The 52,005-nt window shown below is 42.5% G+C and overlaps 1 protein-coding gene across 1 annotated transcript; it reads right to left on the bottom strand.

Annotated features, from left to right (window-relative positions):
• Positions 1-10,159: 10,159 nt before the first annotated feature.
• Positions 10,160-44,087, bottom strand: LOC103669998 (cytochrome P450 3A12-like). The gene is made up of 13 exons (XM_008698387.2): positions 43,872-44,087; positions 36,236-36,329; positions 33,932-33,984; positions 31,046-31,145; positions 27,017-27,130; positions 26,453-26,541; positions 24,749-24,897; positions 20,534-20,661; positions 19,220-19,286; positions 15,782-15,942; positions 14,162-14,388; positions 11,906-12,068; positions 10,160-10,531 (listed from the first exon to the last, which is right to left on the bottom strand). Exons 1-13 carry the CDS (start codon positions 43,940-43,942, stop codon positions 10,436-10,438), a joined length of 1,512 nt encoding a protein of 503 aa, XP_008696609.2. The 5' UTR covers positions 43,943-44,087; the 3' UTR covers positions 10,160-10,435.
• Between the last annotated feature and the right edge of the window lie 7,918 nt (positions 44,088-52,005).

Genomic DNA, 52,005 nt, shown 5'->3' with positions numbered 1-52,005 from the left:
AGAATTCTGCACTCTTAGAAACCTCAGTGTCCAGTGAAAACTAAGTAATAATCAACTGTAAACTGTTACACCAAAACTTTAGATGGCAAATTTGTCAATCAGTTAATAAGCACAAAGCTTGTTTACCAACAGACTCAAATATCCTTTGTTTTTTGCAGTAAGTAGTCAAAAGCACAAACCTATGTCCAATACTCAATGCTTAGCACCTTATCCTATTTGGAAAAGACCTAGATGTCCAATGAATTGAATCCCATTTATCATCCAAGCAAAACTAAAGTTTCAGGTTACCAAAGACTTTAAAAGCTATTTAACAATTGCCCATGAAAACTTCGAGACAGTTTAACCATCCTTTTAGTCATCTTTTTGCTAGATGCAAATTGCAACAGAGATAATACAAGCTTATTTGACCTTCAGTAAACCTCGACAGAATAAAGTTTTACATTTAGTGTTGATAACTTTAAAGACGTATCTATCTTAATTAAACCAACAAACTTAAATTAGTTTAAATACTGAATTATATTCCACCTGGATCCTCTTTTAAAAGTCCGTTTGCTCCCCATCGTCAATTTTTACCTGAAACACTGGTGGGGAAATCTGAAGTGGGCAACATTAAGTCCAGGGGGTGCTCTTTCTGCTCCTTGATACCAAGGGTAGTAGGAGGCTCCACAGTGCAGGAGGCATTGAGGATGGTACATTTATTAGCCAGTTATGCAGGCTGCACCCAAGGTGGTGCAGAAACAGGAGGTGGGGGAGGGGAGGCAGAAGGGAAGTGCTGCCAGAAGGCAGAGAAAGAGTTCCTGGTTCTAGAGCTCATCAGCTCCAACAGAGGAGCAGACACCATGTTTTCTCGCCAACAAGGGGGAATAGACAGTCCATGTCCGGCTGGAGAAGACTGGGAATTTCCCCCAAACAAAGGGAGTTTTGGCAGTTGCTTGGAAATATTCCTTGAAGTCCCTGTCCTGAGGAAGACTAACGATAGTTGGCTCCAGTTATAGCCATTAACTGGGGAAATGAATGAATTAGGGAGAAGCCCCCACATCTATTACAAGGAACAGTGAGAGAGAGAGTCAGAGTCCCCTTTACCAGGGATGGCCCGTCTTTCCTCCAGCAATCTTGGTTTAATTGGAGAAGGCCTATTTAGATAATTATCATCCAATGTTAGGAGGGAGTTTACTAGCCGACACTTTTGGGCAAACACATTCTGCAAGAGACCCTTAGGTCAGAGTCCTGGTGTAGAGCAATGAAGGTGCCCTAGGTCCACTGCCTGTTTCCTGCAGAAGAGACCTAACTGATAGATCCCAGAGGCCATGCAGTGTTACTCCTTTCCAAAATTTTGCAATCCAATTTGTTTCCAGTGGGTTAAAAGGCATCCCAAGGGAGAGTCCTTGGGAACCGAAGAAGCCTACTGAGGCCATGATCCCAGAAAAGTGAAGAAGGTCCATTACTAAATCCGCCCCAACTCGGGTGGCGTCCCACACAGGATATGTCAGAGGTTCCCCTGTGTCAAAAGTGACCAGAGGTGTCCTTCAAACAAAAAATCACTACTGATCACCATCTGGCTTTCCAGTGAAGGCATTCCTGCCATAAAAGGCCCTGGAGGGATGCCGGCATCCCTCCCTTCCCTATCGCATCCTAGGCTACTAATGGGTGCAGTCCTATGCAGTCCTATGCCATGCAGTCCTATGCCTTGAAAGCTGTGTTATCGCCCCGCCACTTTTAACCCATGGAAAATACTAGAAAACTTTTACAAGGGGAAATTACCCAATTTTGTAGTTTAGTCAGTAGAGGACACTGATGGAAAACAGTAAAAACAGAAAACCATCATGGTCTAAACGGCATTCCAAGACATGTGGTCTTTACAGCCAACTTTCCTAGGAAACGGCCCCCTGTTGGGTTTTAGTTACACTGGGTACTGGTTTCAGGTGGCTCCCAGTGGAGCCCCACAGCCAGAGGCAGATAGACCAGGGATGTGAAAGGGATCACGTTAGATCAATCAGGAGGAAACCTCACATGGTAGTCTTTAGATTGGCAGCTGTCCTGGTGAGTTAGGTGGCTGTCCCGTGCCTAAGGCAGACAACTTTTATAAGGACAGAAATAAAGAGAGGGCTTCAAGTTTCTGGGTCTTCTTACCATCCTGGCAAGGGTACTAACTTCCAGCCAAAAGGCAGGCTTTCTCCTCCCCATAGAGTAGCCACAGGCTAGAGGAAGGCAGCCTGAGCAATCTACATGACAGTGTTCCAATAAGACCATACTCCTTGAAGGCCCCTGGAATGAGAGTAAAGGAAGAGGAAAGAAAGTACTCACCAGGGGCGCCTGGGTGGCTCAGTTAGCTAAGCATCTGTCTTTGGCTCAGGTCATGATGCCAGAGTCCTGGGATTGAGCCCCGCATCAGGCTCCTTGTTCAGCGGCAAGTCTGCTTCTCCCTCTCCCTCCGCTGCTCCCCCTACTTGTGCTTTCCTGCTTGCTCTCAATCAAGTAAATAAATAAAAATCTTGAAAGAAAGAATGAAAGAAAGAAAGAAAGAAAGAAAGAAAGAAAGAAAGAAAGAAAGAACTCACCAAGTTTGCACAAAAGCTCAGAGTCCAGATGAAAAGACTCAAAGCCCCACGCTGGGCGCCATATGATGGGACTTTTGGAATATACGTGAGGCGAGGTGGGTGAGATCTAGAGCCCACCACCAAGAAAGAATTCTGAAGACACATCTTCGGTACAAAATGGTGGTTTTATTAAAGCACGGGAACAGGACCCAGGGGCAGAAAGAGCTGCTGCCCTGGGGTTGTGAGGGGTAGCTGATTATATACTTGGGGGTTGGGGGAGGTAAGAAAAAGGGAGGCTTCAAAAGGATTTTTGTATGTTAAAGAAGACTCACAGGATACCAGAGGCCTTGCCATTGTCAAGTTCAGGTTGTTTTTCCTTCTAGCAAGGCATTAACAGTAAGATAGTTGGGAGCTTCCTGGAGGAACACTACACTTTGCCCACTTCAAGTATCTGCTAATGGGCTGCAGGTTATAAGGACATTTAGTTGTATTTACATTCCCTTCCGGAAGCTAGGCCATTGACAGAAATGCTTTGTTCTTGAAATTGCTAACTTTTGTAAACTGAGGGAGACTCCTGTCTTGTAGGATTGTAATCTCTATAAATTAACTATTTGTTTTTCCTTTAGGGCAGCCGGGAGTGCCTAAGGAATGTCCCGTATGTCGCTTGGCGGGGGTGTGGGGTGTCAGCTTCTGCCTGTCCTCAGCTAGCCTTCTGCTCCCTCATCACATGGAACTCTTATGACACTATTTTCCAGCTTGATCTCCTTTACTGGTATCCTCCCAATGGTCCTAAGTCCCATACGTGTGTTGCTTGGTGTCCTGGCCCTAAATCAGGACCCAGACCTAAGAGCCTCTTGCATAATATCTCTGGCCGCTCACCAGGCTAACCAGCCACCTCCAGACATACTGGACGCTGACTCTCTCACTGTTCCTCCTCCAAATAGATATGGGGGCTTATCCCTCATTCATTTCCAGGGTTAATGGCTATAATCATTGGAACCAACTGTCTCTGCTTAGCCTACCTTGGGATGAGGACTTTAAGGAATATTCCCAAGCAGCTGCCAAAACTTCTTTTGTTTCAGGAAAGTTCCCTCTTTTCCGGCCTGACATGGACTGCCTATTTTGACTTGGTGGTGGAAAGAAAACATGGCATCTACTCATCTGTCTGAGCTGACGAGCTTTAGAAATGACAGTCCTCTTTCTTTACCTTCTGGCAGCACTTCACCTCTTCTGCACCCCCCCACCCCTCCCGTTTCGGCACCACCTTAGGTGAGGCCTGCATAACTAGTTCCTATACCAGCCTGGGTGACTCTGGGCACCACTGGCTCCTCCTCTTGCCCTTGCTGTTAGGTAACTAGGAGCACCCATTGAACTTAACACAGCCCACTTCAGATACCACCGCCACTGCCCCCAGGGAAAAAACTGACAAAGGGGACTGACTTTTAAGTGGACCCAAGTGGAACACGATTTGGTATTTAAACTAGTTGAAACTTTTATTCTACCAAGGTTTTCTCAAGGTCAAACTGATGAGGGAGCAGAAGGCTAGCTGAGGACAGGCAGAAGCTGACACCCCACACCCCGCCAAGCGACATATGGGACACTCCTTAGGCACTCCCGGCTGTCCTAAAGGAAAAACAAATAGTTAATTTATAGAGATTACAATACTACAAAACAGGAGTCTCCCTCAGTTTACAAAAGTTAGCAATTTACAAGAACAAAGCATTTCTGTCAATGGCCTAGCTTCCAGAAGGGAATGTAAATACAACTAAATGTCCTTATAATCTGCAACCCATTAGCAGATACTTGAAGTGGGCAAAATGTAGTGTTCCTCCAGGAAGCTCCCAACTATCTTACTGTTAATGCCTTGCTAGAAGGAAAAACAACCTGAACTTGACAATGGCAAGGCCTCTGGTATCCTGTGAGTCGTCTTTAACATACAAAAATCCTTTTGAAGCCTCCCTTTTTCTTACCTCCCCCAACCCCCAAGTATATAATCAGCTACCCCTCACAACCCCAGGGCAGCAGCTCTTTCTGCCCCTGGGTCCTGTTCCCGTGCTTTAATAAAACCACCATTTTGTACCGAAGATGTGTCTTCAGAATTCTTTCTTGGTGGTGGGCTCTGGACCTCACCCCACCTCACCTCACCTGTATTCCAAAACCCCATCACGTGGAAGGGCCATAGGTCTTGATCTGGAGGTTTGGACAGAGGCCAGGAAACATAAAAAGTCGAGACATTTTTCCTCAGGCCTTGGGGGTCAGATCCCTTCCAGCTTTTTTTTCTTTTTTTTCTTTTTAAGATTTCTTTAATGCAAAAGAGAGAAACAGAGAGAGGGGAAGCGGGAGGAGGAGACAGAATTTCCAGCCACCTTCCTCGGGAGGGTGGGGCCGGACTTGGGGCTCCATCTCACACCCTGAGATCGTGACCTGAGCAGAAATCAGGAGTTGGATGCCCAACTGACTGAAGTACCAGGTGCCCCAAATTTCTCCCAGCTTTTAAAAACAGAGCCCACGGGGATCCCATAGTGAGAAAGACCGGCTACCGAGTCCAAGGGGCATCCCGCCAAAGCGAATGGCCCTCCGGCTGGGGGTCGCGATTTCACCCCGGGAGACCCGCTCACCTGCAGAAGGACAGGACCCATAGGAGGTGGCAAACTGTCCTGGTGGCGTCCCACCACGGAGGGGGTCACAGCAGCTGGCCTGGCACTTCCTGTGGGGACGTCCCCTGGCAACAGGGAGGGCCGCACAGCAGTTTGGCCTGACCGCTGGGAAAAGGAGGGAGAAGACTCGCCGCTCACAGGAGCAGCAAGGACTTTGCCCGCAGATCAAGATGGCAGCTGGTCTGGGGCTGGACACACGCGAGGAGAAGGAAAGGGGCGGAGGCTGAAGGAAGCCAGGCGCCTGAGCGTCGCCGGGTCAGGAAAGGGTCTCAACCCAGCCTGTAACGTGTGCGGATTCGCCCCAGGCCGGCGGCTAATTGCGCAGGCGCTGGAACACCCCTGCCGGGTGGAGTGAAAAAGCAGAGGGAGGGGGTCCTTCGCCCTCACAGGTGCGGGCCGCGTGGTGTGTTCGCCGTCAGACGTTCAGACCGCAGAGGAGGCAGCCCCAGCCGGAGACCTTCAGCTGTCTGAGAAGTACTAGGGTTGGACTGTGGAACGGCCTCAAAGAGAAAGGAGGGGGAGGGAAGGGCCTCCCCGAAAGGGCTGAAGGGGAAATCCCTCACCCTTCTGGGCAGGCGCGTGGAGCTGGTTCCCGCTGGGGCTTCGGTTCCTGAGGCGTCCCCTCCACCAGAGGTCATCAGTTCCCCGAGGAGTACTAGAGTGGGTCCACGGACGGAGAGTCCCCAGAAACTCCTGGAGAATGCGGGGAGAATCCCGGACTGATAAAGGCTTCTTGTGTGGGGGTTCCCCCCGTGTATGGCCATTAAATGTGGTGTCTGAGTGGAGTGTCTGTCCCAATCGGATGGGGGCCCCCAAATGTGGGGCGACGATCTGGTGGAAGCCCGCGCAGAGGCTGTGAAAGAATTCAGCAGAGGCAGAACGAAAGGAGTCAAACAAGACGTTTATTGGATACGCTGCAGGAGAGCAGAGAGCTGACAGTGAAGCAGAGACTGGCTGCAAGGAGGCAGTGGGGGGGGGTGTTTTTAAAGGGGGAAGTTGAGGAAGTATGGCCACATATGGCAGTTTTCCTTTTTTGATAAGTAGCCCATTGGTAAGTTAGGGTCTATGGATATTTTGAGGTGGGTCCCAGATGGGCCTGTCTGTATTCAGCCAGGTCGCTGTGGGCCCTTTCAACATTCCATTGTTCAAACCTGTTTGCCTCAAAGTGGCCGCTGCAGTATGCTTCTATCAGGAGAAAAGGGGAAGCTGGGAAGGCTGTTATAAACCGGAGTCCATTGGAGTAACCCGGAAGTTAGAAGTGTGGTGGCTTCTCGTTGCCGGAGCTCTTGTGAGGCAGAAGGGGTGGTGCATCCTGGTGACAAGGAGAGCCCTTCTTCCTCCAGCTCGGATAGTAAGGTAGAGCAAGGTCAAGACCTTGTGAGGTCAAGTCCATCTCTTCCTGTTGGGTCTGCATGGTAGGGTGGTGAGGGCGCCCCTGCTGACACCTCTCCACTCCATCTCAGTGAGGTTCACCTTACTCTCTCTTGACAAAGGCACTTCTAGAATGGGGATGTTTATATTGTTCTTTGGAAAATTCCTGAACAACATCAGCTGAGACAGGAATACCTTCATGATTAAACCAACATGAAAGATGTATGCAATTACTTTCTCAAATAGCAGATTGAAACTGGGCTTTGACTAGGCTGTTACCCAAACATCAGACCAACATGGCCTCCTGAGGACTGAGGATAATACAGATTTGAAAATAATAGCTTACACTGATTACGGGCTCACTGTGTGTTCCATGTTCTGTGTCCTAAACACCTCACACACATCATCTGGTTTTGTCATCAGGTCAGATAGGCACTGGCATTATCCCCATATTTTAAGAATCTGGAGCACTAAACTGAGGGCTTCAGAGGGGAGGGCGGTGGGGGAATGGGATAGACTGGTGATAGGTAGTAAGGAGGGCACTTATTGCATGGTGCACTGGGTGTTATACGCAACTAATGAATCATCGAACTTTACATCAGAAACCAGGGATGTACTGTATGGTGACTAACATAATATAATAAAAAACATTAAAATAAAACTATACAAAAAAAAAAAAATCTGGGGCACTAAGTCCTGAGCGGTGAGGTATTAGGTAATTTGTTCAAGATCCCATATGTGTAGTGGAGGGTGGCCCAAGTCCTGCAGGCCCAGCAATGCGAAGGGGGCACCTTTTACTCATTTACCCAAAGCCACTGATTGGTCTAGACTCAGCCCTGGACTGAACTGGGATTCAAACCCCAGGAGCGACAGCTTCAGAGCTCCCCATCTCTCAATCACTGTGTGGTGCTGCCTCATTGTATTAAATAATACAAGTCAGATTAAGGCAATGGATGGGGAGAGCTTTATAGGCCCAAGGTGCTTTTGTGACCCAAAGTAATCACAAGCTTCCAGAAAGAGTCTCTTCCAAAAACTATGTTCCTGACCCATCTCAGAGTAAATTGCTAACCTGATATTTCATAAACCCCTTGTAATTCCTACCAAGACATTCTCCATTCTCCAAAGTCAGGAAGTGGATGCTGACACATTACCACCATGTAACCATCAGAGCCGGTTTCTCATTGTCCCCAGAATGTCCTTTATAGCAGAAGGACCCCGCTCACATGCTCATTTTACATGTCACCCCTCTTTAGTCTCTTTAGTTCAGTCTGGAACACTTCCTTAGTTTGTCTCTGGATTTTATTAAAAAACAGAATTCTAGGAAGTCAAGTTGAAGATCTAATTGAGTTTATTAAGTGATTCATGATTCAGCACCATCCCAACTAGCAAGGAGACAGATGCTTCCAAGAGGTGTACAAAGTGCAGGGTTTTATAGGAAGGAGGATGGGGCAAGAAGTGCACAGAGGGAAAAGAACGGATTGTTTCAGGCCAGGACACCTTTCCGGGGGATGGACTTGTAGGGTTTCTATCCTGCAGATGAATCATTAATGCCCATCAGGAAATTTCAGATGGACTGTAAAAAGTCACCTTCCTGGGATAGGTTGAAACTGTCATTAGTCTTGGTTTGCTGTGAGGTGGGGGGGGGGGGGGGGGCGGGGGGCAAGTGGCTCCAATCTGGGCTTGTTTTTTCTTTTTTTTTTAAATCACTTTCAGGATCTTGACTTTCTTGAAGATTACCAGTTACAGATTAAGAGTAGATATTCCTTTGTTTGGGTTTGTCTGATTTTTTGAGGGTTTCTTGCATTTTTGCCTCCCTGGCAAGAATATGCCAAAGGTGATGTTGAGATCTTCTTACCCTGTCCCATTGGGTGATGGGCCATCACTTCCTGTTCCTGATGATCTTCACTCATTTGCCAAGTCTCTGCTGTGTGAGCTGCTCTTTCCTCAGGAACTCATGGGTGTTTGAGAGTGACAATGCTTTGAAACTGTGTGAGTGTCTTCATCAATTGTAATTTATCCCTGTATTTATCTACACCTGTGTGTACTTGTGTATTATTGTTTTATTCAATGAGTCATATCCCTTCATATTGTCAGTTATCATAAAATTGTGCCTGATGGGTCAGTGAAACCCCACAGGCTGGCTCTGCATCCCGTGGACGTGTCCCCATCACTGTGTAGCACAAGATGCTCCAGGCTCGTCATGTGCTCTCCCAGCCTGGAATCACCCATTTCTCTGAAAAGCCCTAGTTCCTTTAAGAGGAAAAAGACCTTTATAAGCCAAGATCTGGGCACAAGGTGTGCTCATTGCTCTCAACAGGTTCACCGTTTTAAGAGCTGTCTGTGGAGAGAGGAAGGGGGTATGTGTTTTTACACACAGACAGACAAACACACACATTTCTATCTCTCTCTACCAATCTATCATCTAGCCATAGGAAGGCATGACATTACACTGACACACTCACTTCCAATCTCTGAATACACAGGCTTCATTTGGCTTTCTCCCTTTCCAAATCAGTGACTCCCTTCTCCAACACTGAGAAACTCCTGAAACCATTTGGCTTTAATATATTTACTTATTTGATCAATCCTCCTTCATGTAACTAACCCTCACTCCAACCCTTAACACTCATGTATGCCCCCACCATGCTCCTTGGTTTCTCCACACTGTAGTTAGGCTCCAGGGGCTCCCCCTCAGACCAACCTTCTGTGTGGGCACCCTTCTCACCTAGCTTGGGCTCCCACACCCATGCCAGGCTGCTCTTCCATATGGACACCCTTCCCAGCCTACTCAGGCTCTAACTTGGACTCACTGTGACTCCCTTCTCTGCCCCTGACCCACAATGTGGGGCTGCCCACCTGGCTATGCCCCACTTACAACTTTAGGACTGAATTATCCAGGAAGGAAGGCAAAGGAAGAGGCGAGGAAAGGAGATAGAAGGGGATGGAGGGGAGAGGAGAATAGAGAATAGGAAGAATCCTGTGCAGCTTCTGCTACCAACTGAAATGGACAAATGCTTTTAGCCTTCCTGCCAAATCAACTGGCCCATCACCCACCTCTGATTCGATGTTCAATGTGTCAGGACAGTTGGGAGCTGAGGCTGGAACACAAAGAGAAAGCACGTTCCCTGCCTACCAGAACATCAGGGCAGGTGAGATGAAAACATTAAATCAAAACTAGTATAATACTAAGTGCCCAATCAAGTGTTATAGAAAAATGTGCTCCAAAACCTGTAGAATTCAACTATGAATGTACTTTTCTGAGCCACATTAACTGTCACCTACCCTTAACATACCACATTGGAAATCTGAACAAGCTCCACCCACCCAGTGACAGTGATGGTCAAAACATTCAGTCACTGGCTTTCATTCATCAGTTCTATGGGTTTTCCATTAATGTGCAGAAAGGCATCAGTTAGCATTTTTGTAAAGAGATGTTGGTTGATGGGTTCAGTGTAATATTTAATGTAGAATATTCAAAATAAGACGTGTATAAATGTCACTACCACCTACCACAGTCATGACAATAATTCTTGTTTTCATTCAAGTTTGTTGATAAAATTGTTGAGAATGTTTTATTCTTGATCAGTGCTCAGGGGAGTAGTTGATATAACTGGGGTAGTCTGTGTGAACCAGACAGGCTGAGTCTACTTCTCTGGCAATTATTATCACCTCCTTTACTCTCCACAATACATAATGATCCACACAGACACTAAAAAAGCTAAATGAATGTACAGAATCCCTAGTCATCGCCACGGGCAGTACTTGAAGCTCATCTTTATTTCTTGGTTTTACTCACAAAGGAAATTGAGGTCTCTGGTGATCTGGGAGATACAGCTTCTTGAAGAACAAAGGGGAAGTCCTTAGGGAAAGTCAGGCTCTGTTCACACTCCCATCTCTTGGCTCAACCTTGAGAACAATGGGTTTTTCTGGTCGAATTAACCCTTGAGCACTTAATTTCAGGGGAATCTGCAACAGTTAAACAAGCATATGAGAACCAGGAATGGAGCCCTGCCAATGACAGATGCAAAGCAAGCCGGATACATGAAGGACAATAATGTATTACAAACGTATAAATACTCTATTTAGCATCATCTATCTCTGATTCATTATCTTACTCTGTAAGCTGTCAAGACTGGAGCATGGAAGCATTCATCCATCAGTCATTCAACAGTTTATCTATTGAGTACTTACTGTGTACCAGGCTGGAGACAAACTCATGTTGGCTTGTGTTCTTTTTTGATTTAAATTTTAAGTAAAAAGGATGAGTGTTTAAAATTAAAAGAGATTCTTAACCATTATGGCAAACAATTTTGAAAAGTGATAGTTCAATTGTGTATGTCGAAGTTTACAAGGTCATCGTGAGTGGGTATTATGTATATTATTCTATGGCCGTCTCCCCCGCTAAAGATCCTGTCACCTCTCCCAGTGGAAACATCCATTCATGATGGCAGATTGGGATAGAAAGGAAGAATAGCTAGACTGGAGTGGGGCTCACAGAAGGTGGGGCAAAGTAGCCAGGATGGCCTGGACCATGGGAGTCCTTCACATTTGGCAGATGTGCTTCACACCACTGATGCTCAACCTTGCTTGCACTTTTAAAGCCACACTCTGGGTGAATTATATTAGAGATGGGGGCACCTGGGTGGCTTAATCGGATTAAGTGTCTGCCTTCAGCTCAGGTCATGATCTTGGAGTCCTGCGAGGGAGCCCTGCGTCAGGCTCCCAGCTCAGTGGGGAGTCTGCTTTTCCCTTCTACCCTTCCTCTGCCTGCTTGTGCTCTCTCTCTCTTTCTCTCAATCAAATAAATAAAATCTTTAAAAAAAATTTCTGAGATGACTTGGGCATCAGGATTTTTAACAAACCCACTGATTCCAATGTACAACCAGGATTGAGAACCACAGTCCCGAGAGTGCCTGTAAGCTGAGGTGGAGAAGAGCATATTCAAAAGTCATGTTGCAGTAATCACTGCATGTCATGATTGTATACAACATGTTCCCTTCCTTTCAGTGGAATTGAAAGAAATTTAACACTTTGCTGAAGTTCATAGGTCTGTGCATAATGATGTCACATGAACTGCACTGACTAGATGATCCTTATGGATGGGTGGTCATAAACCACAGACATGGCACTCAGGAGCTGAAGGACCCGTCAAGGTCACAAATGACTTCAAATAGATTCTTCAAGCAATAGGACAAATTATTAAGGATAAATGAGCCCCCCCCCTCTCTCTCTCTCTCACACACACACACACACACACACACACACACACACACACACATTCAATATCTCTTAGTTAAAAAAACATCAACAAAACACTGTGTAGAAAGTTCTCTCTCTGACCTGTGTTTCTTTGCAAGGTTGGAAGGAGAAGTTCTGCAGGACTCTGACAAGGGCAAGTTTCATGTTCATGATCGCAAACCTCATTCCAAGGCAGTTTCGCGGTCCAGTTCCAAAAGGCATATATGTATAAGGATTTATGCTGTCCTTGTTCTTCTTACTGAACCTGGTTCCACCATACAAGTTGGAAACACATTAGTGAAACATAAAAACCAAAAGAGCTACATGTTTGGGATTCTCACCAGGACTACACAGGACACTTTTGGGGGCTGGTGATTGAATCTTGCTATGCTTATTCTGCTGTGGCAATGTAAGCTACAGCTTGGTCAATACCCCTTACCCTGTGGGAACATTCAGTCTTGAGGAGATGAGAGAAATGCTTTTGAAACAAGATTTATCTTAAACACTGGGATTATATTCAGGGTTGTAAGTAGTTCATACTCTGGAAGGTGAGCAAGATATGAGTCTGACTGAAGGAAAGGTAAGATCCTGCCTCCACTGACATACATTGGTCACATATCCATGGACAAAAGAAAAATGCTTCCATGATTTACATCGTTATTTTTCCCTTCATTTGCCTCTCCTCCCCACCAGCACCCCCCCAACCACTTCCACAGAATAGCATGTCAGGCGATTCACATGAGCACATGATGCTACTTCACTATACTCATACTCATAGTTGTGTATAACCAGTATAATCACCGAATTCCTCTCTATCTGTTCCATGAGGCTATAAATTCCTTGAAGGTTAGACTTACATTTATTCAAAACTCATTCCTCAATATTTATAGTAAGGAAAAATGGGGACTGGGGGAAAGTAATAATGACATTCTCAGTAGGTATTTTTTTTAAAACTCCAAGTATGGTGAAGAACGTACTGGAATGTTTACAGATGATGAGTCTTGAAATTATATGGGAATCAGACGAGGAATTGCAATGGTGTGTGGATGGGGCAGCTGACATGGGTTAGTGGTTGGTGGGCAGGGGATGGGCACATATAGATGCATTAAGAGTATTTCTTAGACTTGTATCTACAGAATATGCTTGTGCATGTGTTAAAAATTCTCCATAATAGGCATTTTTAACACGTGGATCTCGCATTGCCTGGCACAGTCCCTAACACACTTCCTCTCATGACTGAATGAATCATGAAGAAGTATTGGGAGTGGTCTCCGGTTTCTGTTCAAGAAGGTAGAGGATTGAGGACTGCTGAGCCTGTGGGAACCACCAGGGCTCCTGGTCCAGAAAACAGACGACTTGGTCAATTCTGACTTCTTTCAGCAAGTACTATGTATAGATGTGATTTTAGCACTAGGGACATCATGCAACAGGACAAGGGCTCTGCCATCAGGACAAGGGCTCTGCCATCTGGGAGCTTGGAAGCAGGGGTTGAAAGTCTAGATCCCTAAAAACTTCACTCCAAATTTTGCTTACCAATACAATAAACAGGATAGTACCAACTACTGAAGAATTCAAACTGTGCTCAAAGCCAGACTCTGCTCTGAACACCCAGAAGAGAAAGCTCAAGACCCATTTAAGGAGGATGTTTCAGACAGCTTGAGAGCAGACTTTTCAGATGACTTTGCTTTGGACGAACCCCAGATACCAACAAAGGTGGGAGCTGGCACAGGACTGCAGCCACGGAAAGCACAGGACCCGTCTGTGCCTATGTCCTCATGAGGCTGTTCCACCTATCAGGGATGAGAACTCTTAGGTCCACAGCCTTTGCTCTCCCACTATGGCTAGCAGAGCAGTGGTCAAGGTTTACAGACATGGAATGTGGGGATGTGGGGGTGAATTCAAAGAGCTGAAGGGGACCAAAAAAAAAAGGAAAAAAAAAAAAGACCTATTTCCTTCAATAAGATGGTGGTTAATTATGGCATATGCATATAATCATAAACAATTATAGTATGTTGTTATAGTTTAATGTTACATTAAGTAAGTCATTCAAAAAATATAATGCCATCATAATTTTTAGTAGTCAATATATGCATAGAAAAATGTCCATAAGGACATACGTATCATTATTAATAATCTTAATGTATTCGGACTGAGGATGACTTTGGTATTCTTTTTTCTCAACTACAGTTTGTAAAAGTTTGACAACAATGATCATTTTGTAATAAGAAAATTACTTCTAAAAATAAAAAGATGTACAAATAAATAATTGTACAACCACATGATTGTCATCTATACTAAGAATATATCACAATATCCTCCAATATGAGGGTGCGTTCCCCATTCCAGGGTTCCCTGTACCTTTCAGGATGGAATTCCTCAGGCTCTGGCCAGAGATCCAGGTCTCGGTGAAGACTAAAGGTTGGCACTATCACTAATGTCCCCTTGGGAATGAACACACCACTGATTTCCACATCTTTCTTACACATCCTCTCGAGTCTACCAGCAATTGGGTATAATCTGAGACTTTCATTCAGCACCATGTCCAGATATTCCATCTGTGCCAGGGCATCATAAGTGGGCAATGCCTGGAAGGAAAGAAACAGATTTTCACAAATTGAGATTTGGGATCAATTTCAACTCAGTCTATGCACTACTACTGAAGTGTTAGAAAGGAACCCCTAAGAATCATTTGTTTTGGTAACAGGCATTTATAAGCATTTTAATGTCTACCATGTCCTTTGACCTGCTCAATGGCCCACTGACTTGTATGCAACAGTAACAATTAGAAGAGACTGCTGGGACAATCCTCTAAACAGGGCCTGACATCCTTCCCACTACCAAGTGGTGGTTTTTCTTCCTCATATGAACAAAAGTGACTAATATACTATGACCCTTAATCTTAAGTGAAATACGTTGAAGTCACTGTTTCCTTTCAAAACAGGGCCCTCACATCTGTACGATGGAAGAACGTGCAACACAAAATATCCCCTATCCACATAAATTCTTTTAGTTGAAATATCCCGCTTCCTAGCTCTTCAATTATATATATACTATTTGGAAAGGAATACTATTATATAAAATATAAGTAATTTGGGGGTGCCACTGATTCCTTTCAACCTAAATAGGGCAAAGAAGGGTGGGATTGGATGACACCAATTGAGGGAACACAATTTCAGTTCTAGGGAATATTGTGAAGGGGATCAGAATCCTAATCTCAGTCCCACCCTCTGTTGCTGGAAAGGTCTCCTCATTGTTGGTCTGGGGTTTCCAAATAAGTCACTCCAGCCACAGAGGCCAGGTCTCTTCTTAAGTTGGGAACTCCAGTTTAGGCAGAGGTCAGAAAACAGTGTGGGCAATATGTGCCTATCACTCGTTGTTATATTTAAGAGCCAACATTGTACAGGTTAAGAGTTCGGTAAGGATCCTGGCACCCTGGCTCCTTGCTTGGCTTCTTCACCACTAGTTATATATGAGTCTAAGAATGTTATGTTGTCTCTCTGTAGCTCAGTTTCGTTACTTGTTACACGGAGACAATTAGAATTGACACTTCATAGGGTGAGTGACACTCTCTGCTCACCCAACACCCACATAGACCCCCATATTTCCCAGCCCATGTGATCTTCGGGGAAACCACTTTGTAAATGGGCTGTAAACTGAGGAGATAGATGTATGTCAGTTCAGGGCCAAATATTGGAAAAGCAAGTGAGCAACACCCTAGTTTCTTGTTACCCAGTCAACAGTAAATCCCTAAGTTCCAGATATTGCAGGTGAAGAAAGTGGAACCTCTTTACCCTGTATACCCAAGTAACTGTGTGGAGCAGAGACTCACTCCCATCCTCTCCTATACCCATGTTGGACACGCACACGTGGGTTAGAAGTAAACATTTGCTATGAAAACCTGCTAGATTTGAGGGCTAATCTATTACTGAGGCATAACTGAGCCTATCCTGACTCCCTCTTCCAGTATGACCAGCTCACCTTATTGGGGAAAGTGGCATCAATCTCCTCCTGCAGTTTCTGCTGGACATCAGGGTGAGTGGCCAATTCATACATAAGCAGGGAAAGAGAAGTACTAGTGGTCTCATAGCCAGCAAAAATAAAGATAATAGATTGGGCCACGAGCTCCAGATCAGACAGAGCTAAAAGGAGAGGAAAGACATTTTAGCTAAAGCAGGTGAATATAAAACATCACAGATTAGATGGTGACAAATCCATTTGAAACCCCCAAATCCCTGGTGGAAAATGTAAAAGCAATTCAGAATCAAAGTGGGAGTGGTTTCACTCTAATGTCTATCTTGTAGAGCCAGAAAGAGGAAAAAAGTTGTCCTGATCTGGTTATTCTGAAGGTCCATACTCTGCTTGGACACCTGTTACTGATTATGCCGCCCTCCCCACCAGCACAGGTGGGTAATTTCAGAAGATGGCATTTCTGTCTAACATACACAGAGTTATAAGTATCATCCTTTGGAGAACCGTAAAAGTACTTCTGCCCTAAGTTACATGGGCTAGCATCCTCCCTCAGGAAAAATATAATTTCTTCCATCTAAAATACAGCTTAAATTTTTTGAGAGAGTATGCAATGGTAAGGATTAATTATCAGGAAAATTGAATGATTTTTCATCTAAACATTATTTGCAGGAATTTAAGTAGATAATATTGAGCTATAGATAAACTCTTGCTACTCAAAGTGAGGCACATGGACCAGCAGCATCTGCAGCACCTGAGATCTTATTAGAAATGCAGACTCTCAAATCTTACCCTAGAACTATCGAATAAAAATCTGAGCTTCCTGAGATGTGGTGATTTGTGTGCACAACCTAGCTTGAGAAACATGGATTATACCCTTGAGAGGTTTCAGGTAAGAGAAGACCTGAGGCACATTCTTCACATGGATGATCTCAGATATGTATAGAAACTATGATACAGAAAAAATGTTAGAAGAGTGGTGAATGATGTTAGTCTAATCAACTGCATAAAACAGCAAAAGAAACAATGATAAATAAAAGGACATTGGCCAGCATGAATTATAGACAAACAGAATCCAGTAAGTGGAACTAGCAGTGCTTATTCAATCATGGCCTGAATGTCACCTTCCTTAGTAAATGGCCCCACTCTGAATATAAGTTGGCCTCCCTTTTGATTTTCTTGTAGTAGAAACTAAGCATGGTCATGCTCTAATCTATTTGATCAGAACTGGATTAGATAATACTTAGAGCACTGAAATTAACATGGTACTTGCCACAGACATGAAATTCACAACTAAAAAAGACAAAGTGAGTGTAAGAAAGGTCTACAGAATTCTGATTTCCCAGTCATACTTTCTGTGATGCTGCTTGGATAAATTCAACTATCAAAGTCTTTCCCCCAATTGCCATGAACCCCATAATAATCAAATTTCATAGCTCTGCTGTCTGGTATGGTAGCCACTTACCAGATGTGCCTATATATATTTAAATGTTAATTAATTACATTTAAAACAATATAAGATTTAGTTCTTCAGTGACACTAGCCACATATCAAGTGTTCAACTAACCATGTGTGTGTAGTGGTTCTGTATTGAACTGGCCATATATAGAATATTTTCTTCATCACAGAATTAGTAGAACTAGATAGATAGACAGACAGATAGATAGATAGAAGTAGATGTATACATAGGTATACATATATTTTAGTGGTGTGATGGAGTAAACCCATCCTTATTCTCTAGAATCAATTGTTAAATATTCAAGAATTTTGGGAGATGGTTGTCAAACAATATTTAACCTGAAATTAACCATGATGGGAATATTTCTGTCATAGAAGCAAACTATAAATCAAGGCTCCTTTTTTTTTCAGACAAAGATACCATAATTACATCACTGGTGATGGATAGATATAGAAATGTTTATGTTTATCAGTCCTGTGTAAATATATTTGACATTCTTAACTTGGCCCACTGAGAGGAAATAGAAGCAAAGAAACTCTGTAGCAGCGAGCACTCCTACATCCCAGATTCTGGTTTCTAAATACCATTTCTTACTAAAAGGAAACAAAGCTTCTGGAGGAATGGCTGATTCTGGGGCTCATCAGGGGAAACAGAAGAGAAACCTGGAATGTCTCACACTAGAATGCAAGCAAATGCTCAGAAAATAATATGGGAAAAGATACAGAATACTCTGTTATGTAATGGTGGATAGATATCATTATACCTTTGTCAAAACCCATAGAATGTACAACACCAAGGGTGAACTGTAATGTAAACTATGGATTTTGGGTGGTAATAATGTGTCATTGGAGGGACATTGATTGTAATAAATGTACCACATTGTGAGGGATTTTGATAGTGGGGGATATTGTGTGTAGGTGAGGCAGGGGAGTATGGGAAATCTTTGTGTCTTTCACTAACTTTTGCAATGAACCTAAAACTTCTATAAAAAATAAAGTCTATTGAAAACATAAAAAAAGAGGAAGAAAGAAAAAAAATAATAACACAGGAGCCCACTTGAAAGGGCTGCCAGAAGACAAATCTGAGATAATTGAGGATCTAAATAAAGAATGATGGGGCGCTGGCTCAGCTGGTTAAGTGGCTGCCTTTGGCTCAGGTCCTGAGATCGAGCCCCGAGTTGGGCTCTTTGCTGAGCAGGGAGTTTGCTTCTCCCTCTGTCCTTCACCCCACTTGTGCTCTTTCTCTCTCTGTCTCTCAAATAAATAAATAAAATCTTCAATAAAATAAAGAATGATGTAAGAGACTAAATTAGTAATATATGAAATCATACTAACATAAATAAATAAATTGCAGAGAGAGAATGAAAAGCTCCCTAACAATGGATGATCACTCATCAACATGGAAGAATTAATGGGATTAGAAAGTCACCATTTTGGAGACGCCATACTAATAATGGTTCAGTCAAATACCATCCATGGACAATAAAAGTAGTAGGTAAAAGTTTGAAGAGAAACATAGTATTTCACAGTCAAAAAGTCATCTTGAGCCAGCTACTTCTTAATTACAAAATGCAAAGTAAAACTTTACAGTACATGAAACCAGCGAATACAATTTTAACCAAGTGTCCAGGTCACCAGCACTAGGGCCATGTGCTTTCTGAGGTGATGAAGCCTTGGTGTGAATTTCCAGGTTCAAATTCACTGGGTCTGGATTAGGCCAGAGGATTGACATGGGAAACAAGCTCCCCAGAGGTTCTGATGTAGGTGATCCAGGAACCACTGATTGCCTTGTCTATGTTTGCCCTTCAGGCTTTGAACAAACTTATGGCTGGGTGCTTCTGGAAAGTGCTTCCACTACCATTTGTATCCGAACACATGTCTTTCTTCAATTTGCAGAAATTCCATCTGCTAAAAATCTTCCTCCACATCTCAGAACCACCCCCTTCATCAGAAACTCCCCTCCACTGGCTCTCTGAAGCTCTCCTTACTTACCTTTGTGGGTATTCATTTCCTTGGAATTCTGGGAGTTAATCATCAGTTGGAGAAAATCCACTCGGTGCTGCAAGCAGAAAGAATAATTTCAACAATAAAACATCACTTGTGAAGTCAGAAATAAATTAGGAATGCAGGACTTAACTTTTTAAATGAGAATATGGTCCCTTTAAGTCCAGAAGTCTGACTTGTCAGTGACAAAAACATCCAGCTACAAATCTTGCAGCCGGATGTTTTCCTGACAGGAATCCAGTATTGTGTCCTACTGCTTTTTGGTTCTTGCTCCTTTGATCCTGAGTTTCTCTGGATTTTGAACACAGCTTTCTGACCAAAGTGTTGTATACTCCCTCTCCTATCATGCTTGCTAACTCAGGAGAAAGTTCCTGACTTCAGTCCTTTTTTTCTCCAGACTTATTATTTTTTTTTTAAGATTTTATTTATTTGACAGAGAGAGACACAGCGAGAGAGGGAACACAAGCAGGGGGAGTGGAAGAGGGAGAAGCAGGCTTCTTGCTGAGCAGGGAGCCTGATGTGGGGCTCGATCCCAGGACCCTGGGATCATGACCTGAGCTGAAGGCGGACGCTTAAAGACTGAGCCACCCAGGTGCCCCTCTAGACTTAATTCTTAATGAATGGCCATATAGACCAATCCCCTAACCACTGCAGAGTCCACAGGCAGCTTCTGTGTCAGCATCTTCCAATGCCCCACCCTCCCAGAACTCTGCACAGTTTTCAGTGACATTCTGGGGTACCCAGCTCTGTCTCCCTGTCCTACACACATCCTTGTGCTGGCTGCCAGCCCTCAGGAAAGTGAAGCTGGCTTAGCCAGCTTGCAGCCTCAGTGCCCAAGAGGACTCCTGCCCACTCCAGACTATGACAGGCCTCAAATTTAACACAGACTATACTCCCCCAGATGCCTCATAGGACCTTCCCCTGGAAAATGTGTAAAATAAGAGGCTTAGAACTGAAGGGATTCTTTGCCAATCTAACATCTGGGGAAATTATAATCAGAAAAATGATTCTTACACAGTAAGTTTTACCTTTGATAATTTATTGAAGAGAAATTTTATGCAGTGACATATTAGGTTCCATGCTTACTATTAAATTTTAAACATTGACTCTCTGACTCTTTTTCTTATCTCCTTTCCTGACCTCTACCTTCTTCATTCCCTCTAAAATGTTAGAAGTGTCCTGCTCTAAACCCTACAGTCCTCTACATACTGTAAAAACACACATAGAAGTGCACACATGAGACGAATACAACTCAATAAAAGATCAGAAGGGAACGTGCACATGTAACCACCACAGATTTACCTTTTGTTTATCTTTGAGGCGACTTTCCTTCATCCTTTTTACAGATTTTGTGAAAAAATCAGTAACTTTCTTGGGAAATAGCCAGATATTTAATCTTTCAAAAATTGGGGTAAGGAATGGAAAGAGTACTGTAAGGAAAAAGAACAATGGAAGACACAGTGAAAATGTAAAATTTACCCAGAGCAATTATAATCTGGTCTGCCAATTAGAAAAGTAAAAGACACCAGGAGTCATTGAAACTAGGAGTCACTACCTCTATCACCTTTTCTTGAAATTTCAAGCCAATGGCTGAGCCAGGGCAAGTCACAAGTACGGGCCACCGCTAGGGCAGTGAGATCAGTGTCCCCATCCACATCTTTAGGTAACTAAAGGAACAGGATTACATTCCTGGATCTCTTAGCCTTTTATTTTTGGACTAGAGACTCTGGATATACCAGACCATAATATGCTACTTTAATTATCATGCTGTTTGAGAAAGTGCTGTCAGGATGCACATAGTACATAGCATGCCCTTCAACGGCATAAAATTAGAAATTGGGAATACAAACAACATTGGATTCCACAAATATGTGGAAATTAAACCTTATAGTCCTATATAGACAGTGGTCAAAGAAGAAATCAAAAGGCACTTAGGAATTACTTGGAGATTACAAAAATGAAGAAACCATATACAAAGGCTCAGGGGATATAGCAAAAGCAGTGACTAGAAAGAAATTTATCATTATATATGTCTACATTTAAAAGAACCAAGATCCTGGGGCACCTATCTGGCTCAGGAATGTGCCACTCCTGATCTTGGGGTTGTGAGTTAAAGCCCCCTATTGGGTGTAGAGATAACTTAAAAAGTAAAATATTTAATAATAATAATAAGCCAAGATCTCAAATCAATGACCCAACTTTCTGTCATAAGCATGATGAAAAACAAGAGCAAACTAAATCCAAAGCAAGAAGAAGGAAACACATGATAGAGACAAGAGCAGAAATGTACGAAATAGAGAATAAAAACAATAGAAAAATCAATGAAAGCAAACCTGATTCTTTCAAAAGATCTTTAGATAGATTGACCAAACAAAAAGGAGAAATGATTCAAATTACTATCATCAGAAATGAAAGGTGAGGTTTCTACTGGCATTACAAAAATAAAAAAGACTATAAAGGTATACCATGAACAACTGTATGTTAACAAATTAGATAACTTAGATGAAACGGAGAAATCCTAGAAAACACAAACTAGAAAGTGACATTAAAAAAAAAAAAAAAACAGGGGCGCCTGGGTGGCACAGCGATTGAGCGTCTGCCTTCGGCTCAGGGCGTGATTCTGGCGTTACAGGATCGAGCCCCACATCAGGCTCCTCTGCTAGGAGCCTGCTTCTTCCTCTCCCACTCCCCCTGCTTGTGTTCCCTCTCTCGCTGGCTGTCTCTCTCTCTGTCAAATAAATAAATAAAATCTTAAAACAAAACAAAACAAAACAAACGGGGTGCCTGGATGGCTCAGTCAGTTGAATGGCTGCCTTGGCTCGGGTCATGATCCTAGGGTTCTGGGATCGAGCCCTGCGTCGGGCTCCCTACTCAGCAGGAGCCTGCTTTCCTTCTCCCCTGCTTGTGTGCATGTGCTCTCTCTCTCAAAAAAGTAAGTAAAATCTTAACAAAAAAACCAAACCTAGGCAACCTGAAAGACAAGTAAAAAGATTGAGTTAGTAGTAAAAAGGACCCAAAAAAAAGCAGCTCAGCTCCGAATGGTTTCACAAGTAAGTTTCAGCAAATATTTAAAGTAGAATCAACACCAATTCTTCCAACAAATAGAAGAGGTATGAACACTTCCAAACTCATCCTATGAGGCCACTATTACCCTTGATACTAAAACCAGACAAAGATATCACAGAAAAAGAAAACTGCAGACCAATATACCTTATGACATATCATCTTATAAAGCAAAATACTAGCAAAATAAACCTACCAACACATCAAAGAAGGATATACCATAACTAAGAGGAGTTTAACCCAGCGATGCAGGGTTATATAATATAGTATAGCAACAACAACAAAAACAACACGTGGTCATCTCAATACAGGCAGAGAAAGTATTTGACAAAAATCTAACACCATTTAGTAATAAAAACACTCAACAAACAAGAAACAGATAGGAATACCCTCAGCCTGATAAAGGCCATCTACAAAAAACTCATAGCTAATACCACACTTAACAGATGTAGACTGGACACTTCCCCCTAAGAAAAAACAAAACGAGGATGTCTCTATCGCTACTTCTATTCAACATTATACTAGAAGTTCTAGCCAGGAAAGGTAGGCAAAAGCAAAGAAATAAACAAACAAAAACCCCAAAAGCTATTCATAGAGGAAATACAGAAGCAAAAGCATCTTTACTATCAGATAACATGATGTTGTACCTAAAAAACCTGAAGGAATGCATTAAAAGTCTACTGGAACTAATAAATCAGTTTACCAGGGTTTCAGGATACGAGATCAACATACAAAATCAGTTATCTTCCTAGACTCTGCAATAAGAAATCCAAAATCAAAATTAGGAGTATAATTCCATTTATAATAACACCAAGAAGAACAGAATTCTTAAGAATAGCTTTAACAAAAGAAGCACAAAACTTATACTCTAAAACCCACAAATATTGTTGAAATAAAATAAGACAAAAACAGAGAGGAAGACAAACCATAAGAGACTTTTAACTATAGGAAACAAACTGAGGGTTGCTGGAGGGGAGGTGGGTATGGGGATGGGGTAACTGGGTGACAGGCATTAAGGAGGACACTTGATGTAGTGAGTACTGGGTGTTATATGCAATTGATGAATCACTAAATTCTATCTCTGAAATTAATAATACACTATGTGTTAATTGAGTTGAAGTTAAAAAATTTTTTTTAACTTTTTAAAAAAGATTTTATTATTTATTTGACAGAGATGGGAGAGAGAGAGAGCAAGTGCACAAGCAGGAGGAGTGGGAGAGGAAGAAGCAGGCTCCCATGCTGAGCAGGGAGCCCGATGCAGGGCTCAATCCCAGGACCCGGGGATCATGACCCGAGCCGAAGGCAGGCACCTAACGGACTGATCCACCCAGGCATTCCTTTAAAAAACTTTTTAAATAAATAAATTAAAGAAGATCTATGTAAATGAAAACACATTCAATGATCATGGGTTACAACTTAACATTGTCAAGATGGCAGTATTCGTCAAACTGATCTACAAATTAATGCGTTTCTTAGAATCCTAGCTGGCTTCTTTGTAGAAATTGACATACTGAATTTAAAATCCATATGGACTTGTAAGGGACCCAGAATAGTCAAAACGATCTTGAAAAAAAAAAAAAGGATAAAGTTGTAGACTTCAGACTTCCAGTTTCAAATCTTAACATGAAGCTATAATAGTCAACACAATGTGGTACAGGCATAAGGATAGACATATAGATCAATGGAATTGAATTTAGAGTCCAAAATGATACCCAGGTGTTCATGGTCAACTGCTTTTGATAAGGTTTTGAAAGCCATTCAATGAAGAAAAATTAGTCAATGGTACTGGGACAAGAGAACAGTACTATGCAAAAAAAAAGTGAAGTTGGACTCTTACCTAATACAACATATAAAAATAAATTCAAAATAGAGCAAAGACCGAAATCTAAAAGTCAAACTTTATAACCCTTAGAGAAAACCAAGGGATAAATTTTCATGATCTCAGATTTCTCAGTGAATTCTAAGATCTGACACCGAAAGCACAGAAATAAAAGGAAAAATACATACATTGTACATCATCAACATTAAAATTTTTGTTGATGAACACTGAGGCCATACAAATTGAATACTACATTTTAAAGGGGGGACTTACATGTTATGTGAAAGTATATCTCAGTAAAATTGTTGCAGAAAAGTAGAAGGGTTGGGACACCTGGGTAGCTCAGTCTGGTTAAGCATCTGACTTTGGGTCAGGTCATGATCTGAGGGTCCTGGGATCGAGTCCTGTATTGGCTCCTTGTTCAGCGGGGATCCGGCTTCTCCCTCTGTCTGCTCTGCCTGCCACTCCCCCTGCTTGTGCTCTCTCTCTGACAAATAAATAAAATCTTTTAAAAAATAAAAATTATATAAATTTGACAAAGAAAGAAAAGTGGAAGGGGGGAGGTGAGGGAGAAAGGAAGGAAGGGAAGAAAAAAGGAAGGGAGGAGAAAAAGAAAAAAACACTAGCGTACATACTTAAAGAGAGTAAAAATGGATCAGGGAAATCAAATTTTAAGATCTTCTTGGCATTTTCCACAAAGGGATCTTGTGGGTTGTTGAGGGAATCAATGTTCACTCCAAATGATGTGCTGGTAATCACATCCATGCTGTAGGCCCCAAAAATGCTGTGAGAGAAACAAAGACATGGATAATTAAGATCAGCACCTCTTTATAATCCTTATCCAACACCTGCAGCAAGAAGTGCATGTAGATGCCCATGCTCGGGCAAGACAAGAGCCACGCTTTCAGAACCGCCTGCTGGATCATCTGAAGAGTCTATATGCCATCACACTCACTGATGAGGTGCTCGTGAGGTGCCACTGATGCACCTGGCCGCGTGCTGGGGTGATGGGGACACTAGGGCAAGTTAGACACACTTCTGAGTTCAAGGAGCTCAGCCATGGAGGAATAGAGACCCAAAGTCTGACAAATTACAGTAGTGTGTTGTGAGTATGGGCAGTAGAAGGCGGAGAAGTACTGTGTCTGAGCAGGACAGATGCTGGACTAATTAACCCTTCCTCAGGGAGTCAAGAAAGGTGAAACAGATCTGGATCTTCTCTCACCACAGTATCTACACTCAGAGCTGATTCCCCAACAGTACATTACAGAACACCAACACCATATTCTGTGTTGCCAGAAACATCATTCCTTCTTCTCTACACCCCTGCTAAGTCTCCTTCATGAAAGACCCACTCTTTCTCACCCTGAGGGCATACTCATTTTTGGAAAATGTAAGAACAAAGAATGTTCCTAGTTAAAACATATATATTAAATCAATCCAAAATTGAAATAGGGGATGACATAGCTACCACATACCACTAGTTTTCCCAGGACAGTCCCAATGTATCTCTGTTCATCCTGCATAGTTAAAATATATCCCAATTTAGGCCAAAAAAAATCTATCATCTATCTATCTATCTATCTATCTATCTATCTATCTATCTATCTATCTATCTATCACCCTACCCATTCCCTGTGTAGGGCCTTCTCCCTTTTGAGTTTGAAAGATGGACAAATGGTTATAAAAGTTAATATTTATTATTTTGCTAATATCCTCAACAAAATCAGGAAGGGGTTTAAGTTGTTCCAAGTTCCATGTGGTAACTTTTGTGCCGCACCCAGTGCCCAGGAAGATGTACCAAGTACTTTCCCCTCCCACTATTCCATATTCTCTATGCTCTTGTTTTTTCTTTTCTTTTTTTTTTTTAAAGACTTTATTTATTTATTCGACAGAGATAGAGACAGCCAGCGAGAGAGGGAACACAAGCAGGGGGAGTGGGAGAGGAAGAAGCAGGCTCATAGCAGAGGAGCCTGATGTGGGGCTCGATCCCATAACGCCGGGATCACGCCCTGAGCCGAAGGCAGACGCTCAACCGCTGTGCCACCCAGGCGCCCCTACTTTTCAAACAATGTATTTTTGTCTTCTAGAATGTCCAAGGCAATGATTAAGCAAATAAATAAATCCCAACTCATGCACACAAAAGAAGACCCTTTCTCTCCTGGCTGCCCTGCCTTTTTAGGCGAGCTACGTCTTCTTGGCTGGCCCACTGGAGTTGTAACACCATAGACCTACCTCAACTTGTTCACTGGAGTAACTCAACAGTGGGAATCTGGCTCTGTGGCAGCAGCTGCAAAGTGTCGTGGCAGAACAGGAATCCCAGCAGCTGCACTACTACTTACTCTTTCAAGTTGATAGGTTTGCCTTTCTCTGCCTCCTTCCTCAGGTTCCTCACCAACACATCTCCATACTGGCCAATGATGGGGAACATCTACACACAAAATACAACACCACCTGAAGTTAAATCTGAGAATCAAGTCCTAGGATGACATAACTTTCACAAGCATGGAGCAGTAAGGGACATTTAATAACAAATTTTATCATGTCCCTTCCAGAACATGAAAATAAAAGACCATTTTTAGGAAGCCCAAATACATTAGAGTACCACTTAGCCATGGACTATGATCTTATTTTCTATTTGTCCCCAGGAATATGACTTAACTTCTTAATTAAAAGTCCTGTTCTTAGGGCACCTGGGTGGCACAGCGGTTAAGCGTCTGCCTTCGGCTCAGGGCGTGATCCCAGCGTTATGGGATCGAGCCCCACATCAGGCTCCTCCGCTAGGAGCCTGCTTCTTCCTCTCCCACTCCCCCTGCTTGTGTTCCCTCTCTCGCTGGCTGTCTCTATCCTGTCAAATAAATAAATAAATAAATCTTAAAAAAAAAAAAGTCCTGTTCTTTTCTTACCTCCTTGAGCTTTCCGCTGGTGAAAGTTGGAGACAGCAATGTTCGTATTCTCTTCCATTGTTCATCTTCAGACATAGTGATGGCATTTTTCATAAATCCCACAGGACCAAAAGACTAGAGTCAAAGCAAAACATATTTTGCCCTACATAAGTTTTGTAGGTCTCCATAGTTTGGAAAACTTGTTAAATGGGCATAAATTACTCACCAAATTTTTTAAAGATTATTTATTTATTTATGTATTTATTTACTTGTTTATTTATTTGAGAGAGAGAGCAAGAGAGAGCATGACCTAGGGGAGAAGCAGAGGCAGACTCCCTGCTGAGCAGGGAGCCAGATGCAGGGCTCCATCCAGGAACTCTGGGATCATGACCTGAGCTAAAGGCAGACACAACCGACCGAACCACTCTTAAGTATAAAACTATATACTTAAATGTAAAACATAAAATGAACTACTTTGAGAAAATCCTTGGGACTTAGGACTAGGTAAAGATTTTTCAAACTTGATGCCAAACTCACAACCCGTAAAAGGAAAAAAATGTTAAAGTGGCCTTATCAAAATTAAAATGTTTGCTCTGCTGAAGACCCTGCTACAACAAAAAGACAAGTCATACAACGTGCCTACAAAAGAATAGTAAGCCAGAAACTTTTGGTGATGGAACAGCTCTGTAATATGATTGGGGTGATGGATACACAAATCTACATGTAAGATAAATGTTCAGAAAGCAATCCATGTGAGACAGGAATTCATCAAAATCAGAGAGGAGAACATAGGCTGTAACCTCTTTGACATCGGCCACAGCAAGTTCTTTCATGACACGTCTCCAAAGGCAAGGGAAACAAAAGAAAAAAATGAACTATTGGGACATCATCAAGATAAAAAGTTTCTGCACAGCAAAGGAAGCAGTCATCAAAACAAAGAGGCAACCCACAGAATGGGAGAAGGTATTTGCAAATGAAACTACAGATCAAAGGCTGGTATCCAAGATCTATAAAGAACTTCTCAAACTCAATACATGAGAAACAAATAATCAAATCAAAAAATGGGCAGAAGATATGAACAGACACTTTTCTAATGAAGACATACAAATGGCTAACAGACACATGAAAAAAATGTTCAAAATCATTAGCCATCAGGGAAATTCAAATCAAAACCACATTGAGATACCACCTTACACCAGTTAGAATGGCAAAAATGGACAAGGCAGGAAACAACAAATGTTGGAGAGGATGTGGAGAAAGGGGATCCCTCCTACATTGTTGGTGGGAATGCAAGTTGGTACAGCCACCGTGGAAAACAGAGTGGAGATCTCTTAAAAAGTTAAAAATTGAGCTACTCTATGATCCAGGAATTGCACTACTGGGTATTTACCCCAAAGATACAGCCGTAGTGAAGAGAAGGGCCATATGCACCCCAATGTTCATAGCAGCATTGTCCACAATAGCTAAATTGTGGAAAGAGCTGGGATACCCTTCAACAGATGACTGAATTAAGAAGATGTGGTCCATATATACAATGGAATATTACTCAGCCATCAAAAAGAACAATTTCACAACATTTGCAGCAACATGGACGGGACTGGAGGAGATAATGCTAAGTGAAATAAGTCAAGCAGAGAAAGACAATTATCATATGGTTTCACTCATTTGTGGAACATAAGGAATAGCAGGGAGATCAGTAGGAGAAGGAAGGGAAGAATGAATGGGGGGTAAACAGAAGGGGGAATGAACCACGAGAGTCTATGGACTCTGGGAAACAAACTGAGAGCTTCAGAGGGGAGGTGGGGGATTGGGATAGGCCTGTGATGGGTATTAAGGAGGGCACGTATTGCATGGTGCACTGGGTGTCATATGCAAACAATGAATCATGGAACACTGCATCAAAAACTAATGATGTACTGTATGGTGACTAACATAACATAGTAAAAAATTTTTAAAAAAGGAAGAAAGCAACACACACATGCACACATACACACACAAACGAGTGCACATAAAACTGTTGAAATCTGAATAAGTTCTGTGGCTAGAACCAACATCAATTTCCTTTTTTTTTTTTTTAAAGACATTGATGACTTTTTTTTTTTTAAGATTTTTTATTTATTTGACAGAGACAGCCAGCGAGAGAGAGGGAACACAAGCAGGGGAGTGGGAGAGCAAGAAGCAGGCTCCTAGCGGAGGAGCCTGACGTGGGGCTCGATCCCAGAACGCTGGGATCACGCCCCGAGCCGAAGGCAGACGCTCAACGACTGCGCTACCCAGGCGCCCCCCAACATCAATTTCTGATTCCATACTATACTATAGTTATGCAGGATATTACCTTAGGGGAAAGAGCTTGAGGACCATATGACATGGGACCTCCTGTGACAACTTCCTGTGAAACTCTAATTGTGTCAAAATGAAAGTTTTATAAATAAATAAATAAATAAATAAATAGCTAAATAGCTAAATAGCTAAATAGCTAAATAGCTAAATAGTGGAAGGAGCTGAGATGCCCTTCAACAGATGACTGGATTAGAAGTTGTGGTCCATATATACAACAGAATATTACTCAGCTATCAAAAAGAACGATTTCTCAACATTTGCTGCAGGACGGCACTGGAGGAGATAATGCTAAGTGAAATAAGTCAAGCAGAGAAAGACAATTATCATATGGTTTCACTCATTTGTGGAACATAAGGAATAGCAGGGAGATCAGTAGGAGAAGGAAGGGAAGAATGAATGGGGGGTAAACAGAAGGGGGAATGAACCACGAGAGTCTATGGACTCTGGGAAACAAACTGAGAGCTTCAGAGGGGAGGTGGGGGATTGGGATAGGCCTGTGATGGGTATTAAGGAGGGCACGTATTGCATGGTGCACTGGGTGTCATATGCAAACAATGAATCATGGAACACTGCATCAAAAACTAATGATGTACTGTATGGTGACTAACATAACATAGTAAAAAATTTTTAAAAAAGGAAGAAAGCAACACACACATGCACACATACACACACAAACGGGTGCACATAAAACTGTTGAAATCTGAATAAGTTCTGTGGCTAGAACCAACATCAATTTCCTTTTTTTTTTTTTTAAAGACATTGATGACTTTTTTTTTTTTAAGATTTTTTATTTATTTGACAGAGACAGCCAGCGAGAGAGAGGGAACACAAGCAGGGGAGTGGGAGAGCAAGAAGCAGGCTCCTAGCGGAGGAGCCTGACGTGGGGCTCGATCCCAGAACGCTGGGATCACGCCCCGAGCCGAAGGCAGACGCTCAACGACTGCGCTACCCAGGCGCCCCCCAACATCAATTTCTGATTCCATACTATACTATAGTTATGCAGGATATTACCTTAGGGGAAAGAGCTTGAGGACCATATGACATGGGACCTCCTGTGACAACTTCCTGTGAAACTCTAATTGTGTCAAAATGAAAGTTTTATAAATAAATAAATAAATAAATAAATAGCTAAATAGCTAAATAGCTAAATAGCTAAATAGCTAAATAGTGGAAGGAGCTGAGATGCCCTTCAACAGATGACTGGATTAGAAGTTGTGGTCCATATATACAACAGAATATTACTCAGCTATCAAAAAGAACGATTTCTCAACATTTGCTGCAGGACGGCACTGGAGGAGATAATGCTAAGTGAAATAAGTCAAGCAGAGAAAGACATCTATCATATGGTTTCTCTCATCTATGGAACATAAGAACTAGGAAGATTGGTAGGAGAAGAAAGGGATAAAGAAAGGGGGGTAATCAGAAGGGGGAATGAAGCATAAGAGACTATGGACTCTGAAAAACAAACTGAGGGCTTCAGAGGGGAGGGGGGTGGGGGAATGGGATAGGCTGGTGATGGGTAGTAAGGAGGGCAAGTATTGCATGGTGCACTGGGTGTTATATGCAACTAATAAATCATCGAACTTTACATAAAAAACCAGGGATATACTGTATGGTGACTAGCATAATATAATAAAAATATTATAAATAAATAAATAAATAAATAAATAAATAAATAAATAAATAAATTTAAAATAACTCCATGCCTACCCGCCGGTTTGTGAAGACAGAATAACATTCTTTCACTAGTACTGTTTTGATCATGTCTGGATCCGTGATAGCCAACACGGGCTGTCGCCCATCATAAAACCTGTGTTGGGAAAACAGAGCTGATTACATTTAACACGACAGTTTGTGTAGCTGCAGCCACACCTGGAAGTCCAGACTTCTATCCTGATGTTCTATAATCTAAAATCTGACATCATGATTAGAAATAACATTAGGAAAAAAAAAAGAAATAACATTAGAACATTTGTTAACTCTAGGTGATGTGTACGTGGCTATTTCCTGGACCATTTTCCATAATTTTTGTGCAGGTTTAGAATATTTCAAGTATTTTTGTTGTATTTTAGACATTTCAAATAATTTTTATATATTTTCAAGAAGAAACTTAGGTTAGTGAGTACCTGAAGGCAAGCAAGTTATCTAGGAGCAAAAAAATGAGGGAGAGTCCACCCACTAAGATATGAAAAATTACAATTTTAAAGAAATACAAAACACATGAATGCATAGGAGAGAATATTAGATGACAATTGTAGACACACTGATCACACATATGTAAGATGTCTGCAAATGAAAAACCTTGGAATGCTCAAAAAGTGATGGTAGGATTATGAATGATTCCTTTGCCCTATTTTCTAAAATTTCTTCCTAGTTACATTTTTTTAAAGATTTTATTTATTTATATGACAGTGAGAGAGAGAAAGCACACAAGCAGGGGGAAAGACAGAGGGAGAAGGAGAAGCAGGCTCCCTGCAGGACCCTGAGATTGTGACCTAAGCCGAAGGCAGACGTCTAACCAACTGAGCCACCCAGGCACTCCTCTTTCCTAGTTACATTTTAAAGGAAATATTACTTTAACTATTAAAGAGAGGTCCTTGGTAACATCAAGGTCAGAAAAATTTGAAACAAAAGGATAAAGAGAATAAGGAAATACAGAGGAACATGTATAATTCATTTTAGACATATTTTCTCTTCATTACTTGTATTTATTCTTATATGTGGGTCCCAAGTGTAAGTCCCTTGGGCTTCATGTAGGTGACATCCCGGAGCACAAGGGCACGCCCACTTTTACACATGTCTCACACAAAGCTGACTCTTTATATGTGATCCATCCCTATCGGGCCTCACCTCCTGACTGTCAATATGGCACATTAATGGGAATTGGCCACCAGCATGAGGGTTACTTTAAGTTTAATTACATTGTCCTCTAACATTGTATTTTCCTCTATAAATCATCTGTATATACTAGAACAAAATGGAAATTTTCCACAAGTCCCCTATTCTTTCTTTGACATCACAGAGGAATTTCAAATAGTTTTGTGATTACATCTAAAAATGAATCGTTGAACACTACACCAAAAACTAATGATGTACTATATGTTGGCTAATTGAACATAATATAATGAATGAATGAATGAATGAATAAATAAATAAATAAATAAATAAATAAATAAATAAAAATGAATAAGAATCACTGAACTAAATGCTATGCATCTCTAAAAGGCATTCTAAAACACAGAAGGTTTCAGTGGGAGTCATGTACATTTAGTGTTGTAGCAGTGATAGAAATTAGTGAGGTGGCATGTAGGCAAGCTCTCCCATCAGTCTGATCATATTTCCCCTCGTCTCATCATATTTGTTCAAAAACACCTGGATGGACAAGGGACAGTGGTTCATGAGATCATTCATGATCTCACAAGACCCTAATTATAGCTTCCACTACAAGTTAATTTCAGATTCTTGGGACCCACCCTATATCCTCCAGATTCGGTGTTTCTGGGGCATGGAGCCCAAGAAGCTGCACTTTTAACAAGCTCTCCCATGTGGTTCTTATCCACAGCCAAGCATGAGAACCATATACTAAGGACAGAACTGGGGACCACAAGGTAACACTGGCTCCATCCAGAGCTGACCGGTACTGAATGTGGGAAGGGGCAGTGGAGCTGAACCAGTGGTGATCCAGAGATCTGGGTTCCTTCTGTGCCATCATGTTGCATATGGCCCATGCCACTCAGAGCCCGACGGTTTCTGAGGACGTGACCAGAGAAGATAAAGAGGTGCGGGGAGAGATAATACTGGCTGTGAGCACCCCAGCACCACACTGTACCTCTTCCTCTGCTTCACCAAACCTCTGGCCTCACTGAACAGGAGCATCCACTGAAAGCAGCCAAGGCCATACTACAAAATCACCAAGTCCATCAGCCCACCAGGAAACACTGTGGTTTAAAATTTTCCTACATGTCCTCAAGTCCATAGAATAAAGAAACATTTGTATATTGAATACTTCTATTGAAAGAAAAATCTCGGCCTGATATTTTTTTTCCACCATGATCAAGTGGGATTTATTCCTAGGTTGCAATTGTGGTTTAATACCCATCACCCGGTTACCTCATCCCCCCACCCCCTCCCTTCTGTAACCCTCAGTTTAGTTCCCAGAGTCCAGAGTCTCTCACGGTTTGTCTCCCTCTCTGATTTCTTCCCATTCAGTTTTCCCTCCCTTCCCCTATGGTCCTCCACGCTATTCCTTATGTTCCACATGAGTGAAACCATGTGATAACTGTCTTTCTCACAAAACAAACTCCACACTTACAGTGAAAGTAAGAAAAGGTGAGCAGAAATGGTTTTCCATTGTGTTTACCCCAACCCTTCTTTCAAAAGGACATATTTAATCCAGAGTATAAATAAAGGATACCCTCCAGGCCCAATTTGCATTTGGACCTGTACACCTGGTGACACAGGTGATCCCACGAAGCAGAGGCTCCAGAAGCTTTACTATAGCAGGCTTCATCCCAAGGGGTTATTGACCGAGATTGTCCATACCATAGGGGCCTCATCATAACAAGGCTATCCATTGGAAATGTCCAGAATACTCACCCCCACATTCTTCCATACTTTCTAAAACATTTCTCATCAAAATCACAAAAGCCCTGCAAGAAGAAACAAAATATATTACTAATCTAAATGTACTGAGCCCTACATTTAGCAAGGACCAGAATGACTTAGATCACAAGAAATGTGGCTTACTATCTCTAACTGGCAGTTAGAGGGAAGCTCTTATTCACAGGTGACTTATCGGAAATAAGAGAAAACAGAGGAGCTACTGAAATAGAATTTCAAGTCCCTCTTGAATTATGTCCAAGTATTGCAGATACTGAACAACTTACCCCATCTGTGAAGACTACGTAATCTCTGTCTGTCTGTCTGATGTGTTTTTCTTATGCGTGTGTTGTCTCTAAATCTCAGAACCTTCTGAATTATTACCTCCAGGGCCACGTGGGAAAACTGAAGCTGAGGGAAAGTCAGCATGGCCTGCACATTCTGAACGCCCAGTCAGCATGCTGTTCATTGATCTCATGAGCTCTACTGAAATTCCAGTGGATTTAGGATATTAAGACACCAGTGGCCTCTTCTAGTCTAGCAGTTTTAGTCTAAGATATGTTTGTTGAGTGAGAAAGTGAGAGATGAATGAATGAATGACAAAAGGTGGACTCGCCTTCCAGTCCTCCACCTCAACACAGAAAGAGGGGATGGTGCCACGACTCCACAAAGGACAGAGTCAACTAAAACACTTGATATGAGTTTTCACTTCTGTCACTTAAAAAAAAAAAAAAAAAACAACCTTCCTGTCCTTACGTTTCAACTGTGATTTTGATGATTTAACTATGCAAAACAGGGTCCCAGAAATGTGGGTTTTGGGTACATGTACTAAGGAGTTGATTTGGGAACTGTGGAAAGGAAATTATTGCTTTTTCAGAGGGAAAAGTCCAAGTAGTTCTTAGATGATAATTGGACACCAAGGGTCTCAGTGGAGGAAAGTGGGATCTGAGAAACAAGCCTCAGGTCTGGGGGAAAGGAACTCCACAGCAGAGAGCAGCCTGCATGTGAGACTGCCCACTGGCCTTCTCGATGTGAGTTTCTAACCGTCTGTCCAGAAGCTGGGCCTAGGACAAGGTATCAGAGCTGGAAGAGCCACAGTGGCTCCACCAGCATCAGTCTACGTGTCTGTTCGTACATTCCATTCAGTTACATTAATTTCTTTTTTTCTTAAAGATTTTATTTTTTGTTTGTTTATTTATTTATTTATTTATTTATTTATTTATTTATTTAAAGAGAGAACACAAGCAGTAGGGGAGGATCCCAGGGATCCTCTGCTGAGTGCAGAACAGATGCGGGAGCTCCATCCCATGACTCTGAGATCAGGACCCGAGCTAAAATCAAAGGTCCAATGCTTAACCAACTAAGCCACTCATGTACCTCCAGTTATATTAATTTCTTAATAATTTCGTCAAAGTACCTCTTTTCTAGTGATATTATAAGGGCGGTTCTTCCTTCGTATGAAAAACAAAACACACAAACAACTCATTTAAAGGTTAAAATAATAAGTTTGCACAAATAATAAAGTGATTTTTCCATTGAAATTGCAGAGGTTATATAGAAAAATAAAATTTATTCAAACTAAAAAAAAAAATCTGAAGTCAATAGACAAACACCATCTCACCTCAGTTATACTCCCTCCCTGTTCAACTCTCCCATAGGGTGCCTCCTCTGAAGGTTAAGAAGTAAAGCCGAGAGCTCCCCTTCAACCTCTCAAATCCCAAGAGATTTTGCCATTAGCAAAGGGAGAATTAAGCCATGGAAATAACTGCAGGGGGTTGGCCAGTTCTTGAGAGAATTCAAGTATGTACAAATTCCCCAAAGGTGAATCTTGGGCTGCCCAATAAACTGAAGTTCCAGAGCTATCCTGGAAAAAGAAAACGCTATCCAGAGCTTGGGCTATGAGCAAAAAAAGTCTGACTCTAGGGTACACAGCTTAATGGACCACTACCATGGACATCCTTGATGCTCTTCTCCTAATGCCAAGTACGATGATGCCTTCCTGGGAATCTGCACGTGCCAGAGACAGAAGCCTCTTCACAGTGCTCACAAGCTAAAACATCAAGTTCTTTGCTGAATTAGCTGGAGAACTGGGCTGCCACTGAGGCAAACCCTGAGGCTCCTAACAGCTGACAATAGAGGCCTGCAGTAGATCTCACCATGTGCTGGGTGGGACCTATGACACCATTTCTGGAAAGTCAGGAAACCTGAGAACTACCTCCTGAGGAGGAATATTTTTACTATGTAACTAAAGTGGGATTTGTAACCTTAAGAAGCAAAAGAGGGAGCTCAAACAATACTCACGTTTCGGTAGGCCAGAACAGTTCCCACAAAAGGCAGAGGTGTTGGCCCAGGAATTCCCAGCTTCTTAAAAAGTCCATGTGTGTAGGTCCCATATCTATAAAGTGAAAGAGAAAACCAGGTCACAGGGATGATGGAATAAGTGCTGGGGCTGGCCGGTCACGGATGCAGAACTGGGACAGGCAAGGGAGGGAGGTAACATGTGGGCCAGAAATAATTACAGCAATTTCAACGGCAATAATTACATTCACTCATCATCTGCTTTACCACCTCCACTGTGAGACCCACAAAATGTAATGATGTTTAGCTAAGAGCAGCTGAAAGTGTCATGGTCTCAATCCTAGAATGAATACTTGAGAATGAAATACTTGAGAAATATTTGAGAACTCCTGAGAGGTTCGTGCTGATTTCCTCCAGGAAATTCACTCATGCCTATTTAGTAAATGACTCTTCCATGATTCTGGAGATTCTCATTCTTGGTGGAAAGAGGAAAAATTGTTTCTCTCCTCCAATGATGAGATTTTGCTTAACTGCATCCACTCAAGTAGGCTGGAGCCTCCCAGCCTACTCAAGAGCCGAGGGTTACCGAGAGCCTACCAGCAAAATGCTCATACAGTTGCTCAGAGACCTCTGTGCTCTTCCTTCCTTGTTGGCTCTGTCATTGTTCTGGATCTGGACCTTCTTAAGTCTACCTTTATAGAGAGGCCTTGAACAACAAGATTCTTATTTCTGTACAATGAAAACTGTGTCCAAGGCTCCACTGGCCTCATTGAAAAGTGAGATGCTTTCAGCTCCACCCAAGTCTCTGTTGTCAGGCACTCTGGTTCTCTTGAGCTGCAGAGAAGGGGGACTGACCCATATGTGCCCTAAGTGATACCATATAAAAGAATCAGTAAGGAAACGATCCATTTCCAGACCATTCTTCCCCTCATGGCATCTGGTCCTTCAACCTGTGACACTCATCTGCTCAACACACTGCCAGGTACACTCATTTTTTTCAAGATGGTCACTCACAAAGTTAGTTTACCAACTCTGTGCATCAACTATCTCAAGAACCCATTACAGATGGTGCTTCCAATGGCAGGCCTACCTGCCACCATCTTTCATGTGTCATGTGTGGATCCTACAACTGAGGGTTCTAGATCCTTGCAATCCTTCCTCTTAGGTGTTGCTAAGAGATGGCAGAGTGGTGGAAGAAGAGAGGATGAGGGAAGAGGCTGACATAAACCATTTTAACCATGAACCTGCTAAGCCTATAAGGCTAACCCCATAGGGGCAAATAAGGAAAGGAGGCTAGGTAGAAATGGCTCAACAAGCCCTGTAGGTGCTTCAGCTAACTGATAGGGGGCCTTCCAAAGTCCAGATACCACCAGTTGACAGCAGAATATGTGTTCTGGAACATAAAATGAGTAATGATAAAATGTTCCAGAGATTGGGATTAAGCATCTCATCTTCTCTGGAGGCTAGCCTTTAAGGCAGTACAGGTCCTGAATGTTCTGTGCAAATCCAGCAAATCTTATCTTATATAGTCAAATAAACCCACAAAATTGCACGAAAGGACATGTGCTTTAGCGACCCAGCAGAGGCATCTCAGCCAGGCCCAGCTGGGTGTTTGGATCCTTCCTCTACTGCAGCTGGATGCATCAGCACCAATTGCAGAAGGCAGGGTGACCTCGGTTAGTCCCACCTCCATTCCTTCCTCGCCATCACCACCACAACAAATCAATTCCTGTTTCTAAACATTTGACATGCTCCATGAACTCCCAAGTGAAGCCAAGCAAGTGAGTGAATGTGTCAGCAACACTGGTCCCAAGGAATGATATGGCCTAGTGTCTAAACTCACATGACTCCATAAGAAGGCAGAGGGTGGGCTGGGTGAATTTTTCTGATTCTTTCCAACTTCCCTCTTCTTGGTAGAGTCATGCAGCTGTTGGCACAAATGAATGAGCTAACAATAAAGCCACTCATGTTTACTGCCATTACATTGCATTGCATGCAGAGGGCACTGTCTACAGCTACTGACTCTCGGCTACACCAGTGTCTTCTCAGTCTACACAGTTGTCTGCCTGGTGGTGACAATATCCAGTGACAGCCCCACTACCAGACAGACTACACAGTGTGGCTTACATGGTGGTCCTGTCCCTGGGCTTCTAGCAGATGAGATGCTAACCCTGCAGTCCCGTGACGACCTCCTGTAGGACCAGGATCAAGGAGTGTCCCTGGAGATCTTCTCTGAGGGAGGAATATTCTCTCACTCCAACCCCAGTCCTATCTGAATGCTTCTCATATCAGTACTGGCTCACAGTCTCACTACTCACCTATGCTGAGAGGTTAAAATAGTTGCTGGGCACATGTATTTAAATATATATACAACCTATACCATAGAAGTATGCATGTGTACACTAAATTCATATTGCCAACATTATTCTAGAAGGCTGAGGTTATTTATGCATCTTCGTAGTCACAAAGCTGAACCAACAGCCCTCTTTTATCCTTAGGAAAGAACATACTGGAAATAGTCTTATCTCAGCAGACAACCTATTATTAAATAGAATGAAATTAAACTGTATCAATTAATTTTAAATGTCATCACACAGAAAATATGTTGCCACAATACCTGGCATTCCTAAACTTTCTCTCGGAAAATGAAAATGAGGTCTCCACGTTCCATGTTCACGTCCTCGTGATTTCTTACTCTTAAAGGAGGGGCCATCCCTACCCATGTTATGAAACTCAGTCTTTTCCCAACCTCCACTATGATTCCGGGAATCCCACCACTAAAAGAATTTCCTCTGCTAGATGGTTTGATTCTTCCTATTGTACTGTAACATAAAGTAAAAAACATATTTAAAATCCAAACTGGTAAGTATTCATCCTTTCTGATGGCTGAATAATATTCCATTGTATGTATGTACCACATCTTCTTTATCCATTTGTCTGTTGATGGGCATCTCAGCTCTTTCTACAGTTTGGCTATTGCGGATATTGCTGTTATAAATATCGGGATGCAGGTACCCCGTCGGATCAACACATTTGTATCTTTGGGGTAAATACCTAGTAGTGCAATTGCTGGGTTTCAGGGTAACTCTATTTTTTAAAAAAATATTTTATTTATTTATTTGACAGAGAGACAGCCAGTGAGAGAGGGAACACAGCAGGGGAGTGGGAGAGGAAGAAGCAGGCTCTCAGCGGAGTAGCCCGATGTGGGACTCGATTCCTGAATGCTGCAATCACGCCCTGAGCGGAAGGCAGACGCTTAAAGACTGCGCCACCCAGGCGCCCCAGGGTAACTCTATTTTTAACTTCTTGAGTAATCTCCATACTGTTTTCCGGAGTGGCTGTACCAGCTTGCATTCCCACCAACAGTGCAAAGAGGGTTCCCCTTTCTCCACATCCTTGGCAGCATTTGTTTTTTCCTGTCTTGTTAATTTTAGCCATTCTGACTGGTGTGAGGTGGTATCTCATTGTGGTTTTGATTTGTATTTCCAGGATGGCTAATGATGTTGAGGATTTTTTCATGTGTCTGTTGGCCATTTGGATGTCTTCTTTGGAGAAATGTCTGCTTGTGTCTTCTGCCTATTTCTGGATTATTTGTTCCTTGAGGGTTGAGTTTGATATGTTCTTTATAGATCTTGGACACTAGCCCTTTATCTCATATGTCATTTGCAAATATCTTCTCCTATTCTGTCAGTTGTCTTTTGGTCTTGTCGACTGTTTCCTTTGCTGTGCAAAAGCTTTTACTCTTTTTTTTTTTTTAAGATTTTATTTATTTATTTGACACAGAGAGAGTACAAGTAGGCAGAGAGGCAGACAGAGGGAGAGGGAGAAGCAGGCTCCCCACTAAGCAGGGAGCCTGTTGCGGGACTTGATCCCAGAACCCTGGGACCTGAGCAGAAGGCAGCCACTTCACTGACTGAGCCGCCCAGGCACCCCAAAAGGTTTTTATCTTGATGAAGTCCCAATTGTTCATTTGTGCTTTTGTTTCCCTTGCCTTTGGAGACATGTCTAGCAAGAAGGTGCTGCAACCGAGATCACAGAGGTTGCTGCCTGTGTTCTCCTCTAGGATTTTGATGGATTCCTGTCTCACATTGAGGTCTTTCATCCACTTTGAGTTTATCTTTGTACATGGTGTAAGAAAACGGTCCAGTTTTATTCTTCCACTTGTGGCTGTCCAATTTTCCCAGCACCATTTATTAGAGACTCTCCCTTTTCCATTGGATATTCTTTCCTGCTTTGTCATAGATTCATTGACCATAGAGTTGAGAGTCAATTTCTGGGTTCTCTATTCTGTTCCACTGATCTATGTGTTTGTTTTTGTGCCAGTACCATACTGTCTTGATGATTACAGCTTTGTAATAGAGCTTGAAGTCCAGCATTGTGATGGCACCAGCTTTGGTTTTCTTTTTCAACATTCCTCTGGCTATTCGGGATCTTTTCTGATTCCATACAATTTTAGGATTGTTTGTTCCAGCTCTTTGAAAAATGTCAATGGTATTTTGAAAGGGGTGGCACTGAATGTGTAGATTGCTCTGGGTAGTATAGATATTTTAACAATATTTATTCTTTCAATCCATGAGCATGGACTGCTTTTCCATTTCTTTGTGTCTTCCTCAATTTCTTTCATAAGTTTTCTATAGTTTTTAGAGTACAGATCCTTTACCACTTTGGTTAGGTTTATTCCTAGATATTTTGTGTTTTTTTGTGCAATTATAAATGGGATCGACTCCTTAATTTCAGTTTCTGCAGTGACATCGTTAGTGTATAGAATTGCAGCTGATTTCTGTGCACTGATTTTATATACTGCCACACTGCTGAATTCCTGTAGGAGTTTTAGCAGTTTTGGGGTGGAGTCTTTTGGGTTGTCCACATATAGTATCATGCCATATGCAAAGAGAGAGTTTGACTTCTTTGCCAAATTGAATGCCTTTTATTTCTTTTCATTGTCTGATTGCTGAGGCTAATACTTCTAGTACTATGTTGAACAACAGAGGCAAGGGTGGGCATCCCTGTTGTGTTCCTGACCTTAGCGGAAAAGCTCTCAGTTTTTCCCTATTGAGAATGATATCCACTGTGGGCTTTTCGTATATGATTTTTATGATATTGAGGTATGTTCCCTCTATTCCTGTGCTGTGAAGAGTTTTAATCAAGAAAGATGCTGTATTTTGTCAAAAGCTTTTCCTGCACCCATTGAGAGGATTATATGGCCCTGTCCTTTCTTTTGTTTATGTAGTATATCACATTCATTGATTTGAAAATGTTGAACCACCTTTGCAGCCCAGGAATAAATCCCACCTTGGTCATGGTGAATAACCCTTTTAATGTATTGTTGGATCCTGTTGGCTAGTATCTTGGTAAGAATTTTGGCATCCCTGTTCATCAGGGAAATTGGTCTGCAATTCTCCTTTTTGGTGGGGTCTTTCTCTTGTTTTGGGATCAGTGTAATGCTGGCCACATATAATGAGTTTGGAAGTTTTCAGCCATCAGAAAGGACGAATACTTACCATTTACATCAATGTGGGTGGAACTGGAGGGTATTTTCCTGAGCAAAATAAGTTAATCAGAGAAAGACAATTACGGTATGGTTTCCCTCGTGTGGAATATAAGAAACAGAGCAGATGATCACAGGAAAAGGGAGGGAAAACTCAATGGGAAATCCTCAGAGAGGGAGAAAAACCACGAGACACTCTTAACTATAGGAAGCGACTTGAGGGTTGCTGGAGAGGAGGTGGGTGAGTGGATGGGGTAATTGGGTAATGGGCATTAAGGAGGGGACATGATGTGATGAACACTGGGTGTTACACACAACTGAAGAATTATTGAACAGCACATCTGAAACTAATGATGTATTATATATTGGCTAATTGAATTCAAATAAATAAATAGATAGATAGATAAATAAGTAAATAAAATCCAGATTGGCTTTCAGGGTTCTGCCTTTGTGGCTGCCAGCAGATTTCATATTGAGGGGAAAGAAATCTCTATACTGATATTAACCCTTCCAGAGACTGGAAGGAAAAGGTGAAATTAATAACATTTCAAGATTTCTGCCAAGTCTTTTCCAAAGAAGACATACAAATGGCTAACAGACACATGAAAAAATGCTCAACATCATTAGCTGCCAGGGAAATACAAATCAAAACCACAATGAGATACCACCTTACACAGTTAGTATGGCAAAAATTAACAAAACAGGAAACAACAAATGTTGGCAGGGATGTGGAAAAAGGGGAACCCTCTTACATTGTTGTGGGAATGTAAGCTGGTACAGCCACTCTGGAAAACAGTATGCAGTTTCCTCAACATTTTAAGAATAGAGATACTCTATGACCCAGCAAGTACACTACTGGGTATTTACCCCGAAGATACAGATGTAGTGAAAAGAAGGGGCACATACACCCCAATGTTCATAGCAGCAATGTCCGCAATAGCCAAACTGTGGAAGGAGCCGAGATACCACTCAACAGACGAATGGGTAAAGAAAATGTGGTACATATATACAATGGAATATTATTCAGCCATCAGAAAGGATGAATAGCCACCATTTGAATTGACATGGATGGAACTGGAGGGGAGTAGGCTAAGTGAAGTAAGTCAAACAGAGAAAGACAACTATCATATGGTTTCACTCATATGTGGAACATAAACAATAGCACGGAGGACCATAGGGGAAGGAAGGGAAATCTGAAGGGGGAGAAATCAGAGAGGGAGATGAACCATGAGAGACTCTGGACCCCGCAAAACAAACTGAGGGTCTCAGAGGGGAGGGGGTAACCAAGTGATGGGTATTGAGGAGGGCCTGAGTTGTGATGAGCACTGGATGTTATATGCAACTAATGAATCATGGGACACTACATCAAAAACTAATGATGTACTATACAGTGGCTAACTGAATTAAATAAATAAATAAATAAATAAATAAATAAATAAATAAAATTTCTGCCAGGTCTCCTCAGCTCTCAAGATGCTCATTCAGAGGTAAGGAGTTCTGCATATTACAGGGTGGGGGGATGACCAGGACAGGGGTGCAGAAAAGAGGGAAGAGCCCAGTCAGAACAGGAAGATGAGGCATCTCCAGCCCCTCTGGAAGTCTGGGTGCACCAGGTGTCCTGTGTACATGTTGCCTGGTAGGGGAGGGAGGGGAGCAGGACCACCTGAGTGACACAGTCCCAGTCCTTCTACACGTCTCCTGCAGTGGACATGGACCAGAAGGTGAAGATAATGAGACAGAGACCCAAGCCATTCTGTCTGTCTCCAGAATCCCCACAGCTTGAGAAGGGGGTGAGGACCCCAGAGCACTGGGGCCTGTTGATTTCACTCTGTCTCTGCTGAATTCTGCTTGATTAGTCTAGGTCCCAACTGGTAGTCCATCAGAACATTATCCCCAGAAGCAAATAATGTCACTTAAACCCTCCTAGCTATAGAAATTGTAATTGGGGTCTGGGGGGCACTCCTTCAGCAGATCTGGAGAAGTCAATAATAACCTTTTACGTGTTCCTAGCGTGTTTGAAGCACCCAACACTTAAGCAACATCCCCTTTGTTAACTCTTGATCCTCAAAACAGACAAGGAAAAGGGGGTGGGTGCTGATTAGCAACCCAAGTCCAGGGTTCCAGAGGCAATGAGCCTGGACAGTTACTCACAGATAGAGGAGCACCAGGCTGGTAGCCAGGAGAAGCCAGGTTTCCGTGGAAAAGCTTGGAATCAGGTCCATGGCCACTTTCTCCCTGTGAATCTCCTCCGCTGCTGTTCAGCACTGTGTGCTGGTCCTTGCTGGCCTGTGTGTGCGGAGCTTCCCTTCCCACCAGTGGTGATTCAGTAAGACTGGGATGAATATACAGAAAAGGGGGTGGGGGGGCACCTGGGTGGCTCAGTCATTAAGTGTCTGCCTTTGGCTCAGGGTGTGATCCCAAGGTCCTGGGATCGGCCCTGCATTGGGCTCCCTGCTCTGTGGGGAGCCTGCTTCTTCCTCTCCCACTCCCCCTGCTTGTGTTCCCTCTCTCCCTGGCTATCTCTCTCTCTGTCAAATAAATAAATAAATAATCTTAAAAAAAAAAAAAAAGAAAAGAAAAGGGGGTGGGGCTGGACTGCAGTCACTAGCAGGTGCCCCTCAGCCAGGAATGCTGGCAAAGCACTGTGGATACTCCCAGATTGACCTTTGAGTTCATATTCTGTCCAAAATCAATAAACAACTTGGTCGGTGTTATCGGTAATCTCAAAGGTTACAGAACCTCAGGTAAACTACTTTTCTCAAGTCTCTAAGTTGCCCTTGTCACCATGGCTGCCTCTATCTTTAAATACATGAAGTCCTTCAAACAAGCTCATTCTGCACAGCTTTACCCATGAAGCTTCCTCTGCCTGGAAATGCCCCTGTGCCCCTTAGAAGGAACCTACTCATCCTTCAAACCCAGCTCCAACACAATCCCCTGTGTTAGGGTCTTCCCTCACCAGCCTCCTTGAACACCTATAACCAACCACTTCCTCCTCTGGGAAATTTCTGTCCCCCCACACTAGTTCTATTATTGTCCTCTCCACCCTCTAGCCCCATTGTTGGTCTCCACACCTATTAGCCTGAGACAGACAGCTTCTCAAGGGTGCAGTCTGAGTACTTGTCAACATTCTGTTCCTAGTCCTCTGCAGACCGCTATATGCTCAGGGAGCAACCAGAAAGGTTCGTGGAGTTGAGTTGGTAGAGGTGAAATTGCTGGGCTTCCTGTGTGTCCTTTCTGGGTGGATTGCTGGTGACCAGGCCACATACTTGATGGGAGAGATCTGAGAAGATAGCATCTGGAAATTACACTGGTTCCTTACCATCACGCTGACCCATGTTCTGGTCTGCACGGCCCCAGAAACTGTGGTTTCTGTGGCATACCTCAGGAATCTCTGGGACAATGGAGCCCTGCAAATAGATATTAAGAAAGAAGTGGCTCCGACTTGAATATCAACAATGGACAGACATGGGAAGCTGGAAGATGATCCTCAGGTAAAGTAGGAGAGAAAGTTCTGGGAATTCTGAAATATTTCTGCCCCCTTTTGGTGTCTTCACTGGGTACTGTTCAATGGGGTCATGTGATTCTCCCTGTTTACACAAGTAGAGACTGAGACTCAGTGACTGCAATGGGCTTTCCAACAGCCATTGATCACAAGAACAAATTGTAAATAAGCAAACAGGAAGAGAGACCGAAAAGTCTTCTGAATTCTGCAATGCTGGTATTCAACGTTTGCCCTTCCCTGATAAGGGTCATGACGGAAAACGGAGACTCGAGACTACAAGCGCCAACTGGTTAAATTTCTGTTCCCACCTCCATGGTGACCTGAACAGCAGCTTCCTTATGTGTCTTCCTGAACAAAGTACTCTGCCTCCTCTCAGCGGGGAAGACAGATGCTAGTCAAGATGATAGTAAGAGTATTGTTGGGAGGGATCTGCCTCCCTATGATCCCTAGTACACAGAATACATGCAAACAAGGAAAGAATGACGTCATATGGTAATCTGAACAACTTAATTCTCTCACCTAAAAAGAAAGCCTTTCTCATTTTACTCGGAAACTAAGCCTCTGTGAAAACTAATGCACTTTCATCCTCCTCCAAAACCCATGCTCGGCAATGATGATTTCATAACTAAGCTTAATACGAGTATCCGTCTGTCTTTGTCACCTCAGGGTCTGCTCCAACCTTTTGGAATCTATCCCAACAGCAAGAGGCTAGTCATTGCTGGGCACTAAAAATGCAGCACTGAACCAATGCTGATGACCTGTCAGCAAGGGGACACAGTAGAAGTGTGAGCTTTGTGCCCCATCCTTCCTCAGTGGGGAACACCAGACCTGACGAGACTCGCATCCTCAGAGTTGTACAGAATGTGTGAGGAAAGACACTGTGTGTCAGAAGAACACCCCCAAACACACCGTGGCTCTCATCTACTCCTTCTGTACTTTCCATACTCTGCTCTAAATGTGTGGGGTAAAAATATAACTAAGAACCAGACATCATGCAGGTTGAAGAGAGAGGAAACTAACAGATAATTATAGTACAGCCAAGGAAAAGTAACTATGCATCCTCCTCAAGAGTGAAGGATTTATCTGCTTTCTCAGGCTCCCTTGCTATTGGTCAAAACTGAATCTCAAATACCATTCAGGGCAGCCTTTGGCTCAGATATCAGTGTAGGTGGACAGGCTGGCAGAAACTCAGTGATGCAAGGAGCCCTGGCTGTCTAATAGTCCCATCCCTTTGTATCGTGAGACCAGATGGTGCCTCTTCTCAGAAGCGGGGCCTGATTTCGACTGGCCAGGAGAACTGCTCACAGTAGGGGAGCCAGTGTTGCTCTGGAATGATTTGTGTATCACATTCAAATTTCACAGGTCACTATCCCGAGTGTGCAAAACTGAAAGCAAGATTCTGTGTCTGTTCCTAAGCTATCAAGCTCCCATTCTTCTCGGTAAGGTCAAGCTTGATCTTGCCAATTTTGGATACCCAGATGGTATCTAAGCATTGGTGGCTGGGCCCTGTGGTTGGTGTGGCAGTGGTGAGGTAAGTGACAGGTCCGTGGACATTCCTGCCATTGGAGGAGGTGGGCCCCTCTCCCACTGTCATTCGATACTGGACTGTACCTGCTGCATTCAGTCCATGGGCCAAGCACGACATATGAAAAAGTCAAAATCCTTGCCCTATGAACCTGACGCTCTAAAGGAGGGAGAGACACTAAACAAATCACCACACAACTATCGAGCGATAAATCAAGAGCTCCTATAAAGTAATGGTATTTGGTATATCTGTTGACTTTGCCCAGCCAGATACCTGACCCTCACAAGCCCTTTACGAATGGTCACTGAATATGAACTCAAAAACAAGTCAACTGGTGACTAAGAGAGGACAAGAGTTATAGAGTAACCCCAAATGATGCAATGTAGTTTCTTTTACCAGGAGAAGGAGACATGAGTTCAAGTTTTAAATGAAACAGAATTAAAAAGGTGAGAGTTTGCTGGATGTGGACTATTGATCTTTTCCCTTCTTATCAATTATATGTAAATAGCTCTTTTTACCACCGGCTGTGCGAGGAGCCACTGAGAACACAATGTTTAGAGACTTCATTTCCTGGATTCTAATTGGAGCCTGCAGTGTCTGTCCAGCTGTGTAAATACAGGGCAGAGAGCAGGACCACCACACCTCACTTTTCCCCACCTCTGTAGGATCGAAAGAAACTCCAGGATAAGAACGCACTTGTCCTCCTTTCCTAGCGGGCAGAATTGGTCTCTAAACAGTTCCCTAAGTGGAGTGCCTTGTAGGTCAAGAAAAGTTAAACTCCAAAAGAACCAAACAGCAGGAATAAGGAGAACTCATTCTCTCTTTGCCAACACACTGTTTTAGAAAATTCAGTTGGGACGTCCAGGCAGGACTGAGACCAAAGAAGAGAGTGGGGCATTCCACTTAAGGGCAAAGCTGCCAAGTTCTTGGTAATCATATAAATAACACACTTTATTAGAGCACAGTATTTTTTAAAAATCAATATTAATGCAAAGAAATCAATGAGGTAAATGGTACCATTTCATCCTTTTGATGGCTGAGTAATATTCCGTTGTGTATCTATATCACAATTTCCTTATCCATTCATCTGTTGATGGACATCTGAGCTTGGACGGAACTGGAGGGTGCTATGCTAAGCCAAATAAATCAATCGAAGAAAGGCAATTAACATATGGTTTCACTCATATGTGGAACTGAAGAAACAAAACAGAGGATCATAGGACCATATGCACCCCAATGTTCATAGCAGCTTTGTCCACAATAGCTAAATCATGGAAGGAGCCGAGATGCCCTTCAACAGATGACTGGATTAAGAAGTTGTGGTCCATATATACAATGGAATATTACTCAGCTATCAAAAAGAACGATTTCTCAACATTTGCTGCAATATGGACAGCACTGAAAGAGATAATGCTAAGTGAAATAAGTCAAGCAGAGAAAGACAATTATATGGTTTCTCTCATCTGTGGAACATAAAAACTAGGAAGATCGGTAGGAGAAGAAAGGGATAAAGAAGGGGGGGTAATCAGAAGGGGGAATGAAGCATGAGAGACTAGGACTCTGAAAAACAAACTGAGGGCTTCAGAGGGGAGGGGGTAGGGGAATAGGATAGGCTGGTGACGGTAGTAAGGAGGGCATGTATTGCATGGTGCACTGGGTGTTATACGCAACTAATGAATCATCGAACTTTACATCAAAAACCAGGGATGTACTGTATGGTCACTAATATAATATAATAAAAAAATATTTTAAAAAACAGGATCATAGGAGAAGGGAGGGAAAAATATAATAAGATGAAATCAGAGAAAAAGACAAAAAATAAAAGACTCTTAACAATAGGAAACAAACAGGGCTGCTGGAGGAGATACGGGTAGGGGATGGGGCAACTTGGTGATGAGCATTAAGGAGGGCACGTGATGTAATGAGCAATGGGTGTAATATGCAACTGACGAATAACTGAAGTCTACATCTGAAATTTAAAAAGTAAAAATAAATAAATAAAAATAAGTCAATCAGAAAAAAAATAAATGGGGATAAAATATCAAAATTTTAAATAAAGACACGTTCACTATGTTAATTTTATGTAAGTAATTCACTCCAAAAAATGGAAGGGGAAATATTACGAAAGCTAGAGAATAATTCAAGAAGTTCCATTATCTGACCATAGGGGTCTCTGAACAAAGAAAAGACAAAATGAAAGAAATAATTTGAGAAAATTTCCCAGAACTGAAGAGCAAGTCTCCAGAATAAAAGGCCAGTAGGCCACACCATCCAATATACAGCCCCTGGACACATGTGGCAAGTTACATTTAGTTACACATTTTAAAAAATAGATAAAATCAGAAATGCGGTCCCCCAGCCACACCAGTCACATTTCAAGTGTGCAATAGACTCACGTGCCTGGAGGCAACCATGTTGGACAACTCAGAAACAGAACATTTGCATCATTGCTGAAGGCCTCTTGGACACCTCTGCCCAGCATAATAGATGACAGCAGATCCAGGAAGGCATTCTGTAATCCACTTTCAGAACACCAGGGACAAAAAGAAATCCCAAATGCTTGTAACTCCTTGCAAGGGGAAGGGGAGCAAGACACGGGTCATGTACAAGGAATCAGAAACCAGAAGGGCACTAATCTTCTCCACAGTGATTCTAGAGACAAGTCTGGTTCTTCAAGTTCACAGAGAAAATTCTAGCCCGCCTAGAAGTCTATGCTCAAATCAGACATCAAGTAAGAGGGTAGAGCAGAGATATATTCAGACACACACATTCTTAAGAAAAATGTACTCCTCTGTATCGCTCTCCTGAAAGCTACAAGGAGATGGCCTCTGCCAAAAGGAAGGAGAAAATCAAGAAAGAGATGGGTGGAGTAAGGTGCCACTAGCTTTGTTATACCCACCGTCGTACTGTTCAACTTTCTAAAGCATGTACATCTATATATTCATTGTTAAAGATAAATTTTTAGAAGCCTCAAACCGGGTATCAACTCCTCCCGACCCCATCTGGAGACAAGTGCTCCTTCTCTGTGCTCTCAAAGCACCAGGGCTTTGTCAAAGATTAGTTGCCCGAAGTGCCGAGGGTCCATGTCTGGGTTCTCTATTCTGTTCCATTGGTCTATGTGTCTGTTTTTGTGCCAGTACCATGCTCTCTTTGTGTTCACAGCATTGTAGTATAGCTTGAAATCAGGCAACGTGATGCCCCAGCTTTGTTTTCCATTTTCAACAGTTCCTTGGCGATTCGGGGCCTTTTCTGGGCCCGAAATTTAAGGGCTGTTTGTTCCAGTTCTCTGAAAAATGTCATTGGTATTTTGATCGGGATAGCATTGAAAGTGGAGATTGCTCTGGGTAGCATAGACATTTTAACTATGTTAATTCTTCCGATCCATGAGCATGGAATATTTTTCCATCTTTTGGTTTCTTCTTCAATGTCTTTCAAGAGTGATCTGTAGTTTCTAGAATATAGACCCTTTACCTCTCTGGTTAAGTTAATTCCGAGATAACGTATGATTTTTGGTGCTATTGTAAATGGAATCGATTCTCTAATTTCTCTTTCTTCAGTCTCATTGTTCCTGTATAGAAATGCAACTGATTTCTGAGCATTGATTTTGTATCCCACCACATTACTGAATTGCTCTATCAGTTCTAGTAATTTGGGGGTGGATTCTTTTGGGTTTTCCATATAGAGTATCATGTCATCTGAAAAGAGAGACAGTTTGACTTCTTCTTTGCCGATTTGAATACCTTTTAACCCTTTTCGTTGTCTGATCGCTGTTGCAAGGACTTCTAGTACTATGTTGAATAATAATGGTGAGAGTGTTCTAACGCCAGTAGAATGGCAAAAATTGACAAGACCAGAAACAACAAATGTTGGAGAGGATGTGGAGAAAGGGGATCCCTCTTACACTGTTGGTGGGAATGCAAGTTGGTACAGCCACTCTGGAAAACAGTGTGGAGGTCCCTTAAAAAGTTAAAAATTGAGCTACCCTATGATCCAGCCATTGCACTACTGGGTATCTACCCCGAAGATACAGACGTAGTGAAGAGAAGGGCCATATGCACCCCAATGTTCATAGCAGCATTGTCCACAATAGCTAAATTGTGGAAGGAGCCGAGATGCCCTTCATCAGATGACTGGCTTAAGAAGATGTGGTCCATATATACAATGCTATATTACTCAGCCATCAGAAAGAACGATTACCCAACATTTGCAGCAACATGGATGGGACTGGAGGAGATTATGCTAAGTGAAATAAGTCAAGCAGAGAAAGACAATTATCATATGGTTTCACTCATGTATGGAACGTAAGAAATAGCAGGAAGATTGCTGGAGAAGGAAGGGAAGAATGAATGGGGGGTAAACAGAAGGGGGAATGAACCATGAGAGACTATGGACTCTGGGAAACAAACTGAGGGCTTCAGAGGGGAGGGGGGTGGGGGACTGGGATAGGCCGTTGATGGGTATTGAGGAGGGTACATATTGTATGGAGCACTGGGTGTTATACGCAAATAATGAATCATGGAACACTACATCAAAAAATTAGGATGTACTGTATGGTGACTAACAGAACATAATAAAAACCTATTATTAAAAAAAAAAAGCACCAAGCCATATGGAATCTGTCTATCCATCGGTCTGACTTTTCCCTACCTACAGGGTATATTCGGACCTGTTCCAGAATGGTAACTAGGAAATGTTTGTGCATCTAAACAAAAACCAGAGCAACAACCTTCCTGCTGACCTCTAGAAATGTTTGAGGTTCAGAAGAACTTCAAATAGCAGGTGGTGGGAAGCACCCAAGTCAGAAAAGAATGCAGGTACTGGTGGAGTCCACGTACTGTTTCCAAGATGTGTTTCACAAACAGCCACAATATTTACTGAAGGCCTACTGGGTGCTCAGCACTGTGTAGGCCCTGAAACGACAGCTGTGGGGTCAACATTAGCCACAAAGCCATCTCTGTCCTTTGCAGGCCAGTGGGCTCCAGCCCAGCACTGGGACTAATGAATTGTCTGGAAGCCGCTCAGCATAGTGAGTGGGGCCACGGGACAGAGGGTTCCACCTTTTCTACTCTCTCACCAAAAGGGAGTCATTAAGCTCTCTGTGCCTCAATTTCCTCAGAGGGTTTTTAGGAGGATTAAATGAGACCCTGTAAAATTAAAGCCTTTGACTTGAGCAGTCAGATCTTTCCAGCTCTCTGATTCTTCCATTTCATCGTTGTTAATCAACCAATGGTGTTATGGTTCCAACTACAGAAATGAGA

The sequence above is a fragment of the Ursus maritimus genome, unplaced genomic scaffold (assembly GCF_017311325.1).
Source record: "Ursus maritimus isolate PB19 unplaced genomic scaffold, ASM1731132v1 scaffold_2, whole genome shotgun sequence".
NCBI classification, from domain to species: domain Eukaryota; kingdom Metazoa; phylum Chordata; class Mammalia; order Carnivora; family Ursidae; genus Ursus; species Ursus maritimus.
This window is presented reverse-complemented; position numbering and strand designations above follow the sequence as displayed.

What these genes read in the sequence shown, in the direction of transcription:
- LOC103669998 (XM_008698387.2), bottom strand. Translation starts at nt 43,942, where the DNA reads ATGGACCTGATTCCAAGCTTTTCCACGGAAACCTGGCTTCTCCTGGCT. An exon ending in ATGCCACTTTCCCCAATAAG is followed by an intron (nt 14,389 to 15,781) that starts GTGAGCTGGTCA and finishes CTTTCCTTCCAG; the next exon opens with GCATTGCCCACTTATGATGC. An exon ending in AACCTTGCAAAGAAACACAG is followed by an intron (nt 10,532 to 11,905) that starts GTCAGAGAGAGA and finishes TAACTGTTGCAG; the next exon opens with ATTCCCCTGAAATTAAGTGC.